Source organism: Natrix helvetica (assembly GCF_964273705.1).
Source record: "Natrix helvetica genome assembly, chromosome: Z".
Taxonomy (NCBI): Eukaryota; Metazoa; Chordata; class Lepidosauria; order Squamata; family Natricidae; genus Natrix; species Natrix helvetica.
In genome coordinates this window covers 2918831-2990919 of record NC_138554.1, presented here as the reverse complement: position 1 = coordinate 2990919, position 72089 = coordinate 2918831, and the positions used below count along the sequence as shown (strand labels likewise).

The 72089-nt window shown below is 42.5% G+C and overlaps 1 protein-coding gene across 1 annotated transcript; it reads left to right on the top strand.

Annotated features, from left to right (window-relative positions):
- Positions 1-24522: 24522 nt before the first annotated feature.
- On the top strand, positions 24523-42775 carry LOC309381709 (pregnancy-specific beta-1-glycoprotein 9-like; the record flags this gene model as incomplete). Its single annotated transcript, XM_081932996.1, has 7 exons — positions 24523-24647; positions 25247-25273; positions 26550-26891; positions 28401-28730; positions 37261-37287; positions 39737-40057; positions 42762-42775. The coding sequence occupies exons 1-7, from the start codon at positions 24623-24625 to the stop codon at positions 42773-42775; spliced, it is 1086 nt and encodes a 361-aa protein (XP_081789122.1). The 5' UTR covers positions 24523-24622.
- Positions 42776-72089: the final 29314 nt, after the last annotated feature.

The window sequence follows — 72089 nt, the reverse complement described above, 5'->3', positions numbered from 1 at the left end:
CTCATCACGAAATCTCCAGAACCGTAAAGCCTACAAACTTGAAATGTGTCACATATGCTCCTCTTGGCTTCTACGGGCTTGCTAAGAAAGGATTTTTCAAAATGACCATCAGATCATTAGTATTTCTTATACAATAATTAACACCCTCTGACGCAAAGGAGTTCTACTCCCCCTCCCCATCTGAAAAGAACTCTGTTCCAACTGCCAGTTGCCTCACATTCTGTTACCTCAGTTCAAACTGGCAAGACATTCCACTCCTTCTCTCAGGAGTGGTCTGGGCCCCTTATAGTACTAAACATTGGTACCTCACCAAAATGTCTACGCCTCCCATCTATGGAACTGCTATATTTTCATAGGTTGAGCATTGGTGCTGCCTTTGATTTAAGTATTTCTCGGCAATAAATATTCATCTTACCAATGATTGAGAAGACCAACTGGTTACTGTTGGAGGAAAATTGGCGTCCACCAGATGATCCCCAGAACATACATGTACATACTATCTTTCTTTGGTCTGAATCCAGATCCGCAGTCTTCAGAATGAGGGTATTTTTATGGATATCTCCATGTTTGATTGGTACGTCCGATTGATCCATGCAGTAGAATATGAACGGTTTTGCAGAAGATCCCTCAGGGAGGGAGCAATTCAAAGGAATCTCTTCTCCTTTGATAATGTCGGTGTGTGGAAGAGATGAGGACAGGCTGGGGGACAGAAGAGATGAATCTGTCCGTGAACCAAAGAAAAGAAAAAGAAGCCTTGAGTCCTTCCTTCTGATCTCTTCTTGGAACCAAATCTCTACCCAAGAACATCCACCCCAATTCCCAGAATGGCCAAAGTTAAGAAGGCAAACTCTCAAGCCCAACCCAAGAATGACAGAGAATCAACCAACCTAACAGAGGGATAGCATCAAAATGACATGAAGTGTTAACACTACTTCATAACAAATTGGTAAGACCACATTTGGAATAACGCATTCAGTTTTGATTACCACGATGTAAAAAAAATGATGTTGAGACTTAGAAAAAAGTGCAACTAAGATGATGAAAGGCCCGCAGGTTAAAACATATGAAGAACGGTTGCAGGAATTGAGTTTGGCCAGTCTAGAGAAAAGAAGAAGTGGGGGGGCGGACATGATAGCAGTCTTCCAGTATTTGAGGGGCTGCCACAAAGTGGAGGAGGGTCAACCTATTCTCCAAAGCACCAGAAGGCAGGACAAGAAACAATGGATGGAAAGTCATCAAGGAGAGAACCAACCTAGAACTAAGGAGGAATTTCTTAACAATCAGAACAATTAGTGGAAGGGCTTGCCTTCAGAGATTTGGGTGCTCCAACACTAGACATTTTATAGAAGAGACTGGACAGCCACTTGTCAGAAATGATGTAAGGTTTCCTGCTTGAGCAGGGGGTTGGAGTAGAAGACCTCCAAGGTCTCTCCAACTGTTATTCTGTTATATTAATGGATTTGTGCAAACAGCCAAATAGACAGAATCTTGCCAGACTAAACTCGCACGCTCTTTCTCCCCCAAAGTCAGGGCCCTTTCCTGATGGACCTAGTGATGACCGATTCCTACTTTTGACCCAATTAAACTTTGGAAATCACTTGATTGCTGGGAATCAGAAGGGCCACCAGAATACATAGATAGAATACACCATGCCCCACTGAACAAGCAGTCACATGACAGTCACACAGATGTGGGTTGCTCCCAATTCTGCCCAGTACAGCTGAACCATAATAATCCAACGGGAAGATCTTTTCCCTCATAAAAAGACGGTCCTCCTAAACATTTTCTTATAGAAGACATATTATTCCTATAACTATGAATTGGCTTCTTTGCTTTTTTGTTCATTGGATGAATTTTTGAATGGTTTGATGTATATTTTCATAGGTTGAGCACTGGGGCTGCCTTTGATTTAATTATTTCTCGACAATAAATATTAATCTTACCAATGATTGAGAAGACCAACTGGTTACTGTTGGGAGAAAATTGGCTTCCTCCAGATGATCCCCAGAACGTACATGTACATACTATCTTTGTTTGGCCTGAATCCAGATCTGCAGTCTTCAGAATGAGGGTATTTTTATGGGTATTTTCCCGTTTGATTGGTACGTCCGATTGATCCTTGCAGTAGAATAAGAACGATTTTGCAGAAGATCCCTCCGGGAGGGAGCAATTCAAAGGAATCTCTTCTCCTTTGATAATGACGGTGTGTGGAAGAGATGAGGACAGGCTGGGGGGCAGAAGAGCTGAATCTGTCCGTGAAGCAAAGAGAAGAAAAGAAGCTTTGAGTCCTTCTTTCTGATCTCTTATTTTATTTATTTATTTATTATTAGCGTTTATATACCGCCCCATCTCCCGAAAGGGATTCGGGGCGGTGTACAGTCCGTATTAAAATACAACAGATTAAAACGTAGAAATAACTATATAAATACATGTATAAGAGGAGGGTAAAATATGCCAAACTGTACAGCTAATAAATAAATCAATACAAAAGTTTATCTTCTTGGAACCAAATCTCTACCCCAGAACATCCACTCCGATTCCCAGAATGGCTCCCATCTCTAAACAGCTCTGGGGATCCTTGACTGACCGATTCTCTCTTCTCCAGGTGAGGACAATTCTATGGCCCTGCTCCCCTTCTTCTTCCTCTAAGCCAGAAGTCTTCCTGACGGATTCACTGAGAACCACTTCCAACCTTTCAACCAGGAAAACCTTGGAAACCCCAGGAGGGTTGGAGTTTCATTTTCTTGCATTGCAAAATCAGATCAGAGCTGGCACAGCAAGCTAGTTTGCCTCAAGAACCAGCACCGAGACCTCCTTCCTATTCTTTCATATACCTTAATATGTTAATATATCTATATTATTATTCCCCTCTTATTTCTATCTCTGTCTTAACCTTTTACACCCACACCCACCCACCCAATAGCTACTGCAATATCCTAAGATGTTTCTTTTCTATTTCCCATCTTCAGCTGTTTTATTATTTATATTCCCCTTATTCGTCTGTTCTGTTTATGTTAAAGTTTCATCCTTCCTTCTTTCATCATTCAATGTACACTTCTAATGCCAATCGCAATCATTCGGGCATTTAATGTGCATCTATTCATATTCTTTCCAATCCTCCAATTTGTGTAGTTCTACTATTAATACACACGTTTACATTAAACTATATATTTTTTTATTTTCTAATCGTTCGTTGTTTGATTTCATCATTTCACCGCTAATCATATTTTATACATGTTCGATAATACCATCATTCAAGCTCTCATTTTCCAATTGATACGTAATTCTTATTCATCATTTTTTCACTCTTCATATCTATTTATATTAAAATATTTATCCTGATGTTTATTACACTGCATACAAAATAATTATCCAGTCTATATAATTCTAATATTAGTACACATTATGAAGGTATAATCCTGGAAAATCTTTTAGTCTTTTTCTCCCCTTATCTATCATCTCTTGTCCACATCCAAGCTTTTAATCTTATCTCTCTCTTCTGGCTTGTCTTCCATATTCTTCTCTTAAGTCTTTTACTCCATCTCCTTCTAAGTCTATATTCCGATTCCGTGATCTAAGAAAACCAACCAGATGCAACAACCACAACCTACATTTTTGTGAACACAAATAAACTCTGTATGAGGGTCTCTTACCTGCTCCCAGGAGGATCCATGAAAGGACTGAAAGAGAGAAAGAGGGAAGGTGGAGTTAAGAGAAGGAGAGATGATCCCAGCCTGTGCAAGACTTTCATCTCCACCATCCTCAACTGAATCTTCTTCTCTGAATGGATGCATCAGATGAGATGAAGGAAAAATGCTCTTCTCCCACCCATGTTCTGGCCTTTGGGGGTCACAGGAGTCCCCAAACCATCTATATTATGTCTGGGATTAGCTTGAAGAACAAAAAACGAGACTATCAGGAGTATTTTCACTCCAAAATTCAGCTATTCTGATGTCTTCAGTTCTCAGTCGTTTGACAGGAGCAGGAAGGAGAAAGGGGAGGCCCCTTATACTCAACACCCCTCAATGTGTCCCACAGAACGACCCCTTTCTTTGCTCATCCATTGCCCCAACTTCCTAATCTCTTTAATTGACTTTGAAGCTGCAGTTTTGGGTCTTTTTCTGGGTGTTTCTGGTGGGAGGAAGAGAGGCTGCTCTGCATCCACCCAAACGCCCTTTAGCTCAGATGATCGTAAATCAAGAGACACAATTGTGGGGAGGCAGGTAAGTGCCCCCCGTTGTTCAAATTACACCAAAGTAAGAAACAGGAAAGTTCTTGTTTGCTGAGAAAGATCTAGAATAAGAAAAGAACGTGGAAGTAAAGCAATCGTCTCTTCAGCGAGGAGGAAAGTCAGATTGAGATGGCAAGTAGAAGAAAGAGGCCCCAAACCTATCATCCAAGGGATGGTCTCCATCTTCTCTTCGGGATTCCTGGGAATCTCTTCTTGGCCTCTCTGTCACTCTCTTCTTCCTTCCCCAGAGAGAGTCAGAGATGCGACTTCCCTTGAGTCAGTCCTCCAGCGTAATGACCGAGGGAGGACGTGCGTCATTCATTCAGCCCAGGTTGCAGCTCAGCTCCTCGGCCTTCTTCACCTCACTAAAGCCTTTCTCTGAGAAGCAGTTCACTGCCCCCATCCTCTCTTGCACCCAAAGAGAATAAAAAATAAAAATAGCCATCCGGTGCGGTAAGCGGTGTGGGATGATAAAAATAAAACGCACAAATGCTTTCAAAATCATTTAATCAGAAGAGCTTTATTGCAAAAATGGCTCAAAAAAACCAACAACTCACTATGTGAAAATTCTGAATTGGCTATCACCGACAGAAAGGACGACCCATCCAAATTTTATAGATTTGAACAAAATGCTAAGATATAGAGACTTAATTGATAGACAGGGAAACGTAACAACAATTGAAGAATTGGCAGAACGGAACATGAAAGTTGACTGGCTAACTTAACTACAAATCAAAACTAAATACAATAAAGATACCAAATTATATGACATCGAAACAGAACCACACGAATTGGATAAAATTATTCAAAGCTCAGATAGAAAGATGATAGGGAGAATATATAAATTTCTCCTGAAGTATAAAATGGAAGAGGAAATTCTAAAAGAACAAACGATAAAATGGGCACAGAACTTTGGATCTAATATTGAATTAGACAAATGGGAAAAATTTTGGGGAACAAACTTAAAAATGACACTCTCAGTTGCATACAAGGAAAGCCAATACAAAATGTTTTATAGATGGCACCTGGCACCAACAAGGTTAGCTAAAATATCAACAAATACCTCCCCAAAATGTTGGAAATGCGAATCGATACACGGAACGTATTACCATTTATGGTGGACCTGTGAGGAGGCTAAAAAATTCTGGAAAAAGCTCAAAAATTGGCTGGAAGCAATAACGGGGGTTAAAATAGAATGGAACCCTGAAATTTTTTTATTAGGAACAATGTCTGCGAAATACAAAAAAGAAATTCAGTATTTAATACTACATATAATAACGGCGGCAAGGATTGCCTATGCCCAGAAATGGAAAAACAAACTAACTCCAAGTGAAGATGAAATAATAAGAAAGGTTATGGACTGTGCTGAAATGGACAAACTAACTAAAGAAATTCAGGGAAAAGAAGAATCAGAATTCTACCAGATATGGGATAAATGGTATAGGTCAGTGGTGGGCAACCTTTTTTTTCAACTGAGCCAAATCTCGCCAAAACCACGATTGAAATTTATTTTGAGAGCCACATTTTTAAAACTGAAAATATATAGGATGGTACACTGTTTTTAGTTTCAATAAACTCTGGCATTTGAAGCACGCAAGTCTTAAAGCTGTCAAGTTACAAGATCCTTGCATCCCTAACCCTTTAGGAAAAAAACCCCAAGGGGTCTTCAAACCTGACAGCTTGAAGACTTGTGGACTTCAACTCCCAGAATTCCTCCTCCAGTCATGTTGGCTCAGAAACTCTGGCATTGAAGCATGCAAGTCTTAAAGCTGTCAAGTTGCAAGACCCTTGCACCCCTAACCCTTTAGAAAAAAAACCCAGGGTCTTCAAATCTGACAGCTTGGAGACTTGTGGACTTCAACTCCCAGAATTCTGAGAATTGAAGTCCACCAAGGGCATCAATCATATTAGCCCAGGGATCTGCAAAATTGGCTCTTAAGACTGGTGGACTTCAACTCCCAGAATTTGAGAATTGAAGTCCACCAGTCTTAAAACAGCCAACTTTGCAGACCTCTGTGTTAGCCCAAAGCCTGGCGCTGGGCGGGCCTTGCTCCCCCATTGGTGGAGCCCCAGGAAGTGAGGAGGGAGAAAGAGAGACGGAGGCCAAGGAGCTTCTCCCCCCCGCGCAAAAATCTTATCAGGGAGCCGGCGGGCAGTAGCAAATTAGCTGATCACGCGGCGTGATCGGCTAATTTGCTACTGCCCGCCCGGCTCCCCGGTTAGATTTTTGCTGGGGGGAGGCGGGGGGGGGGGGAAAGCTCCTTAGCCTCCGTTTCTTTTTCTGCCTCCTCGCTTCTCGTCCCCACCCAACTTCAGGATCCTCCCTTTTCATTGTGGGTCGAAAAGAAAAAAGGGTAAGAGGTGCTTGTTTTGAAGTGCCCGAGAGGAGGGAGGGGAGCGGGCGCCCGGCACACAGAAGAGCCACATTAAAGTGTGTAAAGAGCCGCATGTGGCTCGCGAGCCGCGGCTTGCTGACCACTGGTATAGGTGGATGGAGGAAAGAAAGAAGAATCAATGAAGGAATATAACAAAACTCAAAAATAATAGTTATGAGTAAAATAAGAAAGTTAAGAATGGTGAAACTCAAATGAAATACAATTGAATGGGAAATAATATAAGGTGAGCACTATTGATTGATAACTGCTATTAGAAAGAACAGGAAGCTCCTGTTTATATTGCATTGTGTAAATGTGTTGTACGTCTAAGTTTTGGGTGTGTGTATTTTACATGTTTGTTAATAAAATTGAAAAATTAAAAAAAAGAGGTGTGAATGACAAGAAGCCAAGATGTTCTTGCTTTTTGCAAGACCTAAATGCCAGCCTTGTGTCCCTGACCTGATTCGTTCCACTTCTTCTCCTAAGCCCTGCATTTCCAAAGTGGAGCCATGAACCCAGGCCATCAAAAGAAGAATAACGCATTAATAAAGAAACACTTCAACGGGCAATATCATCAAAGAACAGTAGGTTCGACTGAAATAAGCTCTTAAACACGTTGGCTGTGTTTTAAAACATCAGAATGTTGCCTTTCAAAAAAAGAATTTTTACCGACTATTGATCAATGGATCCAGAAAGTGGCGGGGTTCGCCGAAATGGCAAAAATTTCAGCTTTCTTAAAAGCTCAGAAGCAGGAGAATTATACACAGGAATGGGTAAAATGGATTGATTACATACAGAATAAATACCAGACTAGGAAGTACTATGTAGCCTTTAGGTAAGAATGTCTAGACTGATAGATGATCAGAGTAAATAATACATGGGATGCTTGGAATTGTTAGAGTGGTGTATAGCGGAAGTCAGGGGGGGTGGGTTTGAGTGGGAGTGGGAGAGGGTTAGGGTGGAGGGTGGGGTAATATATATGCATAATTAACCTAGAAGATGGGATTAATGAAATATTGTTACTTTAAGAGAAATTTATATCATGATTTATATATGTTCAATTAATTTAGAAGATGGGATTAATGGGCTATTGCTACTCTAAGAGAAACTTATATTATGATTGTTGGGAGGTGAGGGGGTACAATATGTGAATGAGTAATCTACCTTAAGATGGAGGGAGGGGAGGGGGTACAGTATTTGGTACAATATTTGAATGAGAAATTTTTTTTAAGTTGGGGGGAGGGGAGGGGGCATAGCATTTGTATGTGATTTACATTATATGGTGCAGGGGGGGGGGTAAAAGGGGGAAAATGTGTTTGTATAAAACTTTTTCAATAAAAAAAAAGAATGTTGCCTTTCAAATTTATCAGTCCCTTCTTAAGAGCATCTCTGATGGGCCTTATGGTCTTCCAGCTATTGGCTTTGATGAAGGTCCATCCAGGACCTCATCACTCCCAGATCTTTTGGGACTATTCCCCTCCTCAAATCAAGGTCTCTTCAAACCAACCTGAAGAACCTGGACATCAAGAAGGAGAGGCCTTTTGGGCTGGAAATGGGCCAGGTGTTTGAGAGGTATTTCAAAGGGAAGCAGAGGTGACATGTTGAATTTTGGTAGACGGAAACCATGAAACGGTTGGTGATCTCAAGAGGCCAGAGCCATTTAACGAAGGTGAAAGATGAGAGGTCGACACAGTTGGGAATTCTTGGCCTGAATGGTAATGACAAACTAAGAGACCCCAAGATTGAAAGAAATTAAGGAAGAGAGAGAGAAAAAGATTGGCTTTGAGGACAGAAGAAGACACAAAAATGGGGGGGGGGGGGTGTTTCCTTATGACTGTTGATGTTCCATCATGAAATCTCCCCCCCCCCTCAACATTCCTAAATATCTCTCCTTTTTTCCTTTCCCCAGCACTAAAAATAAATGGAAGGGGAGAAGAGTTCTCCATAAACCACACTTTTTAAAGTGTGATAATCAGCTCCTGGGGGTTGCCAAATATCTCTGAGGGAATGAGCTGGTTGACTTTTTGTGGACCCTTGTGGGAAGTGCACCCCAAATGGACAGTGCCAGAAACCTCACAGCACCAGAAACCTCAGAAGCCCTGCTAAATGGCTGTTACAAAAGTCACAGAGCTGACAACAGAAACACTTAAGTAGAGCCATTAAGATAAGAGGAATCAGGCTAAAAATAAACTCTCCAAGGCAAAACTAGAACTCCCTTTTTTCCCAGCCCCCTGACAGGATTAACCCCCAGGATAGAAAAGACAAAGATCCTGGGACAGGATTAACACATTAAGGCAGGAAGACAGAATCCAAGGCAATCACTTTAACTAGAGGTACACAAATAACCCCATCAAACTGTAGGAGCTTCCAAGGAAAATCATGTATAAGAAGGCATGGACTTGCCTACTCCCAATCTGCTTGTAAGCCAGGAACTCTCGAGCTGTGTCACTTTTTACTTTTTGCCTTCCCACATTAAAAAAATTCCACTTTCTGGCAACTGGCTTCTGCATCCATTTCTTCTCAGCATCTGTCGTGTGTCCCAGCTGGGAACAAACCAGGGAAATTTCTTTAGGTAAAGGAGGGGTTTAAAACAGTGGTGAAATTCAAAAATTTTTACTACCGGTTCTGTGAGCGTGGCTTGGTGGGCGTGGCAGGGGAAGGATACTGCAAATTCCCCATTCCTTCCCCACTCTGGGGTGCCAGCCAGAGGTGGTATTTGCCGGTTCTCCGAACTACTCAAAATTTCTGCTACCAGTTCTCCAGAACCTGTCAGAACCTGCCTGAATTTCTCCCCTGGTTTAAAGGAAATTTGGTGTTTTCTTCCAGACCAATTATACGTAGTATTTCTGGCTCTTAAGTTCCGTGGTTGCACAGAGGACCAGAGGTGATGAGATGATCTTGTTAGATTGCAGGAAAGGTTTGCTGTGGTCAAGAATGCCTCGGAGCTGAGCAGTGAGCTGGGTTCACCTCGCTGCGCCTTCTAGGTGATGAGGATGGTGGTGGAAAGGTGTTGATGACGTGCTTCCTCTCTTGCTTTTTGTTGCCAAGAGAAACGTTTGCAGGCCGGGTTGTCACCCCCAGTTCAGAAGCAGAGCAGCGGCGGTGCTGAGAAGATCCCAGCTCCACAAATGGACTGTTCCCTGGAGAACGGAGGCCACCACTGGGCAGATCGGTTGAAAGTTTATCGCTTCTCTTGGCCTTCTTCAGCTTCTCCTGTTCCCACCATAAATTGGGTAGCTCACTTCTTGTTTCTTACAGTTTGTCTCCAGATCCTCCTGTGTGAATCCACCGCCCAAGGTAAACTTCATTTCTCCGCTTCTACTTGTTCCATTTTCTGAGATAAAACGGGAGGAAGGATCTGAAACTGATGATTTCTCTCTCAAGAGGTAGAGGGGAAGAAATCCTCCTTCTTATGCTTGGGAATGTGTGATTTAATATCAGAAGAATAGAGAAAAGAGCTATCACAGTGGTATATATATTGAACATTATCCCTTTTTCCTATTTTCTTATTTCTGAGGAGTAGGGTGGGGTTTTTTTGTCTTCTTTCTGAAAAAGAAAATCTGTATCCAGGAATCATTTTTTTTTACGAGATTAAAGAAAAGACTCAAAGAGATTTTGCTTTACAGTTTTTCTCATTTCCTTTCCTGAAATTTTAGACATTTTCAATGTTGTTTCCCGTGTCAGTAATTCAAGTTTTGGAAGCTGCTATCGTATCTGCCCTAATCCTTCTCTTTGTTAGACTAGACAAATTTCCCCAATCGTTCATCTTCCAGCCCCCTAAATGATCTTTGTTGCTCTTCTCTGCACTCTTTTTAGAGTCTCAACATCTTTTTTTATATCATGGCAACCAAAATTGGACTCAGAATTCCAGGAGTGGCTTCACCAGGGCAGAATAAAGCAGTACTATCCCTTCTCGTGATAGTATACAATAACAGAGTTTGAAGGGACCTTGGAGGACTTCTAGTCCAACCCCCTGCTCAGGCAGGAAACCCTATACCAAGGGTGTCAAACTGGATTACTTTGAGGACCAGTTACGCATTGTAGTTCCCCTCTGCAGGCCGGCGAGTTGGGTGGTGGGTGGGATGAATGCCTCCTGCAGGACCCTACCAGCTGTTTTCGGGCTGTTTTTTGCCCCATTTTGTGGCCCCATTTTTGGCCACCAGAGTGCTACAGGTGGCCATGGAGAGTGAAAACGCCTGCAGCTCATTTTAGCCGCCAGAAGCACTGCGGGCCAGTCCTTTGCTATTTCCAGGTCAGCTACATGGACCGGATTTAAACACCCCGCAGGCTGGGTTTGGCCTACGGACCTTGAGTTTGACACGCCTGCCCTATACCATTTCAGACAAATTGTCGGGGTTGAAAATAGCATCCGAAAATAAATCAGAGTCCAAGGCAAAGTATTGCTCAATGTTCCCATTTATGAAGAGAGCCATGTTGGCACATCTGGGAAAACCCGAATCTGAAAGCTTCCCGGTTTTCCCCACCCAGTTGAAAGTACAAGATCTTGCAACCCCACACCCACAAGTCCATCCCATGGTCCAATCCTCCACTGTCAGCTTCCACCCATCCAGTTCCGGTCAGGTGCAGAGTGGCGAAGACAAACGATGACCTTGGTTTTCTAGAAAGAACGTTGTTATGGCTGCCTATCGTCTAAACTCCATACAATCCATTTTCCCACAATAGAAAATGCCTAGTAGGACAATAGAAAGGGTGGCAGGACAAAGATCCAAAAGAAAAGATGGCTGCAGGCCTGACACTAACATTTGTCCAATGTCTTCATAAAAACCTCCAGCGTTGGCGCATTCACAACTTCTGGACGCAAGTCATTCCACTGGTTGATTGTTCTAACTCAGGAACTTTCTCCTTAGTTCTAGGTTGCTTCTCTACTTGATTAGTTTCCATCCATTGCTCCTTGAAACTCCCCCTTTGTTGTTGCAGCCTAGGTCTGTATTGGTGGGTTTTTTTGGCAGCTGCCACCCACTGCTGGCTCATATTTAAGTGAGACTCCAAGATTCCTCTCACAGTTGCTGCAGTGGGTGAGGTGCCACCTATTCTATCCCTCTGCACTTGTTGTTCTTTTCTTTGCCTGAGTGTAAAACCTAACTTTTCTCACATGTGAACTGCATCTTTGCTGGCCAGGGCTCAATGCTCAAGTCCGTCAACATGCTAACGATGAACGCTTCACCTCTGGATATTGACCTGGGGATTCTTGATTGTAGATTAAGCAAACTGCACGTCTCCTTTCCTTGGCCCAGGACAATAGGCCCCATTTTGCAAAATTCTTTAGCGCAGGCACAAAACCCACAATCGCCAATTTACACTAGCATTTCCTGTGACTTTGACATTTGTGGCCAGCCTCTTTAGGGTCCTGTGGCAAGTGTCAAAGTAGAAGTTAAAGAAGTTCTGGTTTTAACAATGGCTCCATCTAGCAAAAGCATCAACAAAACGATTCAGGTAGACCAAACAGCTCTGGTTGAGGCTAATTCATGGCTCTCTTGCAAAAGCCCTTCAATAAATAAATTAACAGGACAGGACAGAGATGTGAATCTGCAGACAGAAGGAAGGATCTCTCTTATGCTGAATTTAGGTTTCTCAGAAATATGATCAAGAGTGCAGAGAAGAGCAACAGAGATGATATGGGGACTGGAGACTAAAACATATGAAGAACGGTTGCAGGAACTGGGTATGTCTAGTTTGATGAAAAGAAGGGCTAGGGGAGACATGATAGCAGTCTTCCAATATCTCAGGGGTTGCCCCAAAGAAGAGGGAGTCAAACTATTCTCCAAGGCACCTGAGGGTAGAACAAGAAGCAATGGGTGGAAACTAATCAAGGAGAGAAGCAACTTAGAACTGATGAGAAACTTCCTGACAGTTAGAACAATTAATCAGTGGAACAGAAGTTGCCTCCAGAAGTTGTGAATGCCCCAACACTGGAAGTCTTTAAGATGTTGGATAGCCATTTGTCTGAAACAGTATAGGCTTTCCTGCCTAGGCAGGGGGTTGGACTAGAAGACCTCCAAGGTCCCTGACAACTCTGCTATTGTATTGTATCTCCCTGAGACCCTCCAGATGTTACTACAGAATCCCAGCCATCACTAAAGACACACCTTGTGTATCCTATCACACTTGGCCAATAAAGAATTCTCTATTCTCTCTATTCTCTGTCATGAGCCCTGTTCAATATGGCCACTGCTAAGTGGTGATGGGAATTGTAGTCCAGGGATAATTGTGGTGTGGCCCGCCAGCGGCCAGTGGAACTGACAGCAGAGTTGGAGAGTGAGGAGATTGGGTAGGAGCATGGGCCAGTCCTGGGGGGCTGGGGAAAGCTCAGACGAGGGCTCTGCATCGGAGGCAGAGAGGGAGCTAGACAGCAGTGAGGCAGAGGAACAGCTGGAGCCTGTTCCCAGTGTGCACATGGGCAGAGCTGCCAGAAGACAAGAACAACTAAGAAAACAGGGTTGACTTAGGAGTAAAGGCACATGAATGGCCCCTCCTAGAGGAAAGAAAAGAGGAGCAAACGGGGAGTGGGCTTTTGCAGGAAACAATTCATTCCTTCGGTCATTTCAAGAGGGGGAAGTTCTGTTTGCGACTACTATGACAGACTACTATGCCTTGCCCTGCGTTTGGAAACTTGTTATCCGGCAGCTCTCCTAATGAGATAAGGTTCGTGTGGATAAACATTCCTCTGAAAGACTGTTTGCTAAAGCCTTGCTGACTGTGAATGAAAGGAATTCACAGTCATGTAAATAAAAGTGGTTTTTTTGCTGGGACCAAGACTTTGCTTCTTGCTTGTTAAGGAAGCCTGGGTCAGAACAAAATGCCCCATCCTTGGCTCTCAACAGGCCTGGATCTCCCTTGAAGAATTGCTAATTGTAGTTAGTAGAGAGGTTGAGAGTAATGGTCTACTTTCTAGTCATCAGAGGTATACTTAAGGCTCGACTTAATGACCATAAGGGAGCCTACTGTTGGGACTTTGAATCTGGGTTGTAAAGGTGCTTTTTTGAGGTCTGTCGTAACTTTGAAGATTCACTCAGCAGCTGATTGTAAGTCGAGGACTACCCGTAAAGACTTTTTTTATTTGAGAAGAGTTAATTTGGTTGTTTCTGTCAACTTCTGTGGGTTTCTCTTGGATTCTTGCAACACAATTCTGCTTATGAGCTTGCAACAATTTTTATGGGATTCTTATCAATTTCGCTTTGTTTCTCAGGTTTTCAGAGGACTCTTCCAGCAGCTCCCACCCTGTCCTGGGCACCTTCTCACCAAATTATCATAAAAGGAGAACACATCGAGTTAAAATGTTCTCCTCCAGAAGGAGAGAAGGGAGAGAATTACTTCTTCTTTCGCACGGATGAAAAGGGCGAATGGAAGAAATATGCAGAACAGGACGGAAATACTCTGCTCGTTCCTGCATCGCGAATGATTCCAAAAGCAAGCTTTTCTTGTTCTTACATTGGGAGTAGCAGGGAAGGCAGAAAAGCTCAGTCCCCAAGGAGTAATTGGGGTGAATTCTCTGTCATTGGTAAGGAACTTTCCTCTAATTTATAAAGTCTTTACATCACAGTTTCTCCATCTTGACAACTTTAAACTGTGTGGACTTCAACTCTCACAATTCCACATGCTCTTAGTTTTTCTTTCCCGTGTGGCCAAATCACGAAAGTGTCATCAACATATCTAAGCCAGAGTTTGGATTCAGATTTATCTAAGGCGTTAGTTTCAAAATGTTTGAACCATGTATAAGTTTGCGATGACGGGTGCTGGAAAAGGGAGGACGTTTTTTCGTTTTTTCTTACTGCGTTCTTGTGTTCTGTGATGCATGCATTTATTCTCCTGTTCGTTTGTCCTCTGTATGTTTCCAGCACCTTAAAGCTCCAGGACATGAAATGAATTTTGAAGGAACCAGGCTAATCTCCAAAACTGAACACTTCAACAAGAGAATAATTAGGGAAGCTATCGAAATAGAGAAACACCCCCACAATATGAATAAACGTGAAGATACCTCCCGCCTACCAGACATCTGGAAACCAACCCTAGTCAACAAATGAGCCCCACCCACCATCCAGGCCGTTACAACACGAAATAACAATGGACACACAGGCGGCGCCAATCAGCACCAATCTATCAAACATGATACAGCCACACATCCAATCAATCCACTTACTGAAACAAAGCCAGCACTCCACACACCCCCACCAAGATTTATAGAAAGACAGCAGCTCCGATCACACTTTAAGCCGAAAACACCAGCCTGAGGATGGCGAGTGAGACCTCGCCAAAATGTTGCCAAGACAATCTCAATCTTACACAGGAAAAGACCCGAATACAACAAGATCAGCATACCTACACCCATGAAATATATATATTATACATACATACATACATACATACATACATACATACATACATACATATGTGTAATGCAGAAATGTAATACAGATAGTCCTCGACATACAGGCACAATTGAGCCTCAAATTCTGAGATTTGTTAAGTGAGTTTTTCCCCATTTTACGACATTTCTTGCCACAGTTATTAAGTGAATCACTGCAATTGATAAGTTAGTTACATGGTTGTTAAGTGAATCTGGCTTCCCCATTGACACTGCCCGTCAGAAAGCTGCAAAATGAGATCACGTGACCCCGGGACACTGCGACCCCTCATAAATATGAGCCAGTTTCCAAGTGTGTGAATTCTGATCCCGTGATCATGGGAATGAACTGTGAGAAACAGTCCTAAGTCTGGAGGGGGAAGGTATATGGGTGAGATTTCAGGGATATTTCTGCCCCACTATTCAGGCGGTGAAGCTGCTCAGCCTAGATTTCTTCAACCTCCCGATTCCAAGGAGTATTTTCTAAGGAAAGAGAGCATGTTATGGTCTACATGAAGGAAAGTCCAACTGAGAACTCTGGTGAGGTTAGATGAGTTATAGGTGCCAATCAAGGTAATCCTGGGACAGCCTGAAGGACATTTGATATTCACTTCTTTTCCCCCTTTGGATCTATCTAGAGCCTTCACCAGCTCCCAGGCTGTCTACAGATCCTCCACATTCCCTGTATCTAGTTGGGGAGAAGATTGTCCTCTGGTGCTCAATTCCTGACATCACTCTTCAAGGCCGGAGACGCTACCAGTTGTCCCACATAAGGCAAAACAAGGATGAGGCCTCTATAAAGGATCTGGATTGGCATGAAGGCAACATCTCCCTGGTCCTCACAGCCACAAGGGAAGATTCCGGAGTATATAAATGCCGGTACCTAGAATGGAAACATGGGAGAAACGTCCCTTCCGTGTGGAGTTTTCCGGTCTCAATTGTGGTGAGAGGTGTGGAATTTTCCCCCTTCATTTTGAAAATGTGGTTTTCTAGAACTGGGGCTTTATTTATTTAGAGGCTGATTATGAAAGTCTGTCTCTGAGGTATTCACAAAAAGTCTCCGCCCTGAAGCAACGTTTTACACTCAGGCAGGAAAAACCAAAGGTATAAGTAGAGACTGGCTCGAAATCGGTAACGGTGAGAGGGACCTTGGACTCCTAGTGGACGATCATTTAAATATGAGCCAGCCGTGTGCTGCAGCAGCCAAAAAAGCTAATACAATCAGAGGTGGTATTCAGCCAGTTCTGACCGGTTCTGGCGCATCGGTAGCGGAAATTTTGAATAGTTCGGAGAACCGGCAAATACCACCTCTGACTGGCCCCATGGATTTGCTGCCTTCTGAGTGACAGCCGATTGGAGTCTTCTTCTGTTGCCCTGCACAGAATGGAACTGGAAAGCAGGTTAATGGGGCAGGGAGGGAATTGGGATTTTACAGTACGCTTCCCCCAGGAGTAGGGTGGAAATGGGGGTTTTGCAGTATTGTTCCCTAACCACACCCACAAAGCCACACCCACCAAGCCACATCCACCCAGCCACGCCCACAGAAGCGGTAGTAAAAAAAATGGAATTCCACCAGTGAATAGAATCCTTGGTTGGGACGACTCCAAGCAGCCGAAGGCGAAGGACTCGCGCGTCTGCTTCTCGCTTTCTCGGTGACCTCCCCTGAATCCTAGGGGGAGCACAGGGTGCCTTGGAGGGGTGCCCTGCCGCAGGGGCGGCTTGCTGGGACTCCCTGGAATGGCGGCGGCCGTGGGGGGGGGGTCTCCAGCTTTGCCCCAGGAGCCGGGAAGCGTAGGGGGTGCATGGAATGCCACCGCGTGCTTCGCCGAATACAGCCTGGAAGGAAATGACATTTGAAAGATGCAGCTGAAGCGCGGAGAGGTGAGAAGTCTCCCCAGGTCTTTTACTGTTTTTACTCTATTGATTGATCTGCATTTTTTTTCCTTGGGACTTTGTTTCAACCTTTGGAGGAGTTGAGATTGGAGGGGGGGATTTCCACCCCCCTTGGAAAACCGGCTCTTGGAAAATCTCTCCCTTTCATGGGAGAGAGAGAGAAAGTTTAAAATTACTTTCACTTCCCTTAAATAATGGGAAAACAATTTTCTTTTCTGACTACAACTGCGAGAGAAAGGGTGACTGAACTGATTCTTCTCTAAACTATGTATGGGGATTTTGATCTTGTTTCCTGACCACCTGTACTGGCTGAGCCAAGATGGCCAACTTCCTCTTTCTTCTTTGTCTTTGTAAATGAGACTCCTCCCTTGGAAAACTTTGTGGCTTTGAACTAACTTCCACCCCAGAGATCTCCAGGAGCCTCTTCAAATACAGGTTCAAATCCCAGTAAGGGTATGGCGGAAATTTTGGAATATTTTGACCCACCTATCTGCCTTAGTTTTGTATCAGAGGATTTATTCTGTTTTGGATTTGTTTGCCTGGTGATCTATCTCCCCTAGTCCTTCTTCCTCTTAAACTAAACATACCCAGTTCCTGCGACCGTTCTTCATATGTTTTAGTCTCCAGTCCCCTAATCATCTTTGTTGCTCTTCTCTGCACTCTTTCTAGAGTCTCCGCATCTTTTCTACATTGTGGTGACCAGAACTGAATGCCGTATTCCAAGTGTGGCCTTACCAAGGCCTTATAAAGTGGTATTAACACTTCACGTGATCTCTATTCTATCCCTCTGTTGATGCAGCCTAGAACTGTGTTGGCTTTTTTGGCAGCTGCTGCCCACGGCTGGTTCCTATTTAAATGGTTGTCCACTAGGATTCCAAGATCCCTTTCACAGTTACTACTACTGAGCAAGGTACCACCTATACTGTACCTGTGCATTCCATTTTTGTTGCCTAAATGTAGAACCTTACTCTTTTCACCATTGAATTTCATTTTATTAGATAGTGCCCAATGTTCAAGTTTGTCAAGATCCTTCTGTATCTTAAACCTGTCTTCTGGAGTGTTGGCTATTCCTGCCAGCTTGGTGTCATCTGCAAATTTGATGAGTTCCCCATTTATTCCCTCATCCAAATCATTGTTGAAAATGTTGAAGAGTACTGGGCCCAAAACAGAGCCTTGGGGTACTCCACTGCATACTTCCCTCCATGTAGATGCAGTTCCATTGAGGACTACACGTTGAGTGCGGTTGGTCAGCCAGTTACGAATCCATCTGGTGGTGATGCTGTCTAACCCACATTCTTCTACTTTATCTAGTAGTAGGTTATGGTCTACCTTATCAAATGCCTTACTGAAGTCCAAGTAAACTATATCGATGGCATTCCTCTGGTCCACTAATTTTGTCACTTTGTCAAAGAATGCAATAAGATTAGTCTGGCATGATCTGTTTTTGACAAATCCATGTTGGCTTTTCGCTATTACTTTGTTTGCTTCTAGGTGTTCGCTAATTCGTTGCTTGATTATCTTTTCCAGAATCTTTCCTTGTATTGAGGTCTGCTGATAGGTCTGTAGTTTCCTGGATCTATTTTTTTTTCTCCTTTTTTGAAGATGGGAACCACATCAGCTCTTTTCCAGTCCTCTGGTAGTTCCCCGATTCCAGGATCTCTGAAAGATATAATTCAGTGGTTCTGAGATCTCGTCTGCCAGTTCCTTCAGAACCTTGTCTACATATCCTGTGTTATGCGTGACTTCCCCTATTTTCTTGCCACTTGTATGATTCATGCACATGGTATGGCACTCACTATTAAATGCTTGGTTTTGCTTGACAGCGGGAGTGATAATCTTACCCGCACAAACATCTGTGTTACATGCATTGATAACCCTATGGTTTTTAGTTTGCTGGGGACAGAAATGTTCTGTATCTATTAGTTCTCTGTCCCCACTGTTCAGTTTAAATGTTTATCAAGAAAATCTGTGAATTTAATGCCAAGTAACTCAGTCCCTTTCTTGGATGGGTGCAACCCATCTCTTTTGTACAGTTTTTCATTGGACCAGCTGCAGGCATCATGACTAATAAAACGAAAGCCTTCTCTTTTACACCACTCCTTTAGCCACACATTAAACTGTACTACACACTGGCCCTTCCCTTTTTGTTTCTTATATACAGGTAAAACCTTTGAAAAGATAAGCCTACAACCTATACTAAGTTCATACCCCAAGTTCTGGAAATCGTTCTTCACAGAAAGTATATCTTTCTGGGACAGATCATTTGTGCCAAGATGTATAATAGCATCAACGTCACAGTCCTTACTTGCATTCTTGACTATCTTAAGAATATGCCTCTTTTCTCTGCTGTCAGTAGCACCCGGCAGACACCTGACCTCTTTTAAAACCTCCATATCCTTTCCTAAATTTACATCCCTTACGTTTGAATCACCAACCAGAAGGTGACTTCTCTTTTTGCATACCTTGCTCTCCTTGTGCAACTGATGTGTGATACCTGGTTCCCCTTTTCGCCTTTCCAAAGAAAGTTCTTCATTTTGGATCACGATCTCCTGCTTCTTTGAGTTATCATTATCACAACTACCTTGACCTGTCTCTTTAGTGTCCCCATTACGGTCAGCAAGGGTGCTATATCTGTCTTTCTGGGTCACAGCAAAAGCTTTGTGTTTATGGTTCACAGCTCTCAACCTGCCAGATCCCACGGTTGTCCAGACTGCTCTTCTCCTACAGGATCTTTGTGGCAGAGGGGGCTGATAGCATGGCATCTCCATAGAGTGGAATGGCTGAAGTACCTTTACCTTTACCTTTATTTCGATTTTTATACCGCCCCCTCTCCCCAGAGGGACTCGGGGCGGTAGACACCTAGTTTCTGCTTGGAGAGCACAGATGAGAGATTCTAGATAAGTCATCTGTCCATGTAGACTAGTAATCTGTTTACAAAGGGGACAGTATCCAAATTTGAAAAGAGTACTGCGAAAGACAGGTGCAAAACAACTATTACATTGAACTAAGCTGGTCATTTTGAAATAAAATAAAATCACAACCTCAAGCACACTAATCCAGAATGTACTATTGCTATTTTGGTTTATAGATATATGATTCGCGTGCCATTAGGCACACGGGCCCCCACCTCATTCTCTTTGTCTCTCTGACTCACCCCCTTCTATCCAGCGGCTCCAATCCCAGCTTCAGGAAGGTTCAAATGAACCATCCTGTGTGTGTCCAGCGAGAGCAACAACACCAAAAGGTTCCATTTCTCCCAGGATGGTGTGGAGATGACCTCCAGCCATGAAGAGCCTGTGAAGAGCAGCAGAAACTCCGGGCTCCTCACCCTAAATATGTCGATAGCTTTCCCATATGCCCAAAACAAGGAAAGCCTGGGATTTGCTTGCAGATACGAGGAAAACATAACTGGGCGCTGGGTCATCTCTCCTTGGAGTCAGACGTTGAATATCACAGGTGTCGGTAGCTTTCCTATATGCCCAAAACAATGAAAGCCTGCGATTTGCTTGCAGATACGAGGAAAACCTCAATGGGCACTGGGTCATGTCTCCTTGGAGTCAGACTACCACAGGTGGGTCTTTTCAGGGGGTGGAGGCATCTGCTGCTTTGCACCCCCTGATTTAACTATTTATTATACTCTTTATGTAACTGGCCTTGTGCTGGAGCTCAGAGGTTAGGAAGGACAAAAAAAGAACTAGAGAAACGGCTTCTATGAGATCCCACAGTACGTCTAGACGTGAGACTGAGGCAAGAGGAATCCATTTCAATTGTAGATGAAAAAGCATCTGAACCTTCAAGTACAGGGCATGGTAAAAATATTCCACCAAGAAATACATTTTAAAATCCTTCTTTTTTTTGTAGTTGAACCAGTTTGGAACCGAGATTTCAATTTGATTTGGAGTTATGCCCGGATGGCGCTTCCTCTTATAATCCTTCTGGTTCCTTTGGCCTTTTATTGCAGAAAGAAGAAGAGCGGTAAGTGAAGCCTTTTGGGTTCAAGGGTTCCCTTACTTGGAGTCCCAGATGTGGCTCCTGATGTGGTTGGAGATGTTGACTGAGAAATCCTCCAGGGAGAGTCAGGTCAGGATTTGAGAGGAATGGACAGACATGACATGACACTAAACTTAGTTTAGTTTAGTTTAGTTTACTTTATTGTCATTGCACCTCGTACAACGAAATGAAATGCCATCTTCAATGTACATCGTACATAAGAAAACTATCAAAAAAATAAAACAAAACACACATCCTTCGCATTCTATACAATATATAGAACATTGTACGTACATATAGTATACAAAAATGTATAATGTAAATGGTATACATTCTATACTATATCTTGGTATACTGTTAGGAGTTTTCGGAAGTCTCACTGTTCAATTCAAGGATTTCCCTTCCATGAGTCCATTTGCCTTGATCTCTCTGAATACCTTCTTCTACATTTCTTCATTTCTTTGGTTTCAACCAAAGAATTTAAGCCTTGTAGTACCCCTATATATTTCTTTTAAAAATGGAGAAGAATAATTCTCTTTATGGCCTTCAGCTTCACAGATCATACGTTGGTGAAGAAATTAAACTGACTTTAAGCCCGAACGAATATAAAGAAATAGTTGAAACTAAGTATCTTAGAAACCATGAAAGATTTCTCTAATCGAGTGTTGGAGGGAAAGTTTTAGGGAAGGTCCCAATGGGTTTCTCAGGAGGACCTCATCACCATCGGGAATCTGAGGTAGGAAACGACATAGACTGGGTCAGATCTGATGCCAAAGGTCAATTCTTCTTTCCCTTGATGGGCTAGCAATCTTTCTGGGCGATAGCAGATGGGTCGACCTTATTTATTTCTAAAAATGATGTAAAATGATGGAGAAATCCCATGTTCTCAAGAGGTTCCTCAGCTGCAGGCAGATTGAATGAGTGAACAATGTCCCTCTTTCACCAGAACCTGAAGTCATCTGCAGCAACATCCAGAATGTTTTCACTCTGCCTCCTCCTGGTCCAACAATGAAGAACCATCTTGGTCAAGAGGAAGAGGAGGAGATGATCTACTATAACTGCCTTTAAATCCTAACAGAAGCAGGAAAACCTTCCCTGATTGCAGCAAAATGTACCTCTCTTGGCCCAGCCTCTTATCATTAGGTGAAGATATGGACATCAGCCTTCAAGAATGAGGAGTTCTTGGTTCCTTCCTCCTTTAACCAGAGGCTAATTCATGGCTCAGTCTCTGCAGAGGGAATTTGGCAGGAATTGGAAAGCAAGCTAGAACTAAGGAGAAATTTCCTGACATTTAGAACAATTAATCACTGGAACAAATTGTCCCCCAAAGTTGTGAATGCTCCACATTCCACAACTGGGAGTTTTTAAGATTTGCCTGAAATGGTATACTTTTGATGCCTGAGCAGGGGGTTGGACTGGAAGACCTTCAAGGTCCCCTCCACCTCTGCTATTCTGTATTCCAAAATGATGAGATGCAGCTCAGCTCCAATAAATAAAATTTAAAAAGTCATAAATGGCAGAAGAGAAAGCCCATAAAAAAATGGGGAAATCTTCAACACCATCCCTATTCTGTGAATCTTAGTTATCTGTAGACTTGAGCCTGCTGGGAAGAGTTGACTTGCTGTGTTTGTAATTTCCTTTTTTGGTGGTTGTTTCTTCTTCTTCTTCTTCTTCTTCTTCTTCTTCTTCTTCTTCTTCTTCTTCTTCTTCTTCTTCTTCTTCTTCTTCTTCTCCTTCTCCTTCTCCTTCTCCTTCTCCTTCTCCTTCTCCTTCTCCTTCTTCTTCTTCTTCTTCTTCTTCTTCCTTCTTCTGAATTGGCACTTTAATATATTGGAAAAAGCAAATCTTTAAGGGCATGTGTGCTCCAGGGTTGATTGGTTGGCCAGGATTTTGATTCTTGAGGTCTTTCAGCTCCAACTTTGGCTGTGTTTTGGCCTTTATAAAAGGTTTAAAAAAAAGACCTTGATTTGGATAGAGAGATAAGCCTGAGGCATCAAACAACTACCTTGAAGCCTAGTTGAGGGGTGCATCTACCTGGTCATAGGTTTTCCCCTGCATCTACCTGGCATCCTTGCATCTACCTGGCATCTACCTTTTCCCTTGCATCTACCTGGTCATAGGTGAATCTTCATGCTTTGGGGGGGGTTTCACATCTGACTCTCAAGTGCGGGAGGGAAGATGATGGGGTTTTTTTCCCCCCTTCTTGGAAGTTCCTGTCCATGTTTGTCTGAAGCCACAGGAAAAGCTGCATGTTCTTCGGGGTGCTTAATGTCAGAGAAAAAAAAAGCAAAATAAAAGCTTAAAAAGAGATGCATCTTGTGGGTTTTCTTTTCCAATATTTCTTAGCCAGTAGACTCACAAAAAAGCTTTGTGCCACGCACAAGAATAAATACATATGCCGATTGACTTTCAACAAAAAGGTCTTGCTGAAGTAATATGATTTTAATCGTGGGTTGAGTCCCTTCTTCATAAAATTGTAAATTTAGGGGTGCAAATCAAGACCAAAGTCATAGATTTAAGCAAGAGTGGTTTTGGGGAACACTTTCATTCTACCATGAAATTCAAACCAAAATAAACTCTGTAACAGATTTTATTTTTTTTAAAAAGAAAACATTTGGCTGTTAGTTTTCAAGTCCAGGATATTTATTTGTGCTCATTCCAAAATCCTGGAAAACATATAACACATAACCTAATTTTAACTCTTTATTGAAATAAGATGATGGTTTGGGATGGTCCTTCAAACACATCACAATGAGGATTATCGTTCTGCCGTTTAAAGGCCCAACCAGCCATCTTCAGAACTGTTTCAGCAGAACCAGCTGCTCTTTTGCAATCTAAATTTCTCATGATGTCAGCGTTTCAAATATCATGCAGGATTAAATCAGAGCCCAAGGCAGAGCTATCCTTAAAGTTCATATTTAATAAGACAGACATGTTGGCAACAAACTGTGGAATCCCAAATCTAAAAGCTTCCTGGGGATCCACCCAGTTGAAAGTTCATGATCTTCTCTCCACGCCCATAAAGCCATCACATGGTCCAATCTTCTTCGGTCAACCTGGCATCTCCACCTAGCTGGTTCCGGTCAGGTGCAGAGATGCAGAGAGAAAAGATGACCTTGGGCTTCTAGAAAAGAAGGACAACAACACGTTGCACAATTCTACTCCTTTCTATTCCCCCTCCCAATTACTACACGAAATGAAACAGCAGAATGAAAAAATAGAGAGTGTGGCAGGCCAAAGATCCTAAAAAGGAATATAACTGCAGAATGCTTTATCAATTTCTCTGTGGCTCGAATACGTCTGTCGCTTAGGGTAAGACTTGGAGCCAGAAACACAGGTAGGAGTTTAGGCCTTCCAAAAGAGGTGAACAATTTGGGTTCTTTTGCTCTTTCACCTTTCACCGCACCGGATGGTTCTCTTTATTTTATTTTCAATTCTCTTGGGGCACAAGAGAGGCCAAGAGGATGCGGGCTTTCTCACCCTTCACCGCACCGGATGGTTGTCTTTATTATATTTTCCATTCTCTTGGGGCACAAGAGAGGCCGAGAGGATGAGGGCAGTTCTCTGCTGTAGAGAGAAAGGCTTTGGTGTGGTTGAAGAAGGCAGGGGAGATGAGCTGCATCCTGGGCTGGGTGGATGACGCAGCTCCTCCCTTGGCCGTTGAGTTGGAAGACTATCTCAAGAGAAGTTGCATCTCTCAATCTCTCTGGGGAAGGAAGAAGAGAGTGACGGAGAGGCCAAGACCAGCGTCCTCTTCATCCTGAAGTGAAGATGGAGATCATCGCTTGGATGATAGGTTTGGGACCTCTTTCTTCTTCTTCCATCTCAATCTGACTCTTCCTTTTCCTCATCTGAAAGCTGATATCTTTACTCCCATGTATTGTCGTCCCCCCCTACATCCTTCTCAGGATATTCTTCTTCCCTGGTTCTGTTAAGTGGAATAAAAGGGGTACTTTCCTGCCTCCCCACCCCCCAATCAATTGTATCTCCGGTCCTCTTCATCCTGAAGAGAAGATGGAGATCATCTCTTGGATGATAGGTTTGGGACCTCTTTCTTCGTTCTTCCTTTTCTCCCTCTTGCTCCTCTCAAATGATTGAGAATTGAGGACATCAGAATGGCTGAACTTTGGAGAGAAAACCCTCCTGGACTCCATTTCTGTCCTTAATGATAATTCAAAACTGGTAAGGATGGTTTGGGAACTATTATGAGTCCCCCAATGGCCAGAGCATAATTGGAAGAAGACCCCTTCCTCCTCCTCCTTCAGGGCAGCTTCTCATCTGCTGCATCCATTCAGGGAAGAAGATTCAGTTGGGGATGATGGAGCTGAAAGCCTTGCAGAGCCTGGGATCACCTCTCCTTCTCTTAACTCCACCTTCCCTCCTTCTCTCTTTCAGTCCTTCCATGGATCCTCCTGGGAGCAGGTGAGAGACCCTCGTGCAGACTTTGCTTCTCTTCACAAACACTTAAACTGTGATTGATGTGGTCTCTGAAGGACGGAGAAGGTCACCGAAAGCCCAAAGAGTGATTCAGAAGGAGAAAACTCCATCTCTGTGGGTGCAGCTGCTCTGCTGTTCTTTTCCACTTGGGTTGGTGCAATGGGCGAATCCAGTCCTTGTTGCTTCTTCAGGAGGCATCTAAGATGGATATGATCAAACCCTGTTGAGGTACCTCCCTTCATGGAGATACATCTCTGAGTCTCCCTGAAGGGCCAACCCAAGATTATCTAATCTTTGGTTTGATAAACTTTGTCAAACTGAAGAATGAATAGCTGTTTTTACCAGATAACCCTGCAAATCCTTCTCTTCATGTCCCTGGTGAGTCTAAGATGGACCCTTCTAATAAAGGTCCACCTCAACAACGTCTTCTCCCAATATAAAACGAAGAAGGGCCTGCAAAGTAAGGAGAGCAGAATGGAAGATGGTCCTAAAAGATCGGGATGGATTGAAATTTTGCATAGGAAGAAAAATCCATCTGGTTCAGTTCCAAAGTGGGAGAAAAGTGCTGGAAACAAAATGGAGGCTGATTGGAAAGTAGCATGTGGTTCTGGGACAGCTGAAAAATTAGCTTGATAGGTGCATGGATTTTTATACAGTTTCTGAGATGCTGCTGGGGATTGTGCAATGTTTGAAATGTCACTAGGGGATTTTGCAACGTAGTGAGCTCTGTGTCTTTTGCTATCCTAACGGTGGTGGGTTTCATCATATTATCTCCTAAAGGTCATGTCCTGTCCTTCTTAATCCCATTACCCTGGAGCTGAAGATGTTTGGTTTATGAATGGATTGGCCAGGATTTCTTAATGGGCACCAAATCTCCATCTCTAAAGATTCAGGCATTTCCTGGAGGCTGTTTTACTATGCAGGAAGAGCGGGGTTGCCTTTAAGAACATGTTTTCTCCATTTAGCCCTTTGGGAAAATATAATATTTTACCTCTTTTAATATTCCCCAAAATATTTCATTCTCTACAAGGTGGGAGGGCTTCCCGCACTTGGATGGACCTTCATGCAAGCCATCGAGGGCAGGAGAACTTTTCATTTGCAGCGTTCTGTCCTGGCGAGAGGAAGCCATGGGTCAAGGGTCCTCAGAGCAGATGATGGATGGGAGTCAACCTGGGAATTGGGGTGGATGTTCTGGTGTAGAGATTTGGTTCCAGGAGGCGATCAGAAGGAAGGACTCAATGGTTTCTCTTTCTTTCTTCAGATTCACAGGCAGATTCATCTCTACCAGCCCCCAGGCTGTCCTCGTCTATTCAACACGACTTTGTTATTAAAGGAGAAGAGATCCCCTTGAATTGCTCCCTCCCCAAGGGAGTCGAATCAGGGACTCCAGAGGGACCTACTAGAATGAAGTTCTTTTTCTACTGTAGGGATCAATCCTACTTACCAATTGAAGATGGACATCTCCATAACAATACCTACAACCTCAGGACTGGAAATCTGAACTCTAGCCAAACAAAGATAATATGCACTTGCAAGATCAGGGGAACATCTAAAGGATGGACTTTTTCTCCTGAAAGTAACCAGCTGGTCTTCTCAGTGGGTGGTAAGACGAATATTTATTACCCCCAAATATTCATACCAGAAGGTAACACAATGCTCAACCTATGAAAGTGCACAATAGACCTTTCAAAAATAAACCAAGTAAACAGAATATGAAAAATCAAATAAATCGTTAAATAAATAACGCCCCCCGTAAAAAAATGGTTAGCAGGACATTCTTTCAATGGGAAAAAAAATATTCCCCCCAATGGGCTTTTATTGTTTATTTTATTTTATTTATTAGTTTGACAAAAATGTACACGCTGACCACTCTGTTACTGCAGTCGTATTTTCTGCAATCGAGTTTGAGTTTGTATCAATGATTTGTGCATGTATTATTGTGGTTGAAGCTGAAGTAGTCATTGGCAGGTAGGATGTTGTAGCAGACAATTTTGCGTACTATGCTTCGGTCAGACCACAGGGGAGAACAATTACAGAAACAACGAATCCTTTTCGACTCTTGTATGCTTCATACTTACCTACTTTAATATTGACCCAAATGCATTCAAGATAGTTCTCATCATTGTTGTGCTCTATTTCTGTAGAGACGTAGTTATTTCTTATATATAGTGCAACTCCACCTCCTCTTTTATTTGGTCTATTTCTTTTAAATAATTTAAATCCTTCTAGCTGTATGTTCCATTTGTCAGTTTCATCCCACCAAGTTTCTGTAATGGCAACAATATCGTATCTGCCCTCTTTTACTTGAATTTCTAATTTGCCCTGTTTATTCCTCATACTCTGTGCATTGGTGTATAGACATTTGAGTCCATTTTGATTGACCCTGTGGTTACTGTATGCATATCCTGTGTTATGCCTGACTTCCCCTATTTTCTTGCCACTTGTATGATTCATGCACATGGTATGGCACTCACTATTAAATGCTTGGTTTTGCTTGACAGCGGGAGTGATAATCTTACCCGCACAAACATCTGTGTTACATGCACTGATAACCCTATGAATTTTAGTTTGCTGGGGACAGAAATGTTCTGTATCTATTAGTTCTCTGTCCCCGCTGTCCCCTGCATGTATTATTGTGGTTGAAGCTGAAGTAGTCATTGGCAGGTAGGATGTTGTAGCAGACAATTTTGGGTACTATGCTTAGGTCAGGCGCAGGGGAGAACAATTACAGAAACAACTAATCCTTTTTGACTCTTGTATGCTTCATACTTACCTACGGTACCTATATAGTTTCTGTACTTTGCTGCCTATTACAGAAATTTGCTTTTCTTCAATTGGAAGATTCAGGTGATGGGAAGATAGAGGTAATGATTTCTTGGTCCAGTCTCTCTTGTGTGAAAAGGTGTAGACTTTGTGTTGTTTTCACTCTAAGCTAAAGTCAAATTCATTCTCCTTCCTTATTTTCCATTTTAACCTCCATTATCTGAAATATCATTGCTTTGCCTCATAGAAATGGTACCTTAGATTCAAGGAGACACTCTGGATGATTTGAGGAAACTCCTCTGCTTCAAAGTAGACATTAATATATCTCCCTTGTGAACATTTTGTGCAGATGGCCTCCCTTCCCCATTGCTGAGAGTGGATCCGTTGTCCCAGAGGGTGAAGGAAGGTGACCCCTTGCTCTTCCTCTGCTCAACGGAAGGAGAAAATGCAGAGAAGAAGTTCCATTTCTACAAGGATGGGGTGGAGATCCCCTCCAGGGAAGAAGGTCTTCTGGAACCCTCCAGTGAAGCCACAAATCCTCTTCAAAATGCCTCTCTGAGAATCCCTCATGCCTCCTTCAACCACAATGGAGAATTTGCTTGCAGTTATGAAGAAAAGAGAAGCAACCGATGGGCCAAGTCTTCTTGGAGCCAGGCAGTGAACGTCACAGTTGAGCCAGGTAGGAGATTTGGATTTGGTTCAATCTCGAGACCTCCATGAAAGGCATGAAGGACAAAGAAAGTCCTGGAGAAAAGCAAATGAGCTTTGTGGGGTTGTTAACTAGCTCCACAGAGAGGTCCATGAAAAATCCAGAACTGAGCTTGATAAAAAAAGGGGGGTCTGTTTCATTTGTAGATTTAATGGATTTTAAACCTTCAATAACAGGCAGAGTAAAAATGTTCTGCCTAAAATACTAAATCATTTCTCTTTTTCGTTACTGAAACCAGTTTTGACCCGTGATTCAGATCCCATTTTGATATATTCCTGGATGGCGATTCCTCTTATAATCCTTATAATCCTGCTGGTTCCCTTTGCCTTTTATTGCTGGAAGAAGAAGATCAGTAAGTGAAGGGTTTGGGTTCAAGGGTTCCCTCACCTGGAGTCCTAGATGTGGCTCCTGATGGGGTTGGAGATGTTGGCCGAGAGATTCTCTGGGGAGGCAGGAAAGGAGAGCAAGGCCCGAGAGAGAGAAGGACAAACAATATGTGAGATCGATGAAAAGAAGCCATGTTATCTTTCTTTTTTAATCATTATTATTATTATTTCTCCCTTGGAAGCATCAGCATCCCAGGGACAATTTCAGCTCGTGGAAAAGAAAGAGGAAAGAAATGATCTTGCAGTGACGGAGCTTCAAGCAGCAACAGCAGCTAGTTCTTCACCTGTCAAGGTAGCTAGTGGGATTTATGGTTGACTTTAATCAGGGAAGTATATGTTTACAGGTCTGTTTACCTTGGAGAGCGAAACCAAGTTTTATCCCCATTATTGATGGTGTCCTCTGGAGTCTCCCAACCGCCATGAAGAAACAGGAATGATGTGGATAGGATTCAGAGCTTCTGAACTTCAACCCTTCAATGCAAACATGATTTACTTTCCATAAAGACTGTTTGTCTTGAGCTCTCTAAACATCTGCTCTAATTTTCTTGACTTGCTTAGGTTCAACCAAAGAATTTAGGAATTTTGCAAGTACCAGATTTTTCTTTAAAAGTGAGGAAGCCGAGTAATTCTCTTTATGGCTTTCCGTCTACACAATTGGGTGTTGGCCAAGAAATTGAATGGCCTTGAAGCCCACACAAACAGAAATGATTTTTTTTTCAAAAGCCAAGTTTCTTAGAAGGCATTAAAGATTCCTATAATTAAGTGTCGGGGGGAAGTTTCAGGGGATTGGCCATGTGGGTTTCTCAAGAGCATCTCCAAACCCTCCAGAATATGAGACAGGAAAATAGTCTGGGTCAGGTCTGATGCTGAAGGTCAATCCTTCTCCTTCTTTGATGGGCTGGCAATCTTTCTAGATGTGTCGATCATATTTATTCTAAAAATGCTATAAAATGATGGAGAAATCCCATGTTCTCAGTGGATTCCTCACCTGCAGGCAGAATGAGCAATGGCTTCTCAGAAGAAGAGTCTAGAGACAGTCACTTCTCTGAAATAGTATAGGTTCTCCTGCTTGAACAGGGGGCTGGACTAGAAGACCTCCAAGGTCCCTTCCAGCTCATTTGTTCTATTGTCTCACTTTCCCTAGGACTCTGAGGTCACTTACAGTTGCATCCGGGACTCCTTCACTCCGTCTCTTCCTGGATCAACAAGGAAGAACCGTCTTACGCAACTGGAAGAAGAGGGGATATTGTACAGTGACATTGTGTTCTAACCAAAACGGAGGCAGCAAAGTCATCCCAGATTGCAGTAAAATGTGCCTCTCTCAGTCCAGTTCCTTATTAGGCCTAGATATGGACATCACCCTTGAAGAAATGACGAGGGGCAGCTGAACTTCGGTTTACGGCAGAAAATACATCAAATAGGGCAAAATCCTGGGCATAATCTTATTGTAGGAGTCTGACAGGGAATTGCACAGCTGGTGTCCAAATGGAGTCAGAGACGCTGACACAAACTTGTAGTTTTACACAAATAAATACATTTTACAACTTACAGCTAGTCCTTGTCTTACAACAGGTTATTTAGTGACCGTTTGAAATTACAACGCCAGTGAAAAAAGTGACTTATGACCGTTTTCCACATTGGTCATTCCCATGATCAAAATTGAGAGGCTTGGCCACTGACTCATACTTATGACAGTTGCAGTGTCCCGGGGTCACGTGATCCCCTTTTGCGACCTTCTGATAAGCAAAGTGAATGGAAAAGTCCCTTTGTCACTAAATGAACAACTAAAGCCATTCACTTAAGAAAGGTAAGAAAGGTCTTAAAACGGGGCAAAATTCCCTTAACAAATGTCTCACCTAGCAACGGAAATTTTGGTCTCTATTGTGGTCGAAAGTTGAGGACTCCCTGAATATACAGAGCAAAAAAGTTAGTCAGGCTCAACAGGAACATCGTGAGGTAAATCACAGAGCTCACAGAAGAAAAAGGCGGGAAAAAAGGGAACCTCTCCCTCCACACCCCAGGAACCAATCACAGCACAGATTGCCTCACACAGGCACAAGCACTCTCCAATCAATCAGGTATAATGGCGTGTTCTCTCTGCACAAACGTCACTGCTTCAGTTACTAAATGTAAATATTTTCACCGAATCTCAGTTCTATCTCAATATAGACTTGAGCCCGCTGGGGAGAAGATTTCCATTATAATTTCTTCTCTTCGTAACATACTTTTTTAAATCTTCTTCATAATTGGCCTTTTAATCTATAGGGGCAATCTAATCTCTCTCCTATAACTCCGATGGTGAACCTATGGCAGTCATGCCACAGGGGGCACACGGAGCCATCTCTGCAGGCCGTCGCTCAGGTCAAATCCCCTCCGCATGTGCCTACACTTTTTTAGCCAATCGGCTGATTTTGGGGTCTCTGCTGGGAGATGTGCACACATGCGTGGGGAGCGGTGCCCTCATGCGTGTGGATGGTGGGGGGTCACACATGCATGTGCAGGAGTTGGAGTGTTTCTGGGTCCTCCTAAGTGATGACCCCCTTCTCACTGTCACATTTCTGAGAGATATGTTTTATTAAGCCCACAATCACTTTTTTCCCTCCTTCGGTGTTTTTGATGACTTCACGTTGCATGGAGTTGGGATCTCCAGTGAAGCTTAAATGTCAGAGAAAAAGCAAAATAAAAGCCAAAGTAGAGATGTGCTGTGGGAAAGCCTCCATTTCTGAGTTAATGAGTTCAGTTTCTGGGTCCAGTTGCGGATGAGTCCAGGATGGAGAAGGAGGGTCTCCGGCGCAGGTGATGGGTGGGGTCCCCATCATTGTAAAATCCAGAATGTAATTCAAGAGCAGAGTTTTTGTTGTTGTTTTTAAATCAAGGATAGTTTCTGGATCCCCACATTCAGGGGTGGGTTCCTGCACCGGCATGACTACCGAAAAATTTTGCACGCGCAAAAATTGTGTTTGACCTTCTGGGGCTGGGGTGGGCATGGCCAGCTCAACATAACTTGTGTTCTAGCCATCCAAGAGCTCCTGAGCTCCATTTTCAGCTGCGACCGTGTCCTGCAACCCTCTGCCGGCAAAAATGAAGCTTGGGAGTTCTGCCCTTGGAACCTTGCGAGCTCCATTTTTGTCCGCAATGGCCTCCTGCAACCTCTGCCAGCGAAACGGAGCTCAGAAGAGCCACTTGCAGTCCTCCTATGCTCCATTTTTGCTGGCAGAGGCACTTCAGGCTGGTCCTTCGTAGTTTCCAGGGCAGCCCTGCATCTAAGCAGATCTAAGCACCCCGTGGGCTGGATCCAGCGCCCAGGCCTTGAGTTTGACACCCCAGCTCTAAAAGGATGCAAACTGCCAGATGTGTGCAAGGAATATACTGTACATCCTCCCATTCCCTACTGTTCTATCGGAGCTGAAGAAGCTTCTGGGATGAGAAGCAAAACATCTTCAAAGACAAAAACAAGGAAAGGACTTGAATCGGATGGTTACGTTTGCCATTGGTTTACCTACCAACAGCTGAAATAAAGATTTAAGTTGGATAAGGGAATTATGGGTTTTATTTTGTTAAAAATGAACTGGAAATCTTACTGTGTGGAAACTGTTAGATCGGGTAATGGATAGGCACACACAGGCTAAAGGGAACAACAGCTCTTTATTAAGTACAACAAGTGAGAACAACCCAGCGACGGTTGAGTCTGACAGCAGCCCTTTTATAGGGAAGCCCCGTGTCAGAACCCTATTGATTTAATTTTATCTCTGCTATTTCTCTGGTGCCTCAATCAAACACGTCTAAGCAGCTTAAGATTCCTGCAGCAAAGCAATCAGAAAACTACTAACAGAACCAAAACCCAAAACTAAAATTGGCAGTTGACAAAATTAGCTGTTTCCCCTCTTGCTTTCTTTTGGATCCTTATTGGCAATTCCAACTGGATGGTTTAAAAAAAACAACAGCACCAGAGGAAAGATGCTCAGCTAGGAGATAAATCTGTCACTCAAATCCACTTCTCACTAAAGGCAGCCTTGGTTATTCCACAGCTGATGGGCTGGCCTGAAGATTTCTTTTGGATCCTTCAAGGGAAGAAAGCGAGATCCTTTGGGATTCTTTAATGGGAAGATCCAGCTTCTCGTGTCAAATTTGCTTAAGCCAGGATCCAACCTTCTATGTCTTTTAATGAGCAAGATCTCCTTCGAGAGGATCTCAACTCCTGGTGACCAATTTGACTCTGTAGTTTATTTCGACAATAGTACGAATGCTATTGGCACTTGCCTTCATCCAAGATGATTTTTCCAATGTCCCCATTCTGGATTTCTTGAAGAAACCAGGAGGAGGAGGAGGAAGATACTTTAAGAAGTATCCAGAAAGTCTTCAAGCTTTTGTTTCTGAGACCAGCCAAAGACAGACTGGCCTTTTCCAGACATGGAGAGGATTTTTCACATCAAAGATTAAAACGAAAATGTTGTCCAGCCGGAACGGAAGAAGATACAATTAAGTCTCAGAAGTGGCCATTGGAAAATATCCACACAAGAAGGGTAATGCATATAGGCCGATAATTACTATTCTGAGCATTTATAGAGGTTGTTGGAGGAAATCTCCCCAGTTTGTTCCCAGCTGGGACACACGACAGATGCTGAGAAGAAATGGATGCAGAAGCCAGTTGCCAGAAAGTGCAATTTTTTTAATGTAGGAAGGCAAAAAGTAAAAAGTGACACAGCTCGAGAGTTCCTGGTTTACAAGCAGATTGGGGGTAGGCAAGTCCATGCCTTCTTATACATGATTTTCCTTGGAAGCTCCTACAGTTTGATGGGGTTATTTGTGTACCTCTAGTTAAAGTGATTGCCTTGGATTCTGTCTTCCTGCCTTAATGTGTTAATCCTGTCCCAGGATCTTTGTCTTTTCTATCCTGGGGGTGAATCCTGTCAGGGGGCTGGAAAAACAGGGAGTTCTAGTTTTGCCTTGGAGAGTTTATTTTTAGCCTGATTCCTCTTATCTTAATGGCTCTACTTAAGTGTTTCTGTTGTCAGCTCTGTGACTTTTGTAACAGCCATTTAGCAGGGCTTCTGAGGTTTCTGGTGCTGTGAGGTTTCTGGCACTGTCCATTTGGGGTGCACTTCCCACAAGGGTCCACAAAAAGTCAACCAGCTCATTCCCTCAGAGATATTTGGCAACCCCCAGGAGCTGATTATCACACTTTAAAAAGTGTGGTTTATGGAGAACTCTTCTCCCCTTCCATTTATTTTTAGTGCTGGGGAAAGGAAAAAAGGAGAGATATTTAGGAATGTTGAGGGGGGGAGATTTCATGATGGAACATCAACAGTCATAAGGAAACACCCCCCCCCCATTTTTGTGTCTTCTTCTGTCCTCAAAGCCAATCTTTTTCTCTCTCTCTTCCTTAATTCCTTTCAATCTTGGGGTCTCTTAGTTTGTCATTACCATTCAGGCCAAGAATTCCCAACTGTGTCCACCTCTCATCTTTCGCCTTTGTTAAATGGCTCTGGCCTCTTGAGATCACCAACCGTTTCATGGTTTCCTTCCACCAAAATTCAACATGTCACCTCTACTTCCCTTTGAAATACCTCTCAAACACCTGGCCCATTTCCACCCCAAAAGGCCTCTCCTTCTTGATGTCCAGGTTCTTCAGGTTGGTTTGAAGAGACCTTGATTTGAGGAGGGGAATAGTCCCAAAAGATCTGGGAGTGATGAGGTCTTGGATGGACCTTCATCAAAGCCAATAGCTGGAAGACCATAAGGCCCATCAGAGATGCTCTTAAGAAGGGACTGATAAATTTGAAAGGCAACATTCTGATGTTTTAAAACACAGCCAACGTGTTTAAGAGCTTATTTCAGTCGAACCTACTGTTCTCTGATGATATTGCCAGTTGAAGTGTTTCTTTATTAATGCGTTATTCTTCTTTTGATGGCACGGATGTATGGTTCCCCTTTGGAAATGCAGGGCTTAGGAGAAGAAGTGGAACGAATCAGGTCAGGTACACAAGGCTGGCATTTAGGTCTTGCAAAAAGCAAGGACATCTTGGCTTCTTGTCATTCACACCTCTTTTTTTTAATTTTTCAATTTTATTAACAAACATGTAAAATACACACAAACAAAACTTCGACGTACAACACATTTACACAATGCAATACAAACAGGACCTTCCTGTTCTTTCTAGTAGCAATTATCAATCAATAGCGCTCACCTTATATTATTTCCCATTCAATTATATTTCATTTGAGTTTCACCATTCTTAAAGGAATTTGTTACATTCCTTCATTGATTCTTCTTTCTTTTCTCCATCCACCTATACCATTTATCCCATATCTGCTAGAATTCTGATTCTTCTTTTCCCTGAATTTCTTTAGTTAGTTTGTCCATTTCAGCACAATCCATAACCTTTCTTATTATTTCATCTTCACTTGGAGTTAGTTTGTTTTTCCATTTCTGGGCAAAGGCAATCCTTGCCGCCGTAATTATATGTAGTATTAAATACTGGATTTCTTTTTTGTATTTTGCAGACATTATTCCTAATAAAAAGATTTCAGGTTTCCATTCTATTTTTAACCCCCGTTATTGCCTCCAGCCAATTTTTGATCTTTTTCCAGATTTTTTTAGCCTCCTCACAGGTCCACCATAAATGGTAATACGTTCCGTGTATCGATTTGGATTTCCAACATTTTGGGGAGGTATTTGTTGAGATTTTACCTAAACTTCTTGGTGCCAGGTGCCATCTATAAAACATTTTATCTGATCTTTGAACAATTTTATCCAATTATCCAATTTGTGTGGTTCTGTTTCGATGTCATCTAATTTGGTATCTTTATTGTATTTAGTTTTGATTTGAAGGTAAGTTAGCCAGTCAACTTGCATGTTCCGTTCTGCCAATTCTTCAATTGTTTTTACGTTTCCCTGTCTATCAATTAAGTCTCCATATCTTAGCATTTTGTTCAAATCTATAAAATTTGGATGGGTCGACCTTTCTGTCGGTGATAGCCAATTCGGAATTTTCACATAGTGGGGTTTTTTAAAAAAAAATTTGAGCCATTTTTGCAATAACGCTCTTCTGATAAAATGATTTTGAAAGTATTTGTGCGTTTTATTTTTATCATCTCACACCTCTTACCGCACCGGATGGCTATTTTTATTTTTCATTCTCTTTGGGTGCAAGAGAGGATGGGGGCAGTGAACTGCTTCTCAGAGAAAAGGCTTTAGTGAGGTGAAGAAGGCCGAGGAGCTGAGCTGCAACCTGGGCTGGATGAATGACGCACGTCCTCCCTCGGTCATTACGCTGGAGGACTGACTCAAGGGAAGTCGCATCTCTGACTCTCTCTGGGGAAGGAAGAAGAGAGAGACAGAGAGGCCAAGAAGAGATTCCCAGGAATCCCGAAGAGAAGATGGAGACCATCCCTTGGATGATAGGTTTGGGGCCTCTTTCTTCTACTTGCCATCTCAATCTGACTTTCCTCCTCGCTGAAGAGACAATTGCTTTACTCCCACGTTCTTTTCTTATTCTAGATCTTTCTCAGCAAACAAGAACTTTCCTGTTTCTTATTTTGGTGCAATTTGAACAACGGGGGGCACTTACCTGCCTCCCCACAATTGTGTCTCTTGATTTACGACCATCTGAGCTAAAGGGAGTTTGGGTGGATGCAGGGCAGTCTCTCTTCCTCCCACCAGAAACACCCAGAAAAAGACCCAAAACTGCAGCTTCAAAGTCAATTAAAGAGATTAGGAAGTTGAGGCAATGGATGAGCAAAGAAAGGGGTCGTTCTGTGGGACACATTGAGGGGTGTTGAGTATAAGGGGCCTCCCCTTTCTCCTTCCTGCTCCTCTCAAACGACTGAGAACTGAAGACATCAGAATAGCTGAATTTTGGAGTGAAAATACTCCTGATAGTCTCCTTTTTTGTACTTCAAGCTAATCCCAGACATAATACAGATGGTTTGGGGACTCTTATGACCCCCAAAGGCCAGAACATGGGTGGGAGAAGACCCTTTTTCCTTCATCTCATCTGATGCATCCATTCAGAGAAGAAGATTCAGTTGAGGATGGAGGGGATGAAAGTCTTGCACTGTCTGGGATCATCTCTCCTTCTCTTAACTCCACCTTCCCTCTTTCTCTCTTTCAGTCCTTTCATGGATCCTCCTGGGAGCAGGTAAGAGACCCTCATACACACTTTATTTGTGTTCACAAAAATGTGGGCTGTGGTTGTTGCATCTGGATGGTTTTCTTAGATCACGGAATCGGAATATAGAGTTAGAATGAATTGGAGTAAAAGACTTAAGAGAAGAATATGGAAGACAAGCCAAAAGAGAGAGATAAGATTAAAAGCTTGGATGTGGACAAGAGATGATGGATAAGGGGAGAAAAAGACTAGAAGATTTTCCAGGATTATACCTTCATAATGTGTACTAATATTAGAATTATATAGACTGGATAATTATTTTGTATGTAGTGTAATAAACATCAGGATAAATATTTTAATATAAATAGATATGAAGAGTGTAAAAATGATGAATAAGAATTACGTATCAATTGGAAAATGAGAGCTTGAATGATGGTATTATCGAACGTGTATAAAATATGATTAGCGGTGAAATGATAAAATCAAACAATGAACGATTAGAAAATGAAAACAATATAGTTTAATGTAAACGTGTTTATTAATAGTAGATCTACACAAATTGGAGGATTGGAAAGAATATGAATGGATGCACTTTAAATGCCCAAATGATTGCGACTGGCATTAGAAGTGTACATTGAATGATGAAAGAAGGAAGGAAGAAACTTTAACATAAACAGAACAGACGAATAAGGGGAATATAAATAATAAAACAGCTGAAGATGGGAAATAGAAAAGAAACATCTTAGGATATTGCAGCAGCATGGGTGGGTGGGTGTGGGTGTAAAAGGTTAAGACAGAGATAGAAATAAGAGGGGAATAATATATAGATATATTAACATATTAAGGTATATGAAAGAATAGGAAGGAGGTCTCAGCGCTGGTTCTTGAGGAAAACTCGCTTGCCATGCCGGCTCTGATCTGATTTTGCGGTGCAAGAAAACCAAACTCCAACCCTCCTGTGGTTTCCAAGGTTTTCCTGGTTGAAAGGTTGGAAGTGGTTCTCAGTGAATCCGTCAGGAAGACTTCTGGCTTAGAGGAAGAAGAAGGAGAGCAGGGCCATAGAATTGTCCTCACCTGGAGAAGAGACAATCGGTCAGTCAAGGATCTCCGGAGTTGTTTAGAAATGGGAATCGGGGTGGATGTTCGGGGGTAGAGATTTGGTTCCAGGAAGAGATCAGAAGGAAGGACTCAAGGCTTCTTTTTCTTTTCTTTGCTTCACGGACAGATTCAGCTCTTCTGCCCCCCAGCCTGTCCTCATCTCTTCCACACACCGTCATTATCAAAGGAGAAGAGATTCCTTTGAATTGCTCCCTCCCCGAGGGATCTTCTGCAAAATCGTTCTTATTCTACTGCATGGATCAATCGGACGTACCAATCAAACAGGAAGATATCCATAAAAATACCCTCATTCTGAAGACTGCGGATCTGGATTCAGGCCAAACAAAGATAGTATGTACATGTATGTTCTGGGGATCATCTGGAGGAAGCCAACTTTCTCCCAACAGTAACCAGTTGGTCTTCTCAATCATTGGTAAGATGAATATTTATTGCCGAGAAATACTTAAATCAAAGGCAGCACCAATGCTCAACCTATGAAAATATAGCAGTTCCATAGATGGAAGGCGTAGACATTTTGGTGAGGTACCAATGTTTAGTACTATAAGGGGCCCAGACCACTCCAGAGAGAAGGAGTGGAATGTCTGCCAGTTTGAAATGAGGTAACGGAATGTGAGGCAACTGGCAGTTGGAACAGAGTTCTTTTCAGATGGGGAGTGGGAGTAGAACTCCTTAGCGTCAGAGCTTGTTAATTATTGTATAAGAAATACTAATGATCTGATGGTCATTTTGAAAAATCCTTTCTTAGCAAGCCCGTGGACGCCAAGAGGAACATATGTGACACATTTCAAGTTTATAGGCTTTACGGTTGTGGAGATTTCGTGATGAGTGGGTGGTACTTGGCTTTTATATATATAGATTACAGGTATGATTTTTTGTTTGCCACAACCAGGAATAAAATCTCCATTCTGGGCTCTAATTTAACACTCTGTTATTAGATCCTGCAGAGTTAAAGCAAAGAAAATTCACAACAAACTTTTTACCAAAAATGAAACCGTCATAAATAAACCTGAGCCCTGTGCTTTTTATAGTCACTGCAGTACAGCAAGAGAGGGAAAAGTGGGGAGGTTTCATTTCTTGACCTGAGGCAGGGTTTTTTTTAAAAGCAAGAAAAGGTTTATTGTAATTTCCCCTTTAAGTTAAAGTAAAATTAATTTTCACTCTTGTTTTCCCCACTTTAAATCTCATTTTACAAAATATTACTGCTTTGCTTCATACAAATGGTATCTTAGGGCCAAGGAGGCACTGTGGATGATTTGAGGAAACTTCTCTGCTTCACAAGGAGGCACTGTGGATGATTTGAGGAAACTTCTCTGCTTCACAGTAGACATTAATTTATCTCCCTTGTGAACATTTTATGCAGACGGCCTCTCTTCCCCCGTGCTGAGAGTGGATCCGTTCTTCCAGTGGGTGAAGGAACGTGACCCCTTGCTCTTCCTCTGCTCAACGGAAGGAGACAACGCAGAGAAGAAGTTCCACTTCTACAAGGATGGGGTGGAGATCACCAGCAGCTATGAAGGTCTTAGGAAGGAGTCCAGTGATCTCTCAGATCCTCTTCAAAATGGCTCTCTGAGAATCCCGCATGCCACCTTCAACCACAGTGGGGAATTTGCTTGCAGTTATGAGGAAAATATAAATGGGCGCTGGGTCATGACTTCTTGGAGCCAGGGAGTGAAGGTCACAGGTGAGCCCGTCAGGGGAAGGATGGATGGGATGAATTCTTGGATGTGAGACTATTGTGTTGTGGGCTTCAGTAGGCAAGAACCAGACCAGCATAGCTGCAACAGCTTTTATTGACTCACAAATGGAACTGAGGAACTGCAGGCAATTGCCTGTGATTTATACTCTAAGCCCGGGATGGCGAACCTATGGCATGCGTGCCACAGGTGGCACGCTGAACCATTTGTCAGGGCACATGAGGCATTGCCCTTTTAGCTGGCCAGCGCGCATGCGTGCGCTGGCCAGCTGACTTTAGACTTTTTATGAGGCCATTTTTCACCCTCCCCAGGCTCCATAGGCTTTATAGGAGCTTGGAGAGGGCGAAAACAGCCTCCCTGAGCCCCCCGGAGCCTTCAGGGGCCTTCCAGAGGCTTCCCTGAAGCCTCCGGAGCACAAAATCCGGTCCTATGGGAGGGGTCATTTTTTTGTCCTCCAGAGCCTTCAGGGAAGCCTCTGGAAGGCCCCTAAAGGCTCCGGGGGGCTTAAACCGGCACTATGAGCAAAATGGAAGTCTTTTCCTGAACTTCCGGTTTGCCCGTAAAGCTGGTTTTTTGCGCTCCAGAGGGTTCAGGGAAGCTTCTGAAGCCTCTGGAGGGCCTCCGGGGGGTGGAGGGTACTGTTTTCACCCTCTCCAGGCTCCTATAAAGCCTCTGGAGCCTGGGGAGGGCGAAAAAAGCATGAAAAAATGGGGGGGTGTGCCCCTGTCATGCGTGCTGGGGGTCACGCATTGCATTATCGGTATGGCACGCCTGCACACGACCCCCCCTGCGCTCCCCCTCGCTTTTGGCACCCGAGCCAAAAATGGTTTGCCATCGCTGCTCTAGGCCCACAGGGCCTTAACCAATCATAGAACTAGAAAAAGCCCGCCCAAATATTAATGTTCTACATTTCCCTCCAAATCGTTGAGGTCATCTAAAGGTTAGTTTCACTTTAGCACAGTTAACAGTTTAGAGTCATCTAAAGGTTAGTTTCACTTTAGCACAGTTAACAGTTAGGTTCATCTAAAGGTTAGTTTCACTTTAGCACAGTTAACAGTTTAGGGTCATCTAAAGGTTAGTTTCACTTTAGCACAGTTAACAGTTTAGGGTCATCTAAAGGTTAGTTTCACTTTAGCACAGTTAACAGTTAGGTTCATCTAAAGGTTAGTTTCACTTTAGCACAGTTAACAGTTAGGGTCATCTAAAGGTTAGTTTCACTTTAGCACAGTTAACAGTTAGGTTCATCTAAAGGTTATTTTCACTTTAGCACAGTTAACAGTTAAGGGTCATCTAAAGGTTAGTTTCACTTTAGCACAGTTAACAGTTTAGGGTCATCTAAAGGTTAGTTTCACTTTAGCACAGTTAACAGGGTCATCCAAAGGTTAGTTTCACTTTAGCACAGTTAACAGTTAGGATCATCTAAAGGTTAGTTTCAATTTAGCACAGTTAACAAGGTTATCTAAAAGTTAGTTTCACTTTAGCACAGTTAACAGTTAGGGTCATCTAAAGGTTAGTTTCACTTTAGCACAGTTACTGCAACTATATACATTCGATACATAACAGAGACCAGCAGGAAGTCCCACCACCATAGGCTAGACTAGGAAGGACAAAGAAAGGCCTGGAGAAAGGCAAATGGCTTCTGTGGGGTTGCTAAGAAAATTCCCTGGTGAGGTCCTTGAAAAATTGAGAGTTTGCTGTAAGAGATGGTTATTTCAATTATAGTTTTCATATGATCCAAACCTTGAAGAACATCTAAGACGTTCGGATTAGAAATACTAATTTATCCTTCTTCTTTATTGGTCAAACCAGTTTGGCCCCAAGATTCAGAACTTATATGGAGATATTCCTGGGTGGCGCTTCCTCTTATAATCCTGCTGGTTCCTTTTGCCTTTTATTGCTGGAAGAAGAAGAACAGTAAGTAATACAACCCAACAGCAGAGTTGGAAGGGACCTTGGAGGTCTTCTAGTCCAACCCCCTGCTCAGGCAGGAAACCCTATACCATTTTTCACAAGTAATTATCCAATCTCTTCTTAAAGACTTCCAGTGTTGGAGAATTCACAACTTCTGGAGGCAACTTCTGTTCCACTGATTAATTGTTCTCACTGTCAGGAAGTTCCTCCTCAGTTCTAAGTTGCTTCTCTCCTTGATTCGTTTGATTAGTGAAGGTTTTGGGTTCAAGGGTTCCCTTACCTGGAATCCTAGATAGCCCTCCTGGGAAGTAAGAAAGGAGAACCAAGCATGAATATGAGAGATCATATCATCTGGGAAGATAACACATGAGGATGGTAGAAAGTAGTAGTTTCATCCTTATTTTTATTATTCTATTGGAAGAATCTCCCTCCCAGGGACAATCTCAAAAAGAGGAAAGAAATGATGGCGGGATGGAGCCTCAAGCAGCAAGAGCAGCCAGACCCTCGCCTGTCAAGGTAGGTGATGGGATTCATAGGTGACTTTAATCAGGGTCCACGGGAAAGGGTCTTGACAAGTGAAGCCGGGTTCCTGGGATCCCCACTGAGGGTCTCCTCTGGAGCCACCCAACTGTCTTTGTGTAGAGACAAGGGTGATGCAGATGGGCTTTAGAGTGCCTGAACCACCTTGTTGTAGTCTTCGTAGATAGCTGAACTCTGACCCTGAAACTCAAGCAGGATTTACCTCCTTTAAGCCTTGATCTTTCTGAACATCTTCCCTAGGTGTCTTCACCTGATGGGCTGGGAATCTTTCTTGGCTGTAGCAGACCAGTCAATCTTATTTATTTCCAAAGAGCTGAAAACTGATGGAGAAACCCCTTGTTCTCAATAGGTTCCTCGGCTGCAGGAGACTGGATGTGTGAACAGTGCCTGTTGTTTCACTAAATTTCCCCAAAACTCTGAGGTCACCTACAGCTGCATCCAAGACTCCTTCATTTCGTCTGCTCCTGGACCAACAAGGAAGAACCGTCTTACACCACAGGAAGAAGAGAGGATTTTGTACAGTGAAGTTGTGCCCCAATCCAAAAGGAGGCAGCAGAGTCATCCCTGATTGCAGCAAAATGTGTCTGTCTTGGCCCAGTCACTTATTAGGCCTAGATATCATTCTTTTTTTCTATTATCGAAAAGTTTTAGTAAAATTTACAGATATTTCCCCTTCCCCTTCCCTCCCTCCACCCCAACCCTGCCACACCTCCAACCCTCCCTCCCTGCAACTTCCCAGAGCAAAATACAGGGTATAAACATTTAACAATCAATCATACACTAACATAAGCTAACTAACTAGAACATCTTGCCTCCCTCTTGTACTTTAACTCCCCTTTTATTAAGCTAAATTTGGATAAACTATAACATTCCTTATTCATTCATAATCTAATTGAAGTTCCTTAGTCCTAAATTTATTTTGAATATAGTCAATCCATCTTCTCCATTCCAACTTGTGTTTCTCCTCTGAGTAGTCTTTCCAATATGCTGGAATTTTAGCTGTCTCTGTTAAATTTGCTACTTTTAACGTCCAATCTTGAATAGTAAGCAATTCTTCCTTCTTCCAGCAATCGTGTTGCCATTATTAAATTCAGAATCAAATTAGTCTCTATAATTGTACAGTCTGCAATTATACCTAGCAAAAACAACTGAAGAGTGAACTTTATCCTCTTTTTGAGAATATTTTAAGTAATCCACCATATTTTTTATCCAAAATGCTTTAGCTTCTTTACAAATCCACCATACATAATAATACATAGCATCAACACAATCACGTTTCTAACAATTAAATTATAAATTGGGATACACACAAGCTAACTTTTTAAGATCTAAAAGCCATCTATAAAACATCTTATAAAAACTCTCTATCAAGTTTTAATCTTGCATAAATTTGTCATTGCTTATCCAAATCTTTTCCCATATTCCCATCATTATTAAACAAAATTATCAATACCTTTCTACCATTCTTCCATCTTTGCATCTTTTTTCCTCCTTTTTTAAAAATCTTGGTATCATTTAAAGAGAAAATATAAACTTAAACAAGACTTTCATTTTACTACTACTATCCTTCCCAGCAAAAACTATTGTAAGTTCTCCCATTTATCCAGCTCTATCTATATTTTGTGCCATAATGGTCATAATTATACTTATGGAATCTCCCATTTAAAATTGTAATATACACTCCTAAGTGGATAACCTTTTTTACTATCTCACATGCTGTTATTTTTTGGATTCTTCTTTTGGATTTATCCTGGAGATGGTGGATATCCAGCCTTTAGTACATTAGTGTAAAAATCTTTTGCCTTCCAAACTGAATTAAGACGATATCTTTCTTCTAAATAATTCACCATCAATCCGGTTGGGGCCTCCCATCTATACTGTATCTGGCGATTTCTAAGTTCATCAACTAGGAATGCATAATCTTTTCTGGATCTCAATATTTTAAAAGGAATTTCCTTCAGTACTGCCACCTCCTGCCCTTCCACCTGTAATTTGCTTTCGTAAGTCGCTTGTAATTTTCCATTCCTTGTTTTCCTGGTAGCAAAGTAGATTACAATATCTCTTGGTAGTTGTCTCTGTCTAGCAATCCATGAGTTAACTCGATCTTTTTTATCAATCTGCCAATCATATTCTGCTTTTGGTTCACCAATTAACTGAGTGAAAGCTTCTGCAAAGATTTCTTTCAAATTTTCTTGGTTATCTTCTTTCAGGCCTCTTATTCTCAAAGCAAATTCCATCGCTCTGTATTGTATCATTCTAACTTCTGCCTCTGATTTTTCAATCTTGGTTTGAATCTCAGCAACTTTATTCTCCAAATTCACATTAGACTGAGTAATTTCTTCCACCCTGTCATCCAATGATGTTACAAAAGCAAACAAACCCTTAAACGCATCCACTATATCCTCTCTTATTTGTTGATTGCGGGTTTGAATTAAGTCCTTAATTTCAGACATTTCATCAGACACATGTAATTTTTTTCTTGCAAAAATGAGGCTTGTGCCTTTAAAGCACCTTGGAGAGCTTCAAATATCACTGTTTGTGTATCCACTAAAGATAATAAAGACTGCAATTTAGGTGGCTGGACCGGGTGACTTCCAGCACTCTTAGCGGCACTTATTTTGTTGATTTGTTTTGAAGGCATTTCTGAATATTCAAATCACACTTTCCAACAACCAAATTATTAAATCCAAAAAGTCCATTTAATCCCCAAACTTGTTAAATCTTATAGCTCATTAGTAAAGCAAAACTGTTTTCTTTAATCTTGAGCTCTTGAGTCTTTTAACAAACACTTAACAAATACTTTCCTTTTAAGTTTCGCTTTGATCACATCCTTTGACTTGCAGATTCCATCTTTATTACCCTTTGTTCTCCTCAATCTTCGCAGAAGGAAGTGATACTGCGTCGGAGTTAAAGTTTTTACTTATTATAATCACTCCTGTCTTTGCTCTGCCTGTTTATTATTCAATTGTAGATTAAAACATTGATTGCAGGGCTGGTTGTGGCATTTTGTTTCTGCTGCGGCAGAAGCGTCCCGAGATGCGGAGCCTTGTCGGGCTGCTTGGGGAGCTCTCACACTTCGAGCCCCAGAATTGCTCCGAGGGGTCTATGGGCAGCTTTACCCTTGCCCAGCTGCTCTTCCCCCCCTCTTTTCCCAAGGGGAGAGTTTTCAAGCCGCTTGACAGCTGATTTATGCTGTTCTAGCAGCTTAAATGTGATCACGAGGCTGGCGGTCCCAAAGGAACGTCCTTCAATGCCTACAGTGCCACCGGAAGTCGACATGGACATCATTCTTGAAGAGATGATGAAGTGCAGATGAGCTTCAGTTTATGGCAGAAGAGAAAACCTATGAAAAAATGGGGAAATCTTCAGCATTGCCCTGTTCTACGAGTCTTAGTTATGTCTAGACTTGAGCCTGCTGGGAAGATTTCTGTTACAGAGTTGAACCACTTGTTCTCCTGAATCCCGATGCATCAAATTGGAATGAGGCCTAGTTTAGAGACTCTTTCAACACTAAAACATCTCAGGAACCTGCCAGCTCATTCATCCTTTTGAGGTTTCACATCTGACTCTCTCAAAGTGAAGAGAAGACCTGGAACTCTTTCCTTGTTGGGCTGTTTCTCTCCATATTTGTTTGAATATGGGCAGAATATGGAAGACGGTGCCCATCCCTTTAGGGCATTTTCCTTTAAATACTAGGTGATGACCTCTCCTCCCTGTCACATTTTCACAGAGATTTCAGATTTCCTTTTTCTTAGGTCCACTATTATTTTTCTTCTGCTTCAGTATTTTGATGGGTGGATGGTGCGTGGAGATCCCGATTCTGGGATCTTCAGTAATGTCAGAGAAAAAGCAAAATAAAAGCTAAAAAATGGACACACTTTGTGGATTTTTCTACCGCAATATTTCTCAGGCGCAAGGATCACAAAGGCTTCTGGGACGTGCACAAGAAGGGACACAGACGTCAATGCAATTCAGCAACAGGAAATAAAGTAAATGCGAATAAAACAAGAATTCAACAAGAATCAGCAAAGCATCTCTGATTGGAATAGAATGGGGTGCAGAAATAATAATGATTTTAATAGTGGGTTGAATCCCTTCATATAATTGTACGTTTGGGGGTGCAGTTCCAGAGCAAATCATAGGTTTAATTTTAAAAAACGGTTTTGGGGAAGTCCACTTTCATTTTATCTGCAATCAAGATAAATATCAAGCCAAAATAAACTCTGTGCCTGATATTTTGCAGGGAGCTATTGGCTATTCGTTTACAAATCCAGGATATTCTTTGCCCTAATTTCAAATTCTGGAAGGTTTGTCATATTTATCTGAGGACAAATTTTAACCCTTTATCAAAATAGATGATAGCTTGAGTGCCCTTCAGGAATTTCGCAGTGAGGAGAATTCTTACGATGCTTAGACTCAAACAGCAATTTCCAGAACTGTTTTAGCAGAACATACAGCTCTCAACTTTTCATAATTCATAGTTTATCCTTTGTTTTATTCTATGCCTCCACTATAGAAATCTGTGGCTCAGGATAAGAAGTGGAGCTGACATGTCAGGTGGCGTTTAGGCTTTGCTGCAGAGTAAACTTACCCGGGTATTTTGCTTTTTAACCTCCCAGTTCACGAGACGGTTATTGTTATTTTCAATTGTCTTGGGGCACAAGAGAGGCGGGGAGGATGGGGGCAGTTCTCTGCTGCAGAGAGAAAGGCTTTGGTGTGGTTGAAGAAGGCCGGGGAGCTGAGCTCTGTCCTGGTCTGGGTGGGTGACGCAGTTCCTCTCTTGGCTGTTGAGTTAGAGGACTGTCTCAAGAGAAGCTGCATCTCTCAATCTCTCTGGGGAAGGAAGAAGAGAGCGACGGAGGCCAAGAAGAGCTACCCCGGAATCCCGAAGAGACGATGGAGGCCATCCCTTGGATTATAGGTTTGAGAACCTTCTTCTTCTTCTACATCCCATCTCAATCTGACTCTTCTCCTCCCCAAAGAGATGATTGCTTTCGTCCAAGTTCCTTTTCTTCTTCTAATCCTTCTCAGGACGACTGAGTTTTCTTCTTCCTTGGCAAGGAATCTTTTGAGCAATGGAGCATTATTCCTAACTCTCCTCTCCATTTTGTCTGCCCCCTGCCTAGGCAGGAAACCCTATACTGTTTCAGACAAACGGCTATCCAACATCTTCTTCAAGACTTCCAGTGTTGGGGCATTCACAACTTCTGGAGGGAAGGTGTTCCACTGATTAATCTAACTGTCAGGAGGTTTCTCCTCAGTTCTAAGTTGCTTCTCTCCTTGATTAGTTTCCACCCATTGCTTCTTGTCCTGCCCCCAGGTGCCTTGGAGAATAGTTTGACTCCCTCTTCTTTGTGGCAACCCCTGAGATATTGGAACAATGCTATCATGTCTCCCCTAGTCCTTCTTTCTATTAAGCTAGACATACCCAGTTCCTGCAACCGTTCTTTATATGTTTTATCCTCCAGTCCCCTAATCCTCTTTGTTGCTCTTCTCTGCACTCTTTCTAGAGTCTCCACATCTTTTCTACATCGTGGTAACCAAAACTGAATGCAGTATTCCAAGTGTGGCCTTACCAAGGGATTATAAAGTAGTATTAACACTTCATGTGATCTTGATTCTATCCCTCTGTTGATGCAGCCTAGAACTGTGTTGGCTTTTTTGGCAGCTGCTGCACACGGCTGGCTCCTATTTAAATGGTTGTCCACTAGGACTCCAAGATCCCTTTCACAGTTACTACTGTTGAGGAAGGTACCACCTATACTGTACCTGTCCATTTCATTTATGCACAGGTACAGTACAACAGTCTCTCTCTTCCTCCCATCAGAAACATCCAGAAGTGTTTCACTGCATAAAAGAGATAGGAAGTTGAGGTAATGGATGAGCAAAGAAAGGGGCCATTTTGTAGTTACAGTGAACGGAAATGAGTATAAGGAGCCTCCCTTTTCTCCCTCCTGCTCCTCTCAAATAACTGAGAACTGAGGATATCAGGACAGCTGAACTTTGGAGAAGAAACCTATCTGGGGCCCTGAAGATTTCCACATCTGCTCTTCATCTCAGCCATAATAAGGTTTGGGGACTCTTATGACCCACTCCCTCTCCCTCAATAGCCAGAACATGGGTGGTACAAGACCACTTCCTCCTCCTCCTTCAGGGCAGCATCTCATCTGCTGAGTCCATTCAGGGAAGAAGATTCAGTTGAGGATGAAATTCTTGCACAGCCTGGGATCATCTCTCCTTCTCTTAACTCCACCTTCCCTCCTTCTCTCTTTCAGTTCTTCGTTGGATCCTCCTGGGAGCAGGTAAGAGACCCTCGTGCAAACTTTGCTTCTCTTCACAAACACTTAAACTGTGATCATTGTGGCCTCTGAAGGAGGGAGAAGGTCAAATGAAACTGAAAGCCCATGGAGTGATTCAGAAGAAGAGAAGTCCATCTCTGTGGGTGGAGCTGCTCTGCTGTTCTTTTCCACTTGGGTTGGTGCAATGGGTGAATCCAGTCCTTGTTGCTTCTTCAGGAGGCATCTGCAGATGGCTATGATCAAACCCTGTTGAGGTGCCTCCCTTCATGGAGACACATCTCTGAGTCTCCCTGAAGAGCCAACACGAGATTATCTAATCTTTGGTTTGATAAACTTTGCCAAACTGAAGAACGAATAGCTGTTTTTACCAGATAACCCTGCAAATCCTTCTGTTCATGTCCCTGGTGAGTCTAAGATGGACCCTTCTAAAAAATGTCCACCTCAACAACTTCTTCTTCCAATATAAAATGAAGAATGGCCTGCAAATGAAGGAGAGCAGAAAGGAAGATGGTCCTAAAAGATCAGGGAGGGTTGAAATCTTGGATGCAAGCCAGGGTATCAAGGGTAGGAGAATCTTTCATTTGCAGTGTTGGTCCTTTTTGGTCCAACTTCTGTCCTGGCAAGAGGAAGCAATGGGTCAAGGATCCTCAGAGCAGATGATGGATGGGAGTCATCCTGGGAATCGGGGTGGATGTTCTGGTGTAGAGATTTGGTTCCTGGAGGAGATCAGAAGGAAGGACTCAATGGCTTCTCTTTCTTTCTTCAGGTTCATCTCTAACAGCCCCCAGGCTGTCCTCATCTCTCCCAAGCAATGTTGTTATTAAAGGAGAAGAGATTTCCTTGAATTGCTCCCTCTCCAAGGAAGTCAAGTCAGGGAATCCCCAGGGATCTCATACAGGGAGGTTCCTTTTCTACTGTAAGGATCAATCCGACTTACCAATTGAAGATCAAAATCTCCATAACAATACATTCAACCTCAGGACTGGAAATCTGAACTCTAGCCAAATAAAGATAAAGTGTATATGCAAGATCATGGAAACCGAGGTCATCTCCAGCGATAAGGATGGGAGATGAGTGAGTGCCTGAAGAGCCTGCCAATTAACATAATTGGCCAATGTGACCTGTGACGCTTAGGATGGGGTTATTTCCTAGTTCAATTCTACTGAAACCGTGGGAGAGATCTCGACTTGGCTTTCCATTGAAGCTGTGCCGATACAATGTCCTCCTTAGAGAAGGAGCCAAGTCTTAGGGTTCTGAGTTGCTTGAGTTCATTAGTCAGAGTCTTGACGCTCAGATTGTTGATGGTGTTGAGATGCTGTTGACAAACCCGCAAGCACATCCCCCTAAAACTCCCCCTCCCCCTCCAAATTGGAGGACTCTTTAATGGCTTCTAAGATACCTAGTGGTCTGAAATATACTTTTTCTGTTTGTATTTTTTTCTGTGGGCTTCAAGATCATTTAATTTTATGGCCAACGTATAATTTGTTAGGCTGAAGGTCATAACGGCATATCTAGGGGTCCTACAATGCCTAATTTTTTGGGCTGAAATCAAGCAAGTGAAAGAACAAAAAACAGCTATTCACAGAAATCAAGAGAACTTATGGAAAGTAAATACTGCTTGAAATTGTTGAAATTCAGCTATCTACCAACATTACAACGGAGTAGTTCAGGCACTCTAAAGCCCACCTGCGCCCCTCTTGTTTCTACACAATGACAGTCAGATGACTCCACAGGAAACTGTAAGTCATTAGTGGGGATTTAAGGAACATAACTTCACTCTCCATTGTGAAGGGATCTTTCTCTGGAGAGGGTTGAAGTCACTCATTAATCCCACCAGCTACCTTGACAGGAGAGGGTCTAACTGCTGTTGCTGCTGGAGGCTCCATCATTCCAAGGCAGTGACGTGTGGTGAGGTTTATGGCTGGTGAGGCACTGACACAGTGGTGGGTTTCAAATATTTTTAGACTTGTGGACTTCAACTCCCAGAATTCCACAGCCAGGCATGCTCAGTTCCGATTTAAAATGACAGCATGTTTTTCTCCTTTGCGAAATAATTTTCCTTTTTTCATTTTCTTTTTCTTCTCCCTTCCCCTCCTCCCTCCCTCTCTCTCTTCCTCCCCCTCTCTTAAACACACATACACATACACACACACAAACACAAACACACAGAGAGAAACTGGATTAGACTATCTCTCCTACTCCCTTCCCTCTCTCACTCACTCTCAAACAAACACACACACACATACACAAAAGTTGGATTGGATATCTTTTCCAGTGGCTTGAAAGCAGCTCCTCTGCCATCTCCCCCATTCCCCTGCTGCCTTCCCCAAACACCTCCACCATTGCAAATGCAGCCTGCTGTCTAGGTGGAAAATGCCTGGAATGCAATAAAGCCCACCCACTCACTTCCTGCTGGCAAGCTAGGGTGAGAGGAGAGGCAGAGAAGCCGGAGGGGAGCCGATCCAAGACTTCCAAAAGAAAGAGGCTGCGGGAAAGTGTGTGTGCTACAGCACAGCTCTTTGCCTGGCTTCTGTTGATGACTCTGCTTAACTGTTGGAAAAAAGCCTCCAAAAAAGCACCCTCTACTATGAGGCAGGAGAACTGTGTGCCTCACCTATGTCAGGAATTTTTAGGCTTTTAACCCTTGCTTAACTCTGCTCGAGTGATCATAAAACGCCTAAAGTCACTCTTTTAGAGGCTTTTTAAAACAGTTAAGCAGAGTCATCCATGGTGAGGCAGCAACTAGCTCAGCTTTTTCCTTTTACATTTTTTTTTCTTTTCATGATGAGAGCGGTGAGGCTGTGCCTCACTTGCCTCACCTGACTGCACGTCACTTTTCCACGGCCACCTTCTTCCTCTTTCTTGTCTGCAAGCTGAGATTCTTCCAAGGCAGCAATAAAAATAAAGAGAAACATGAAATGGTTTATTTCCATCTTCCTCGTGTATTTTCTCCCTGTCTCTCTCAAATCCAGGCCTGGTTCTCCTTCCCCCTCCTCTGTCATTCTAGGACTCCAGCTAAGGGAACCCTTGAACCCAAACTGCTTCACTTACTCCTCTTCTTTATCCAGCAATAAAAGGCAAGTGGAACCAGCAGGATTATAAGAAGAATCGCCATCCGGGAATATCTCCACATAGGATCTGAATCTTGGGTCCACACTGGTTTGAGTAAGAAAAAAAAAAGGATGATTTAGTATTTCTTATCAGAATGTCTTAACCCATCCCGTTCTTCAAGGTTTGGATCATTTTAAATCTCTGGTTGAAATAATCTCTTACAGCAAACTCACTTCTGCATTTCTCATGGATGCCTCTGTGGAGTTTACTTAGCAACCCCACAGAAGCCAATTTGCCTTTCCCCGGGACTTCCTTTGTCCTTCCTAGTGTACCCTGTGGTGGTGGGAGTTCCTGATGGTCTCACATCCCAAGAATTCATCCCATCCATCCTTCCCCCGACGGACTCACCTGTGACCGTCACTCCCTGGCTCCAAGAAGTCATGACCCAGCGCCCTTTTATATTTTCCTCATAACTGCAAGCAAATTCCCCACTGTGGTTGAAGGTGGCATGCGGGATTCTCAGAGAGCCATTTTGAAGAGGATCTGAGAGATCACTGGACTCCTTCCTAAGACCTTCATAGCTGCTGGTGATCTCCACCCCATCCTTGTAGAAGTGGAACTTCTTCTCTGCGTTGTCTCCTTCCGTTGAGCAGAGGAAGAGCAGGGGGTCACCTTCCTTCACCCTCTGGGACAACGGATCCACTCTCAGCTCTGGGGAAGGGGGGCCGTCTGCATAAAGAGTTCGGAGATAAATTAATGTCTACTGTGAAGCAGAGAAGTTTCCTCAAATCATCCACAGTGCCTCCTTGGCCCTAAGATACCATTTGTATGAAGCAAAGCAGTGATATTCTGCAAAATGAGATTTAAAGTGGAAAACGAAAGAGGAAAATTTATTTTACTTTAATTTAGGGGGGAAATTACAATAAATCTTTCCTTGTTTAAAAAAAATCCTGCCTCAGGTCAAGAAACAAAAATTCCCCACTTCTCTCTCTCTCTCTTGCTATATTTCAGCAACTAGAAAAATCACAGGGCTCAGTTTGTTTATGACAGTTTCATTTTTGGTAAAAAGTTTGTGGTGACTTTTCTTTAACTCTCCAGCATCTAGCGACAGAGTACCAAATTAGAACCTAGAGTGTTAATTTTGTTGAGTTCCAGGCTGTGGCAAATAAAACAAAAAATTCTACCTGTAATCTACATATATATAAAAGCCAAGTACCACTTACTCATCACAAAATCTCCAAAAGCACAAAGCCTACAAACTTGAAATGTGTCACGTATGTTCCTCTTGGCTTCTACGGGCTTGCTAAGAAAGGATTTTTCAAAATGACCATCAGATCATTAGTATTTCTTATACAATAATTAACACCCTCTGACACAAAGGAGTTCTACTCTCCCTCCCCACCTGAAAAAAAACTCTGTTCCAATTGCCAGTTGCCTCACATTCTGTTACCTCAGTTCAAACTGGCAGCTGTTCCACTCCTTCTCTCAGGAGTGGCCTGGGCCCCTTATAGTACTAAACATTGTACCTCACCAAAATGTCTACGCCTTCCATCTATGGAGCTGCTGTATTTTCATAGGTTGAGCATTGGCACTGCCTTTGATTTAAGTATTTCTCGAAATAAATATTAATCTTACCAATGATTGAGAAGACCAGCTGGTTACTGTTGGAAGAAAATTGGCGTCCACCAGATGGTTCCCAGAACATACATGTACATACTATCTTTGTTTGGCCTGAATCCAGATCCGCAGTCTTCAGAATGAGGGTATTTTTATGGATATCTCCATGTTTGATTGGTACGTCCGATTGATCCTTGCAGTAGAATAAGAACGATTTTGCAGAAGATCCCTTTGGGAGGGAGCAACTTAAAGAAATCTCTTCTCCTTTGATAATGACGGTGTGTGGAAGAGATGAGGACAGGCTGGGGGGCAGAAGGACTGAATCTGTCCCTGAACCAAAGAAAAGAAAAAGAAGCCTTGAGTCCTTCCTTCTGATCTCTTCTTGGAACCAAATCTCTACCCCAGAACATCCACCCCGATTCCCAGAATGACCAAAGTTAAGAAGGCAAAGTCTCAGGCCCAACCCAAGAATGACAGAGAATCAACCAACCTAACAGAGGGATAGCATCAAGATGACATGAAGTGTTAACACTACTTCATAACAACTTGGTAAGACCACATTTGGAATAACGCATTCAGTTTTGATTACCACGATGTAAAAAAAAAAAAAATGTTGAGACTTAGGAAAAAGTGCAAAGAAGAGCAAAACTGACATTGAATTGCAAAGCGAACGCGAAGTGAACCGGTAGTAAAAGTAGAAAGGCCACGGAAATACAAAGATATTTGCATCTGCGCCCCATTTAACAGGAAGTCACGTCACGTCACCATCACGAGTAATAAGTGGCAATCCTCTCAGAACATCCATCCATCATCTGACTTTTTAAAACTGTTCAAATCTTCAAATAAAAGCAATGCAAACTTCTGCAATAGGCAACCCAGGAGATCGGTACATAGCTATGAAGTGTGTGAGAGTGGAGAAGTCACCCTCGTTTCTGAAACTGCTCTCACAATATTCTCACCACCATAATAATCCATCGGGAAGATCTTTTCCCCCATAAAAAGATGGTCCTCCTAAACATTTTCTTATAGAAGACATATTATTCCTATAACTGAATTTGCTTCTTTGCTTTTTTGTTCAATGGATGAATTTTTGAATGGTTTGATGTATATTTTCATAGGTTGAGCACTGGGGCTTTGATTTAAGTATTTCTCGGCAATAAATATTCATCTTACCAATGATTGAGAAGACCAACTGGTTACTGTTGGGAGAAAATTGGCTTCCTCCAGATGATCCCCAGAACATACATGTACATACTATCTTTGTTTGGCCTGAATCCAGATCCGCAGTCTTCAGAATGAGGGTATTGTTATGGGTATCTTCCTGTTTGATTGGCACGTCCGATTGATCCTTGCAGTAGAATAAGAACGATTTTGCAGAAGATCCCTCGGGGAGGGAGCAATTCAAAGGAATCTCTTCTCCTTTGATAATGACGGTGTGTGGAAGAGATGAGGACAGGCTGGGGGGCAGAAGAGCTGAATCTGTCCGTGAACCAAAGAAAAGAAAAAGAAGCCTTGAGTCCTTCATTCTGATCTCTTTTTGGAACCAAATCTCTACCCCAGAACATTCACCCCGATTCCCAGAATGGCTCCCATCTCTAAACAGCTCTGGGGATCCTTGACTGACCGATTCTCTCTTCTCCAGGTGAGGACAATTCTATGGCCCTGCTCCCCTTCTTCTTCCTCTAAGCCAGAAGTCTTCCTGACGGATTCACTGAGAACCACTTCCAACCTTTCAACCAGGAAAAGCTTGGAAACCCCAGGAGGGCTGGAGTTTGGTTTTCTTCATTGCAAAATCAGATCAGAGCTGGCACGGCAAGCTAGTTTGCCTCAAGAACCAGCGCTGAGACCTCCTTCCTATTCTTTCATATACCTTAATATGTTAATATATCTATACTATTATTCCCCTCTTATTTCTATCTCTGTCTTAACCTTTTACACCCACACCCACCCACCCATGCTGCTGCAATATCCTAAGATGTTTCTTTTCTATTTCCCATCTTCAGCTGTTTTATTATTTATATTCCTCTTATTCGTCTGTTCTGTTTATGTTAAAGTTTCATCCTTCCTTCTTTCATTATTCAATGTACACTTCTAATGCCAATCGCAATCATTTGGGCATTTAAAATGCATCCATTCATATTCTTTCCAATCTTCCAATTTGTGTAGTTCTACTATTAATACACACGTTTACATTAAACTATATTTTTTTCATTTTCTAATCATTGTTTGATTTTATCATTTCACCGCTAATCATATTTTATACATGTTCGATAATACCATCATTCAAGCTCTCATTTTCCAATTGATACATAATTCTTATTCATCAATTTTTTCATAATTCCCTTATTTCACTCTTTAAAATATTTATCCTGATATTTATTACACTACATACAAAATAACTATCCAGTCTATATAATTCTAATATTAGTACAGATTATGAAGGTATAATCCTGGAAAATCTTCTAGTCTTTTTCTCCCCTTATCCATCATCTCTTGTCCACATCCAAGCTTTTAATCTTATCTCTCTCTCTTCTGGCTTGTCTTCCATATTCTTCTCTTAAGTCTTTTACTCCATCTCCTTCTAAGTCTATATTCTGATTCCGTGTTCTAAGAAAACCATCCAGATGCAACAACCACAGCCTCCATTTTTGTGAACACAAATAAAGTCCGTATGAGGGTCTCTTACCTGCTCCCAGGAGGATCCATGAAAGGACTGAAAGAGAGAAAGAGGGAAGGTGGAGTTAAGAGAAGGAGAGATGATCCCAGACTGTGCAAGACTTTCATCTCCACCATCCTCAACTGAATCTTCTTCTCTGAATGGATGCATCAGATGAGATGAAGGAAAAAGGCTCTTCTCCCACCCATGTTCTGGCCTTTGGGGGTCATAAGAGTCCCCAAACCATCTGTATTATATCTGGGATTAGCTTGAAGTACAAAAAACGAGACTATCAGGAGTATTTTCACTCCAAAATTCAGCTATTCTGATGTCTTCAGTTCTCAGTCGTTTGACAGGAGCAGGAAGGAGAAAGGGGAGGCCCCTTATACTCAACACCCCTCAATGTGTCCCACAGAACGACCCCTTTCTTTGCTCATCCATTGCCCCAACTTCCTAATCTCTTTAATTGACTTTGAAGCTGCAGTTTTGGGTCTTTTTCTGGGTGTTTCTGGTGGGAGGAAGAGAGGCTGCTCTGCATCCACCCAAACGCCCTTTAGCTCAGATGGTCGCAAATCAAGAGGAACAATTGTGGGGAGGCAGGTAAGTGCCCCCCGTTGTTCAAATTGCACCAAAGTGAGAAACAGGAAAGTTCTTGTTTGCTGAGAAAGATCTAGAATAAGAAAAGAACGTGGGAGTGAAGCAATCGTCTCCTCAGCAAGGAGGAAAGTCAGATTGAGATGGCAAGTAGAAGAAAGAGGTCCCCAACCTATCATCCAAGGGATGGTCTCCATCTTCTCTTCGGGATTCCTGGGAATCTCTTCTTGGCCTCTCTGTCACTCTCTTCTTCCTTCCCCAGAGAGAGTCAGAGAGGCAACTTCCCTTGAGTCAGTCCTCCAGCGTAATGACCGAGGGAGGACGTGCATCATTCATCCAGCCCAGGTTGCAGCTCAGCTCCTCGGCCTTCTTCACCTCACTAAAAGCCTTTCTCTGAGAAGCAGTTCACTGCCCCATCCTCTCTTGCACCCAAAGAGAATGAAAAATAAAAATAGACATCCGGTGCGGTAAGCGGTGTGGGATGATAAAAATAAAACGCACAAATACTTTCAAAGTCATTTAATCAGGAGAGCGCTATTGCAAAAATGGCTCAAAAAATTTAAAAAAAACCCACTATGTGAAAATTCCGAATTAGCTATCACTGACAGAAAGGTTGACCCATCCAAATTTTATAGATTTGAACAAAATGCTAAGATATAGAGACTTAATTGATAGACAGGGAAACGTAAAAACAATTGAAGAATTGGCAGAACGGAACATGAAAGTTGACTGGCTAACTTACCTTCAAATCAAAACTAAATACAATAAAGATACCAAATTATATTACATCGAAACAGAACCACACAAATTGGATAAAATCATTCAAAGCTCAGATAGACAGATGATAGGGAGAATATATAAATTTCTCCTGAAGTATAAAATGGAAGAGGAAATTGTGAAAGAACAAATGATAAAATGGGTGCAGAACTTTGGATATAATATTGAATTAGACAAATGGGAAAATTTTTGGGGAACAAACTTAAAAATGACACTCTCAGTTGCATACATGGAAAGCCAATACAAAATGTTTTATAGATGGCACCTGGCACCAACAAGGTTAGCTAAAATATCAACAAATACCTCCCCAAAATGTTGGAAATGCGAATCGATACACGGAACGTATTACCATTTATGGTGGACCTGTGAGGAGGCTAAAAACTTCTGGAAAAAGCTCAAAAATTGGCTGGAGGCAATAACGGGGGTTAAAATAGAATGGAAACCTGAAATTTTTTTATTAGGAATAATGTCTGCAAAATACAAAAAAGAAATCCAGTATTTAATACTACATATAATTACGGCGGCAAGGATTGCCTTTGCCCAGAAATGGAAAAACAAACTAACTCCAAGTGAAGATGAAATAATAAGAAAGGTTATGGATTGTGCTGAAATAAACAAACTAACTCAAGAAATTCTGGGAAAAGAAGAATCAGAATTCTACCAGATATGGGATAAATGGTATAGGTGGATGGAGGAAAGAAACAAGAATCAATGAAGGAATGTAACAAAACTCAAAAATAATAGTTATGAGTAAAATAAGAAAGTTAAGAATGGTGAAAGTCAAATGAAATACAATTGAATGGGAAATAATATAAGGTGAGCGCTATTGATTGATAATTGCTACTAGAAAGAACAGGAAGCTCCTGTTTGTATTGCATTGTGTAAATGTGTTGTACGTCTAAGTTTTGTGTGTGTGTGTTTTACATGTTTGTTAATAAAATTGAAAAATTAAAAAAAAGAGGTGTGAATGACAAGAAGCCAAGATGTTCTTGCTTTTTGCAAGACCTAAATGCCAGCCTTATGTACCTGCCCTGATTCATTCTCCTAAGCCCTGCATTTCCAAAGGGGAGCCATACATCCGTGCCATCAAAAGAAGAATAACGCATTAATAAAGAAACACGTCAACTTGGCAATATCGTCAAAGAGCTGAGTTATTTTTCATCTGGTGGTGGTGGTGTGTTGTTGTTTTATATTTTATCATCCCGTTGGAATTGCCAATAAGGATTCAAAAGAAAGCCGGAGGGAAAAGCTAATTTTGTCAACTGTCGATTTTATTGGCTTTGTTAGTAGTGCATGATTGCTCTGCGGCAGGAGTTTTGAGCTGTTTAGACTTGTCTGATTGAGGCAGCATAGAAATAGCGGGGATAAAATTAAATAACTAGGGTTCTAACTTGGGGCCTCTTTCTTCTTCTCCTGAATTCATCCCCTCCTTTGCTTTTTTCGGTGAGAAGAACATTTGGAAGTGATATGGAGCCATCCAGGGATGCCCAGTTAGCCATCTTGTCCACCGCATGTTAAACTACTTCTGATGACCTTCTACAACAGTTTAATAGTGGCTAAGTTTCTGAGCAATGCTGTGGATCCTGGTAACTAATTTTGAAGATGCAGCAGAGATGCTACTCTATGGCTTGGTGGAGCTGGATGGGAAGGAGATCCCGGATTGGAGGTAAAGGAGAGCTTTGGGGATCTCAGGGAGAAGCTCTGAAGCAGAGAGTAAAAGCATCATGTAAGGGAAATGTGGCATTTTGCTCTACGTTTTGTCAGTTACAGACCACTTATATTATTTCTGGCTCTTCTTAAGCTCCGGGGTTGCATAGTGGAACTTGACAATGGCATTTCTAGGGCTAGAGGCAGTGAGATGTTCTTGTGAGATTGCAGAAAATGTTTGCTGCGTTCACAAAGGCCTCGGAGCTGAGCGGTGAGCTGGGTTCACCTCGCTGGGCCTGCAAGGTGAAGAGGAGGGTGGTGGAAAGTTGTTGATGATGTGCTTCCTCTCTTGCTTTTTGTTGCCAAGAGAAACGTTTGCAGGCCGGGTTGTAACCCCCAGTTCAGAAGCAGAGCAGCAGCGGTGTTGAGAAGATCCCAACTCCACAAATGGACCGTTCCCTGGAGAACGGAGGCCACCACTGGGCAGATCGGTTGAAAGTTTATCGCTTCTCTTCACCATCTTCACCTCCTCCTTTTCCCACCATAAATCGGGTGGCTCTCTTCTGGTTTCTTCTGGTTTCTTGCCAAATCCTTCTGGGTGAATCAACCGGCGAAGGTAAAATTAATCTCTTTGCTTCCACATTTTCCATTTTCTGAGGTAAAATGGGAGGAGGGATCTCCCTCTGTTGGTGAAACCTAGGACCATATTGGCTTTTTTGACAGCTGCCACTCACTGCTGGCTCACGTTTAAGTGAGAGTCCAAGATTCTGCCAGTGCTGGGTTCCAACCATTTCGGAGCGGTTCAGCTGAACTGGTACCAGCAGCAACCCAGGCCTGCCACACCCCCGAACTGGTTCTCCAGGCGGCGCCATAGGTACCGCCATATTGTTTTTTGCTTCTGCGCATGGGCAGAACAATTTTCATTGCACTGCGCATGCGTGTGCGGTGCACCAACGAGCGAACCTGCAGTAGTGATTCTAACATATGTGGTGGACACGTGTGAAAGCTTAGAAATATTAGACAAAAATACATGCATGGTTAGAAAAAATGTGCGGGTTATTATGGGAAGTACACGTTACTCCCACGTAACACCTCTCCTGCGCGAGCTGCACTGGCTACCTGTGGCCTTTCGGGTGCGTTTCAAGGTATTGATCACCATCTTTAAAGCGCTCCATGGCATAGGACCTAGTTATCTGCAGGATCGCATCCTACCACACACGTCCCTGCGACCTATTCGCTCACACAGGGAGGGACTCCTCCTGGTGCCGTCTGCTAGGCAATGCCAGCGGGCGACACCTAGGAGTAGATCCTTCTCTGTGATGGGCCCAACCCTCTGGAATGACCTCCCCCCAGACATTCGAACTACCACCGACCTCCGTTCCTTCCGGCAAAAGTTAAAGACTCACCTATTTCAATCAGCTGGCCTGGCACTTTCTTAGTTTTACCTCCCGGGGATTTATTTTATTTTAATTGGGTTTGGGGTTTTAATTGGGATGTTTTTAGGATTAGAATATATTTATTTCTTAGTACAGCCTATCTCCCCCTCCAAATGTATCTTAAATGTATTTTATTATTATGACTGATTTTACTTGTATTGACTGTACACCGCCCTGAGTCCCTTTCTGGGAGAGGGGCGGTCTAAAAATCTAAGAAATAATAAATAAATAAATAAGTTAAAGCTGCATACATAAGCCAGAAATATTTTTGTTAGCTATAATACCAGAAAAATATGATAAGGGGAATTTTATTGAATGCTACATGTTTTGACAGCAGCAAGGATTGTATTGTCAAAGTGCTGGAAACCTGAGGAAACACCGAGAGAAGTAGATGTAATTTAAAAATATATATTAGATGGTGCCAAAATGGACATTAAAGATAAAAGAAATGTGGAGTATTTTTGAACATGGGGCTTGTTTTATAAATGGTTGGATAAAAGAGGTAGAATTTAGGAGCGGGGAAAGTATTATGGGAGCAACTTACTCAGACGATACCCTGTTCACAAAGCACTTGTACATAAATGAAAATGTATAAATAAACTGTGAAAAATAAGATTTCTCTCACAGTTGCTGCAGTGGAGTGAGGTGCCACCTATTCTATCCCTCTGCACTTGTTGTTCTTTTCTTTGTCTGAGTGTAAAACCTAACTTTTCTCACCACTCAACTGCATCTTTGCTGGCCAGGGCTCAATGCTCAAGTCCGTCAACATGCTAACGATGAATGCTTCACCTCTGGATTTTGACCTGGGGATTCTTGATTGTAGATTAAGCAAACTGCACGTCTCCTTTCCTTGGCCCAGGACAATAGGCCCATTTTGCAAAATTCTTTAGCGCGCGCACAAAACCCACAATCGCCAACTTACACTAGCATTTCCTGTGACTTTGACATTTGTGGCCAGCCTCTTTAGGATCCTGTGGCAAGTTTCAAAATAGACGTGAAAGAAGTTCTGGTTTTAACAATGGCTCCATCTAGCAAAAGCATCGACAAAACGATTCAGGTAGACCAAACAGCTCTGGTTGAGGCTAATTCGTGGCTCTCTTGCAAAAGCCCTTCAATAAATAAATTAGCAAGCCAGGCCAGAGATGTGAATCTGCAGACAGAAGGAAGGATCTCTCTTATGCTGAATTTAGGTAGAGGGTCCCTGTTTGTCAGCAAAAGATGATCAAGGTCTCCCTGAGATCCTCCTGAGGTTACAGAATCCCAGCTATCATGAGCCCTGTCCAGTATGGCTGCAGCTAAGGGTGATGGGAATTGTAGTCCAGGAATACATGCAGGAAGACACATGTGCCCCATCCTTAACTCTCAACAGGCCTGGATCTCCATTGAAAAATTGTTAATTGCGGTTAGTAGAGATGTTGAGAGTAATGGTCTACTTTCTAAACATCAGATGTATACTTAAGGCTGGACTTAATGTCCCTAATGGAGCCTACTTTTGAGACTTTGCATCTGGGTTGTAAGTTGCTTTTTTGAGGTCTGTTGTAACTTCGAAGATTTACTAAGCAGCCGGTCGTAAGTCAAGGACTACCCGTAAAGACTTTTTTTATTTGAGAAGAGATAATTTGGTTGTTTCTGTCAACTTCTGTGGGTTTCTCTTGGATTCTTGCAACACTTCTAATTCTGTTTAAAAGCTTGGAAGAATTTCCATGGGATTTTTTTTCAAATTCCCTTTGTTTTTCAGATTTTCAGGGGACTGTCCCAGCAGCTCCCACTCTGTCCTGGTCACCTTCTCACCGAATTCTCGTCAAAGGAGAAGAGATCGAGTTAAAATGTTCCCCACCAGAAGGAGAGAAAGGAGAAAATTACTTCTTCGATTACATGAATGAAAAGGGTGAATGGAAGAAATATGCAGAACAGGATGGAAATACTCTGATGGTTTCTGCATTGCAAATGTCTCCAAAAGCAAATCTTTCTTGTTCTTACACGGGGAAAAACAGGGAAGGCAGAAGAGCTCAGTCTCCAAGGAGTAATTGGGGTGAATTCTCTGTCATTGGTAAGAAATTAACTCCTAATTTATATAGTGTTTACATCATAGTTTCTCCAACTTGACAACTTTAAGCTGTGTGGACTTCAACTCCCAGAATTCCATATGAAGAACACTGGGAATTAAGATCCACTAATTTTGTTCATCAAGGTTGAGAAATATTAATCACGTTCTTAGAAAGATGCCTAAGGCATCTTTCACAACACAAAATGTTTAAGGAGACTCAACCTGTGCTCATTAATTCAGTAAATTAAAAAGAAATTGTTAATGAACCAAAAAAGGAGGCCAATTTGCTTTACGGCAGAAAGCTGAAGGAAATGTGATACAGATAGTCCTCGACCTACGACCACAATTGAGCCCCATGTTTCTGAGAATTTGTTAAGGGAGTTTTGCCCCATTTTACGACATTCCTTGCCAAAGTGGCTAACTGAATCATTGCAATGGATAAGCGGGTAGCCTGGTTGTTAAGTGAATCTGGCTTCCCCATTGTCCTCAGAAGGTCATAAAAGGGGATCACATGACCCAGGGACACGGCAACCATCCTAAATAGGGGTCAGTCGAGAAACGCCTGAATTTTGACCATGTAACCATGGGAAGGCTGCAAAAATGATAAGTATGATAAACGGTCGTAAGTCACATTTTTCAGTGCTGTTGTAACTTTGAATGGACATTTTATGAACTATCGTAAGTCAACGATTATCTGTATTGCAGTCTTTCATGTTGGAGCAGGGAGATTTTGGTTTTCCTTCACTGAGATTCTGTCTCCCTAGATTCTCCCTGGAGAGGGAAGGTATATGGGTGAGATTTCAGGGATATTTCTGCCCCACTATTCAGGTGGTAAAGCTGCCCAGCCTAGATTTCTTCAACCTCCTGATTCCAAGGAGTATTTTCTGAGGAAAGAGAGCATGTTATGTTCTACATGAAGGAAAGTCCAACTGAGAACTCTGGTGCAGTTAGATGAGTTATAGGTGCCAATCAAGGTAATCCTGGGACTGTCTGAAGGACATTTGATATTCACTTCTTTTTCCCCTTTGGATCTATCTAGAGCCTCTAGCAGTTCCCAGGCTTTATCCAAGCCCGCCACAACCCCTGTACCTGGTTGGGGAGAAGATTGTCCTGTGGTGCTATACTTTCTACTACTTACATCACAGCGGGAGACGCTACCAGTTTTCCCACATAAGGCAAAACGAGGATGAGCCCTCTATAAAGGTTCTGGATTGGTCTGAAGACAACACCTTCCTGGTCCGCAGAGCCACGAGGGAAGATTCTGGATTATATAAATGTCGGTACCTACAACGGACATATGACAGAAACATCACTACCGAGTGGAGTTGTCTGGTCTTAATTGTGGTGAGAGGTGTGGAATTTTTTCCCCCTTCATTTAAAAAATGTGGGTTTCTAGAACTGGGGCTGTATTCATTTAGAGCCTGTATAATGATGTAATCACAAAAAGTCTCCCTTCCAGCTCTGTTCTGGTTGATTGACAGTGGAGTCAAGAACCTCCAAGCTCATTCTCGTTTCTTCTCTTCTCCAGATCCTCTGCCTCCCCCAGTGCTGAAGCTGCACCCTTCTTCTGGATCCCTGGGGGAAGGCAAAGTCCTGTCCATCCTGTGTGTGTCCAGCGAGAGCAACAACAACAAAAGGTTCCATTTCTCCCAGGGTGGTGTGGAGATGACCTCCATCCATGAAGAGCCTCTGAAGAGCAGCAGAAACTCCAGGCTCCTCACCCTAAATATGTCGGTAGCTTTCCCATATGCCCAAAACAATGAAAGTCTGCGATTTGCTTGCAGATACGAGGAAAACCTCAATGGGCGCTGGGTCATGTCTCCTTGGAGTCAAACTACCACAGGTGGGTCTTTTCAGGGGGTGGAGGCATCTGCTGTTTTCCAACCCCTGATTTAACTATTTATTATACTCTTTATGTAACTGGCCTTGTGCTGGAGCTCAGTGGTTAGGAAGGACAAAGAAAGAACTAGAGAAACAGCTTCTATGAGATCCCACAGTACGTCTAGACGTGAGACTAAGGCAAGAGGAATCCATTTCAATTGTAGATGAAAAAGCATCTGAACCTACAATTACAGGGCATGGTAAAAATGTTCCACCAAGAAATACATTTTAAAATCCTTCTTTTTTTTTGTAGTTGAACCAGTTTGGAACCGAGATTTCTATTTGATTTGGAGTTATGCCCGGATGGCGCTTCCTCTTATAATCCTTCTGGTTCCTTTGGCCTTTTATTGCAGGAAGAAGAAGAGCAGTAAGTGAAGCGATTTGGGGTCAAGGGTTCCCTTACTTGGAGTCCCAGATGTGGCTCCTGATGTGGTTGGAGACGTTGACTGAGAAATCCTCCAGGGAGAGTCAGGTCAGGATTTGAGAGGAATGGACAGACATGACATGAGGAACAAACTTAGTTTAGTTTAGTTTAGTTTACTTTATTGTCATGTCACCTCGTACAACGAAATGAAATGCCATCTTCAATGTACATCCTACATAAGAAAACTATCAAAAAATTTAAAAACACATCCTTCGCATTCTATACAATATATAGAACATTGTACGTACATATAGTATACAAAAATGTATAATGTAAATGGTATACATTCTATACTATATCTTGGTATACTGTTAGGAGTTTTCGGAAGTCTCACTGTTCAAGGATTTCCCTTCCATGAGTCCTTTTGCCTTGATCTCTCTGAATACCTTCTTCTACATTTCTTCATTTGTTTGGTTTCAACCAAAGAATTTAAGCCTTGTAGTACCCCTATATATTTCTTTTAAAAATGGAGAAGAATAGTTCTCTTTATGGCCTTCAGTTTCACAGATCATACGTTGGTGAAGAAATTAAATTGACTTTAAGCCCGAACGGATATAAAGAAATAGTTAAAATTAAGTATCTTAGAAACCATGAAAGATTTCTCTAATCGAGTGTTGGAGGCCAAGTTTTAGGGGAAGGTCCCAATGGGTTTCTCAGGAGCATCTCATCACCATCGGGAATCTGAGATAGGAAACAACATAGACTGCGTCAGATCTAATGCCAAAGGTCAGTTCTTCTTTCCCTTGATGGGCCAGCAATCTTTCTGGGCTGTAGCAGATGGGTCGACCTTATTTATTTCTAAAAATGATGTAAAATGATGGAGAAATCCCATGTTCTCAAGAGGTTCCTCAGCTGCAGGCAGATTGAATGAGTGAACAATGTCCCTCTTTCACCAGAACCTGAAGCCATCTACAGCAGCATCCAGAATGTCTTCACTCTGCCTCCTCCTGGTCCAACAATGAAGAACCATCTTGGTCAAGAGGAAGAAGAGGAGATGATCTACTATAACTGCCTTTAAATCCTAACAGAAGCAGGAAAACCTTCCCTGATTGCAGCAAAATGTACCTCTCTTGGCCCAGCCTCTTATCATTAGGTGAAGATATGGACATCAGCCTTCAAGAGATGAAGAGTTCTTGGTTCCTTCCTCCTTTAACCAGAGGCTAATTCATGGCTCAGTCTCTGCAGAGGGGATTTGGCAGGAATTGGAAAGCAAGCTAGAACTAAGGAGAAATTTCCTGACATTTAGAACAATTAATCACTGGAACAAATTGTCCCCCAAAGTTGTGAATGCTCCACATTCCACAACTGGGAGTTTTTAAGAAGATTTGTCTGAAATGGTATACTTTTGATGCCTGAGCAAGGGGTTGGACTGGAAGACCTTCAAGGTCCCCTCCACCTCTGCTATTCTGTATTCCAAAATGATGAGATGCAGCTCAGCTCCAATAAATAAATTTTAAAAAGTCATAAATGGCAGAAGAGAAAGCCCATAAAAAATGGGGAAATCTTCAACACCATCCTATTCTGTGAATCTTAGTTATCTGTAGACTTGAGCCTGCTGGGAAGAGTTGACTTGCTGTGTTTGTAATTTCCTTTTTTGGTGGTTGTTGTTTCTTCTTCTTCTTCTTCTTCTTCTTCTTCTTCTTCTTCTTCTTCTTCTTCTTCTTCTTCTTCTTCTTCTTCTTCTTCTTCTTCTTCTTCTTCTTCTTCTTCTTCTTCCTTCTTCTGAATTGGCACTTTAATATATTGGAAAAAGCAAATCTTTAAGGGCATGTGTGCTCCAGGGTTGATTGCTTGGCCAGGATTTTGATTCTTGAGGTCTTTCAGCTCCAACTTTGGCTGTGCTTTGGCCTTTATAAAAGGTTTAAAAAAGAGACCTTGATTTGGATAGAGAGATAAGCCTGAGGCATCAAACAACCACCTTGAAGCCTAGTTGAGGGGATTTTTTCCACACTTAATATCCCTTTCATCTACCTGGTCATAGGTGAATCTTCATGCTTTGCGGGGGGGGGGGGGGGGGGTTCACATCTAACTCTCAAGCGCGAGAAGAAAGATCATGGGGTTTTTTTTCCCCCTTCTTGGAACTTCCTGTCCATGTTTGTCTGAAGCCACAGGAAAAGCTGCATGTTCTTCGGGGCGCTTAATGTCAGAGAAAAAAAAAGCAAAATAAAAGCTTAAAAAGAGATGCATCTTGTGGGTTTTCTTTTCCAATATTTCTTAGCCAGCAGACTCACAAAAAAGCTCTGTGCCACGCACAAGAATAAACACGTATGCCGATTGACTTTCAACAAAAAGGTCTTGCTGAAGTAATATGATTTTAATCGTGGGTTGAGCCCCTTCTTCATAAAATTGTAAATTTAGGGGTGCAAATCAAGACCAAAGTCATAGATTTAAGCAAGAGTGGTTTTGGGGAACACTTTCAATCTACCATGAAAATCAAACCAAAATAAACTCTGTAACAGATTTTATTTTTTTTAAAAAGAAAACATTTGGCTGTTAGTTTTCAAGTCCAGGATATTTATTTGTGCTCATTCCAAAATCCTGGAAAACATATAACACATAACCTAATTTTAACTCTTTATTGAAATAAGATGATGGTTTGGGATGGTCCTTCAAACACATCACAATGAGGATTATCATTGTGCCGTTTAAAGGCCCAACCAGCCATCTTCAGAACTGTTTCAGCAGAACCAGCTGCTCTTTTGCAATCTAAATTTCTCATAATGTCAGCGTTTCAAATATCATGCAGGATTAAATCAGAGCCCAAGGCAGAGCTATCCTTAAAGTTCATATTTAATAAGACAGACATGTTGGCAACAAACTGTGGAATCCCAAATCTAAAAGCTTCCTGGGGTTCCGCCCAGTTGAAAGTTCATGATCTTCTCTCCACGCCCATAAAGCCATCACATGGTCCAAACTTCTTCGGCCAACCTGGCATCTCCACCTAGCTGGTTCCGGTCAGGTGCAGAGATGCGGAGACAAAAGATGACCTTGGGCTTCTAGAAAAGAAGGACAACAACACATTGCACAATTCTACTCCTTTGTATTCCCCCTCCCAATTACTACACTAAATGAAACAGCAAAATGAAATAATAGAGAGTGTGGCAGGCCAAAGATCCTAAAAAGGAATATAACTGCAGAATGCTTTATCAATTTCTCTTTGGCTCGAATACGTCTGTCGCTTAGGATAAGACTTGGAGCCAGAAACACAAGTAGGAGTTTAGGCCTTCCAAAAGAGGTGAACAATTTGGGTTCTTTTGTTTTCTCACCCTTCACCGCACCGGATGGTTGTCTTTATTATATTTTCCATTCTCTTGGGGCACAAGAGAGGCCGAGAGGATGAGGGCAGTTCTCTGCTGCAGAGAGAAAGGCTTTGGTGTGGTTGAAGAGGGCCGGGGAGAGATGAGCTGCATCCTGGGCTGGGTGGATGACGCAGCTCCTCCCTTGGCCGTTGAGTTGGAAGACTATCTCAAGAGAAGTTGCATCTCTCAATCTCTCTGGCGAAGGAAGAAGAGAGTGACGGAGAGGCCAAGACCAGCGTCCTCTTCATCCTGAAGAGAAGATGGAGATCATCGCTTGGATGATAGGTTTGGGACCTCCTTCTTCTTCTTCTTCCATCTCAATCTGATTCTTCCTTTTCCTCATCTGAAAGCTGATATCTTTACTCCCATGTATTGCCCCCCCCTACATCCTTCTCAGGATATTCTTCTTCCCTGGTTCTGTTAAGTGGAATAAAAGGGGTACTTTCCTGCCTCCCCCCCAATCAATTGTATCTCCGGTCCTCTTCATCCTGAAGAGAAGATGGAGATCATCTCTTGGATGATAGGTTTGGGACCTCCTTCTTCGTTCTTCCTTTTCTCCCTCTTGTTCCTCTCAAATGATTGAGAATTGAGGACATCAGAATGGCTGAACTTTGGAGAGAAAACCCTCCTGGACTCCATTTCTGTCCTTAATGGTAATTCCAAACTGGTAAGGATGGTTTGGGAACTATTATGAGTCCCCCAATGGCCAGAACATAATTGGAAGAAGACCCCTTCCTCCTCCTCCTCCTTCAGGGCAGCTTCTCATCTGCTGCGTCCATTCAGGGAAGAAGATTCAGTTGGGGATGATGGAGCTGAAAGTCTTGCAGAGCCTGGGATCACCTCTCCTTCTCTTAACTCCACCTTCCTTCCTTTTCTCTTTCAGTCCTTCCATGGATCCTCCTTGGAGCAGGTAAGAGATCCTCGTGCAGATTTGCTTTTCTTCACAAACACTTAAACTGTGATTGTTGCGGCCTCTGAAGGAGGGAGAAGGTCAAATGAAACCGAAAGCCCATGGAGTGATTCAGAAGGAGACAAGTCCATCTCTGTGGGTGCAGCTGCTCTGCTGTTCTTTTCCCCATTGGTGCAATGGGCGAATCCAGTCCTTGTTGCTTCTTCAGGAGGCATCTGCAGATGGCTATGATCAAACCCTGTTGAGGTGCCTCCCTTCATGGAGACACATCTCTGAGTCTCCCTGAAGAGCCAACACAAGATTATCTAATCTTTGGTTTGATAAACTTTGCCAAACTGAAGAATGAATAGCTGTTTTTACCAGATAACCCTGAAAATCCTTCTGTTCATGACCCTGGTGAGTCTAAGATGGACCCTTCAAAAAAATGTCCACCTCAACAACGTCTTCTCCCAATATAAAACGAAGAAGGGCCTGCAAAGTAAGCAGAGCAGAAAGGAAGATGGTCCTAAAAGATTGGGATGGATTGAAATCTTGCATAGGAAGAAAAATCCATCTGGTCCAGTTCTAAACTGGGAGAAAAGTGCTGGAAACAAAATGGAGGCTGATTGGAAAGTAGCATGTGGTTCTGGGACAGCTGAAAAATTAGCTTGATGAGTGCATGGCTTTTTATAGAGTTTCTGAGATGCTGCTGGGGATTGTGCAATGTTTGAAATGTCACTAGGGGTTTTTGCAACGTAGTGAGCTCTGTGTCTTTTGCTATCCTAACGGTGGTGGGTTTCATCATATTATGTCCTAAAGGTCATGTCCTGTCCTTCTTAATCCCATTACCCTGGAGCTGAAGATGTTTGGTTTATGAATGGATTGGCCAGGATTTCTTAATGGGCACCAAATCTCCATCTCTAAAGACTTCAGGCATTTTCTGGAGGCTGTTTTGCTATGCAGGAAGAGAGGGGTTGCCTTTAAGAACACGTTTCCTCCATTTAGCCCTTTGGGAAAATATAATATTCTACCTCTTTTAATATCCCCCAAAATATTTCATTCTCTACAAGGTGTGAGGGCTTCCCGTACTTGGATGGACCTTCATGCAAGCCAAGAAGGACAGGATAACTTTTCATTTACAGCGTTCTGTCCTGGCGAGAGGAAGCCATGGGTCAAGGATCCTCAGAGCAGATGATGGATGGGAGTCAACCTGGGAATTGGGGTGGATGTCCTGGTGTAGAGATTTGGTTCCAGGAGGCCATCAGAAGGAAGGACTCAATGGTTTCTCTTTCTTTCTTCAGGTTCACAGGCAGATTCATCTCTACCAGCCCCCAGGCTGTCCTCGTCTATTCAACACAACTTTGTAATTAAAGGAGAAGAGATCCCCTTGAATTGCTCCCTCCCCAAGGGAGTCGAATCAGGGAGTCCAGAGGGACCTACTAGAATGAAGTTCTTTTTCTACTGTAAGGATCAATCCTACTTACCAATTGAAGATGAACATCTCCATAACAATACCTTCAACCTCAGGACTGGAAAGCTGAACTCTAGCCAAACAAAGATAATATGCACTTGCAAGATCAGGGAAACATCTGAAAGATGGACTTATTCTCCTGAAAGTAACCAGCTGGTCTTCTCAGTGGGTGGTAAGACGAATATTTATTACCCCCAAATATTCATACCAGAAGGTAACACAATGCTCAAGCTATGAAAGTGCACAATAGACCTTTAAAAAATAAACCGAGTAAACAGAATATGAAAAATCAAATAAATCGTTAAATAAATAACGCCCCCTGTAAGAAAATGGTTAGCAGGACATTCTTTCCATGGGAAAAAAAATATTCCCCCCAATGGGCTTTTATTGTTTATTTTATTTTATTTATTAGTTTGACAAAAATGTACACGCTGACCACTCTGTTACTGCAGTCGTATTTTCTGCAATCGAGTTTGAGTTTGTATCAATGATTTGTGCATGTATTATTGTGGTTGAAGCTGAAGTAGTCATTGGCAGGTAGGATGTTGTAGCAGACAATTTTGTGTACTATGCTTAGGTCAGGCGCAGGGGAGAACAATTACAGAAAAATGAATCCTTTTCTACTCTTGTATGCTTCATACTTACCTACTTTAATATTGACCCAAATGCATTCAAGATAGTTCTCATCATTGTTGTGCTCTATTTCTGTAGAGACGTAGTTATTTCTTATATATAGTGCAACTCCACCTCCTCTTTTACTTGGTCTATTTCTTTTAAATAATTTAAATCCTTCTAGCTGTATGTTCCATTTGTCGGTTTCATCCCACCAAGTTTCTGTAATGGCAACAATATTGTATCTGCACCCTTTTACTTGAATTTCTAATTTGCCCTGTTTATTCCTCATACTCTGTGCATTGGTGTGTAGACATTTGAGTCCATTTTGATTGACCTGTGGTTACTGTCTACATATCCTGTGTTATGCCTGACTTCCCCTATTTTCTTGCCACTTGTATGATTCATGCACGTGGTATGGCACTCACTATTAAATGCTTGGTTTTGCTTGACAGCGGGAGTGATAATCTTACCCGCACAAACATCTGTGTTACATGCACTGATAACCCTATGAATTTTAGTTTGCTGGGGACAGAAATGTTCTGTATCTATTAGTTCTCTGTCCCCGCTGTCCCCTGCATGTATTATTGTGGTTGAAGCTGAAGTAGTCATTGGCAGGTAGGATGTTGTAGCAGACAATTTTGGGTACTATGCTTAGGTCAGGCGCAGGGGAGAACAATTACAGAAACAACTAATCCTTTTTGACTCTTGTATGCTTCATACTTACCTACGGTACCTATATAGTTTCTGTACTTTGCTGCCTATTACAGAAATTTGCTTTTCTTCAATTGGAAGATTCAGGTGATGGGAAGATAGAGGTAATGATTTCTTGGTCCAGTCTCTCTTGTGTGAAAAGGTGTAGACTTTG